The sequence below is a fragment of the Acartia tonsa genome, chromosome 15 (assembly GCF_053477335.1).
Source record: "Acartia tonsa isolate MP-2025a chromosome 15, ASM5347733v1, whole genome shotgun sequence".
Lineage (NCBI taxonomy): Eukaryota > Metazoa > Arthropoda > Copepoda > Calanoida > Acartiidae > Acartia > Acartia tonsa.
The window spans coordinates 13112788-13184876 of NC_137274.1; the positions used below are offsets into that span (position 1 = coordinate 13112788).

The window sequence follows — 72089 nt, forward strand, 5'->3', positions numbered from 1 at the left end:
GTAATAATATATCCATTATTAGAGAATATGAAAATCTGGTGTAACATCCAAGTAATAATATATCCAATGGTATATAAAGGAAAGCTTGCTTTAGGTAATTAGTTACTATAAAACTTCAGAGATCTATAGGGATAAGACAATGACAATTGATGTACAACCCCAATAATAAAACACCAAATTAACCCTTCTGTAGATTACAATTAGTGGTTGAAACATTTGGACACTCAACTTATAATAAGCCAACTAATTAAAATTCAATAAAAGTCCTAAAAGTTGTTGAGCCAACAAATAGTTAAAAGTTATTATAAAACTTTGGGGATTATTTTAATAAACAGCCCAATGTCCCCTCCCTCCCCGATCTAACTTTCATTTTTTTGAATGGTAGTTAAGCTAGAATTTGTATAGTGACAATAACCTAGTACACATATTAAAACAGACAGTTTAATAATAATAGTGCAGCTACTCTATAATTAACTTTATATGATTATTTATCAGTACGTCCGTAACGCCATGGATTATATATGTTTATCTACTCTCAGGGGCTGCTATTCAGCAATTAATTCCAATTGAAATTGTCGCAGAATTTAATATTTTGTTGGGGTAAAGTTGAAGATAGACAGCTAAAATTTTTAGTAAAGATTCCTATTATATATGTGCATCTACTCTATACATTAATTTTAAGTCTGTCTGTCAGTCCGTGACGCTATGGGGGCAATGTGATTCTTAGCTGCTATTGAAGATAGAAAGCAAAAATTTTTAGAGAATATTCCTAATATATATGTGCATCTACTCTATACATTAGTTTTAAGTCTGTCTGTCCGTCCGTTACGCTATGGGGGCAATGTGATTCTCGGCTGCTATTGAATATAGACAGCTGAAAGTTTTAGGGAAGATTCCCTATACCATTGAGCATCCAGTATATAATTTACTTTGGCAGTCGGTTTGTTGTTTATGCTTTAAAATGAGAAAAAAACTTATTGGTTGTTAAAGGTTTTGTGATTTTATCTGAATTCTTTCTTGGTAAATGCAGGAATCTAAAGGGATAAGACAATAGCCGATAAATTGATGTACATCGCCAACGATGAAACACAAAATCATTAGAGTTCTGTATATAGAACTCTAATGAGACAGTAATCAATTTCAGGGATATAAGAACTAGGGTTGGGCCTGATATCCGGTATAACCATTTTCAATATCAGGCAGGATACCAGATATTGAAACTATCCTGATACCGGATATCCAGCTGATTTCTAATGCCGGATATCCTGTTATCTGGACGGATATCCGGTAATTTGCCGGATATAGAAAGTTTGCCAGACATCCGGCATTAGAAATTAGCCAAATATCCGGTATCCGGCCCAACCCTACTAAGAACGTTTGGACACTCAACTAAATGAACCTACCAATAAAAGGGGTAGTTTCACAAAATGGATTTAAACTTAATTTAGTGAATCGCATATTTTTTGCTAGTTAATGGGATTAACTATATTTATATGGCATATATTTGAAAGAATTTCCATTTTCTACCATGTAGTTTTAAAAATATCAAGACTTGAAAATCGTCTTTTGTGATATGCAATTTAAAGAGACGATTTTCAAATTGAAGTCTTGATATTTTAAAAACTACGTGGTAGAAAATTAAAATTCTTTCAAATATATGCCATGTAAATGTAGTTTAACCAATTAACCATGAAAAAATATGCGGTTCACTAAATTAAGTTCAAATGCCTTTCATGAAACTACCCCTTTCAATATAATTTCCCAAAGTTGTTCAACATAGTAGCAGTAATCTTATTATTTGTGTAGCTTCTCTATATTTCACTTTTTCTCTCTGTCCATAACAATATGGGGAAATTTGATTTTCTCAGCTGCTTTTCAAGATAGACTACTGATTTTTTTGTGAAGATTTCCTGTATCAATTAGCATCCAATATGTAACTTACATTTTATAAACAAATGCTCTTATGGATGTTGTTAATCATGTATAATTATTATTTAGATAGAATGATGTTGGAATAATGGAGCCTATAGAGTAAGTTGGCAAGGAAAATGACAATGGTGATAGACTTGTAAGTTTTTGTACTGAAAACAAACTTGTCATTGGTGGAACCATCTTTAAACACAAGAAGATTCATACTGCCACCTGGAGATCACCAGATCAAAGAACCTTTAATCAGATAGATCACATCTGTATATCTAGACGTTTTAAAGGTTCTCTCCTTGATGTCAGGGTTGAAAGAGGACCTGATGTTAATTCAGACCATTATCTTCTATCTTCTAAAGTTCGGCTTAGATTTAAAAAGCAGGACACAAAGCCTAACCCCAGGAAAAAGTATAATTTAACAACCCTTCAAAACTCTGAAAAGCTACAAGAGTTTAAGCTCACTCTAAAGAACAGATTTGAGTTATTGACTCTTCAAGAGGATGATGGAGTTGAAGATATTTGGCAAGGTATCAAAAAAGTTTATAATGATACTAGCCAAGAAAAATTAGGTTACAAAAAGGCTAACCAAAAGCCGTGGATCACTCAAAGATCCATTGATCTCATGGATCAAAGAAGAGAGGTAAGACAAAAGACACTCTCCAGAAACTCTCCAGAAGATAAAGACCTGTATAAGATGCTCAGCAGGGAAATCCAAAGAAGTGTCAGAATTGACAAAAAAGAACACTTGGAAAACCTTGCTATGCAAGCAGAAAATGCTGCTAATCAAAATAGAATGAAAGATGTCTATGAGATTACTAAGAGCATTGCAGGTAAAGTACACAAATCAGGATCACACATCAGGGACAAGGATGGTTCACTCCTTAAAACTGATGAAGATATTCTAAATAGATGGGCAGAGCACTTCACTGAACTGCTGAATCTTCCAGTTCCAGAGGAAGAAACTGAGATTTCACCCTCAGATGCACTTGACATTGACTGTCGAGCGCCAAATCTATTGGAAATCAAGGAGGCCATTAAAAGTTTGAAAAATAACAAAGCCGCTGGACCTGATAACATCCCAGCTGAGGTCATAAAAGCAGACCTAGATACATCTGCTGAGGCATTCCTACCTTTGATCACAAAGATATGGAATGATGAGTTATGTCCAGAGGACTGGAAGAATGGACATATCTCAATACTAGCCAAAAAGGGAGACTTGACCCAATGTGGAAACTACAGAGGGATAATGCTCCTTTCAGTACCTGGCCGTATCCTTAGTAAAATTCTTCTTAATAGAATAAAGAAGAAGGTTAATGAAAAGCTAAGACCTAATCAGGCTGGATTTAGACCAAATCGTTCCACTATTGATCAGATAACCTCTCTAAGAATCATCATAGAGCAATCCAAGGAGTGGAACTCTGAGCTTTTTGTAAACTTCATTGACTACAAAAAAGCATTTGATTCTTTAGACAGAAGATCTCTCTGGAAAATCTGCCGACACTATGGCATTCCAGAAAAGATAATCAATATCATTAAAGCTATCTATCATAAAGGAGGTGGAAACGTAATGTATAAAGGTAAACTATCAACCTTTTTTGAGATTGTAACAGGCGTCAGACAAGGATGCCTTCTTTCTCCCTTCCTTTTCCTCCTTGCCATTGACTGGATCATGAAGAACTGTGAAAGTAATGATGGCATTCGCTGGGAGCTATTTGGCAATCCCAAATATTTAGGAGATCTGGACTTTGCTGATGATATCGCTTTGTTAACAAGCAATAGAAGTCAAATGCAAAGAAGGACTAACAGGATAGCCGAAACCTCCAAGAAAATTGGACTAGAAATAAATGTTCCTAAAACCAAAATACTCAGATTAAATGCAAATTCCCAAGAACCAATTACTATTGGAGACCAAATTCTTGAGGATGTAGATTGTTTTGAGTATCTTGGAAGTAAAATTGATGAAGCTGGAGGCACTTTAACAGATGTTAAAGCTAGAATTAACAAATCTAGGACAGCCTTTGCCAGCCTGAACAAAATTTGGAATTCCAACAACATCTCCATAAAGACCAAGTTAAGACTGTTCAAGTCAAATGTTCTCTCTGTTTTGCTGTATGGGGCTGAAACTTGGTTCCTAAACACAGCAGTGGTCTCCAAGCTACAGACATATGTCAATAAATGTCTAAGGAGAATCCACAAGATCTTTTGGCCAAATAAGATCACAAATGCTGAGCTTCTAGAGCGCAGTGATATGTCAGACATTAAACTGACAATAAAACAGAGAAAATGGAGATGGCTGGGGCACACTCTAAGGAAAGGGCATGATGATATAACCAATCAAGCCTTGACTTGGAACCCCCACGTAGGAAAGAGGAAACCAGGTAGACCAAAAACAACCTGGAGGAGGGAACTCTTAAGTGAACTGAAAGAAAAGAAAATTCCATCTTTCAGCAATGCCTCAAAACGTGCCCAAAAAAAGGAAGATTGGAGAACCATTGTGCATGGCCTACGTTCTGCCGAGAACTAAAAGGCAATGATGAATGATGATGATAGAGTAAGTTTTACAGCGATTTTAAGGGATAAGGCATTGCACAATTAATTGTTGATTATCCATTCCGTAGATCAAAATCATTGGTTGAAATCTTTGTACTCTACTAGTCGGAAACCAGACAATCAAAATTGACAAAGCCCAAATAGTGGTAAAATGATCCACGTGAGGTAATAAAATGAGGGAGATGAGAGGAGAAGTGGGAAAGAAAACCTCTTAAAAAGAGATGGAGAATTTTTGACATAACTTTAACACAATTTGGGCTTTATCAGGGATCTAAAGGGATAAGACAATGGCCAATACATTGATGTACATTCCCAAAATTGCTCATTCTGTAGATTAAAACTCTTTGTTCACTCAGCTTAATTAACCAACCAATCAAAATCCATTAAAAGTCCCCAAAATTGTTTTGCCCTAGAAAACATTATTGTAAAACTTTTGGGACCTAGACGGGTTAAGGCACAATTTTTGAATAATATGAGTTTTATCCTAAATTGTGTTCCTACTTGTGGTCCAATTATAAGTATGATCCTACACTGGGCTCCTATTGGTCCAATGTTGGGTTTGATCCTGCACTGTGCTCCTATTGGTCCAATTATTAGATTAATCCTATACTTTGTTCTTATTGGTCCAATTATGGGATTGATCTGCACTGTGCTCCTATTGGTCCAATTATGGGATTATTCCTATACTGTGTTCTTATTGGTCCAATTATGGGATTGATCCTGCACTGTGCTCCTATTGGTCCAATTATTGGATTAATCCTATACTGTGTTCTTATTGGTCCAATTATGGGATTGATTCTGCACTGTGCCCTTATTGGTCCAATTATGGGATTAATCCTATACTGTGTTCCCATTTGTCCAAATTTAAAGATTGATCCTACACTGTGTTCCTATTAGTCCAACTATGGGTTTGATCCTATACTGTGTTCCCATTAGTCCAAATTTTAAGAGTGATTCTGTACGTGTTCCTATTGGTCTAATTATAGGATTGATCTTACACTGTGTTCCTATTGGTGTAAAGAAGGTGTATTAACTTTTTTACTTTTTATTTAAGATAGCTAGCCGGTTCTTTTAGTAAGTAGTAGATGTAAAATTTTTCATAGAATTCAGATATGCAATCGGTTTTTTTGTAGACCTCTTATTTTTTAAGTAATTTAAGTTTTAAAAAAAAAATTAAGTCGATTTTAAGGTACTAAAACGCAACAAAAAAAGGAAAAAAATGGCCATTATGATCAAAAATAGTAAGATCTTTAATTTGACACCTTACTTTTTGAATTTTGTCAGGTAATTATTGAAAAAATTGATTTTTTTAAACCCACGAGAATAAAAACTTTGAACTTAATTTTATCATTTCACAGGTAAAAAAAATATGGGTTCATATATACCTTTAGAATCAGAAAAATATTACGAATCCATTGTAAGCAAAATTGAAAAAAAGTAAAAAAATACAAAATGAAAAAATGGCCTATTGTATTTTGTTGTACAGGCAACACTTTTGTCATCCCCTAGTTACCCCCTCTTTACCCCCTTCCCATTTTTATTCTCAATTAAAAAAATAAGGTGATTGCCTGTATAATATAATATAATATTTTTATATAATTCCTTTTATTGTAGTTTATAAACTATATTGTAAACTTTTTATTTCAATTTTGCTTAGAATGGATTTGTAATATTTTTCTCATTCAAATTAAAGATCTTACTATTTTTGTTCATAATGGCCATTTTCTTTCTTTTTATTGTTGCATTTTAGTACCTTAAAATCGACTTAATTTTTAAAAAAAAATTAAATTACTTAAAAAATAAGAGGTCTACAAAAAAAACCGATTACATATCTGAATTCTATGAAAAATTTTACATCTACTTACTAAAAGAACCAGCTAGCTATCTTAAATAAAAAGTAAAAAAGTTAATACACCTTCTTTTAAAATTAATCTTACAATGTTCTTTTATTGGTCCAATTATGTGACTAATCCTATATTATGTTCTTATTGGCTAAAATTACTACACTATGTTCTTTTTGGTCAAAAGTAAATTGTAAATCTTCTACATTTTATTGTTTTTTTTTCTTTCAGTGGTAATGTATTTCAGCAGGTTCCATGGTTTGTCAACTCTGCTAAACAAGGTGGGTTTCGGGGATATTAAGAAATAAGACAAAGTTCTTTGATCCTTTAATGTGCTTCCATCTGTATATAAAAATATTGGTTGCAAAGTTTGGACACTGACATACTGACTCAATCAATCAATCAAGTACACAAAGTCAACTAACTCCTTCGAATACAGTAAATATTTTTTTTATTGCAGGTGCTGTCGATTTGAACACATCCTTCAATCATAACCCCAGGTGATTTTCACGGCTTTTATTCTAGATATATATCTGCAATTTTAATATGTAGATTTCTTAACTGATTCCAATCTATTTATCTATATATCAATCCATCTATCTATTCATCTCTCTATCCATTTTTCTATCCATTAATCAATTCATTAATTTTTCTATCAATCCATCTATCTATTTATCTATCTATTCATCAATCAATTCATTAATTTTCCTATTCATCCATCCATCTATACATCCATCTATCCATCCATCTATCTATCCATCTATTCATCCATCTATCCATCCATCTATCCATCCATCTATCCATCCATCTATCCATCCATCTATCCATCCATCTATCCATCCATCTATCCATCCATCTATCCATCCATCTATCCATCCATCTATCCATCCATCTATCCATCCATCTATCCATCCATCTATCCATCCATCTATCCATCCATCTATCCATCCATCTATCCATCCATCTATCCATCCATCCATCTATCCATCCATCTATCCATCCATCTATCCATCCATCTATCTATTCATCTATCCATCCATCTATCCATCCATCTATTTATACATCTATCCACCCATCTATCCATCCATCTATCCATCCATCTATCCATCCATCTATCCATCCATCTATCCATCCATCTATCCATACATCTTTCCATCCATCTATCTATCTATCTTTCCATACATCTATCCATCTATCTATCCATCCATCTATTTATTCATCTATCCATCCATCTATCCATCTATATATCCATCTATCCATTCATCTATCCATCCATCTATCCATCCATCTATCCATCCATCTATCCATCCATCTATCCATCCATCTATCCATCCATCTATCCATCCATCTATCCATCCATCTATCCATCCATCTATCCATCCATCTATCCATCCATCTATATATCCATCTATCCATCCATCTATCCATCCATCTATCCATCCATCTATCCATCCATCTATCCATCCATCTATCCATCCATCTATCCATCCATCTATCCATCCATCTATCCATCCATCTATCCATCCATCTATCCATCCATCTATCCATCCATCTATCCATCCATCTATCCATCCATCTATCCATCCATCTATCCATCCATCTATCCATCCATCTATCCATCCATCTATCCATCCATCTATCCATCCATCTATCCATCCATCTATCCATCCATTTATCCATCCATCTATCCATCCATCTATCCATTTATCCATCCATCTATCCATCCATATATTCTTCCATCCATCCATCTATCTATCCATCCATCTATCTATCTATCCATCCATCTATCCATCAAATTAACTATATATCAATCTATACATCCATTTATTTATCTATCCTTCATCAATCTATCTATCAATCTATCCATCCATTTATTTATCTATCCTTCATCAATCTATCTATCAATCTATCCATCCATCTATCTATCTATTTGTTTATATATAGTGCAAGAGAAAGCATAGTATCAGCTATAAGCAAAACATTCAGGTAATATCATTATTAAAATTTAAAATTACTATAATTGATTAAAATAAAAGTGGTTAGATGTCTGTCTGTATGTTCCCAAAGATCTGGCTAACCGCTGGACCAGTATGATCCAGAGATAAGACAGTGGAAGATAAACTGATGTACATACCAAATCTTGATAAATAAAACAAATTACTCCTTCTGCACATTAATGGTTGAAAAATTGAGACATTGTTAGTTCATGAATCAAAATTTAATAAAAATTACAGAAACCACAGAGAAGAAAATAAAATTTTGCTATTTTTCAACGTTTTCTTATTCGTTGGCTTAATAACTTTGGGGACTTTGGTTGGTTGGTTTTTTAAGTTGAGTGTCCAGTTCAACCAATAATTGTAATTTACAGGGACGGGTATTTTTGGGATGTATGTACATCAATTTATAGTATTTGTCTAATCCCTTTAGATCCCTGCGAAAATATGATTATAAAACTTTGGGTACTTGTATGATTTTTGATTTTTATCATTTTAGTTTGAACAGACAAAATAGCAATTCCAGTGATAAACAGGTAAAAATATAAACTACAACTTAGAAAATAATTTTAAAGATTTTGTTTTAGGATTTAAGAACAATGAAAAATATTTTAGTTAGATAATGTCCGATCTCCATGCTATAATAAAGTAACAGGATGTCTGACTGTTTGTCTGTCTGTTTGTGTGTACCGAAGGATCTCGCTATCCGCTGAACCGATCAGGTTCTCCTTAACAGGGTAGCTTCTCATAGGTCCTGGGAAGGTTTATAACTATTTGGGGGGAGGGTACCACAGCCCTCCAAAGAGAAATTATAAAAAATTCGCCTAGAGACTTCAATGCAACATAAAACCGGTTCTCAGCCATACTGAACAATCATGTATCAAATCGTATTAAAGACAATTTTCTACAAATAGTAAAATGAATAAGCATAAGATTAATGCTAGTTTTGATGATCCGGTCCTTTGGCCCCTCAAGGCTAACAAAACCGGAATTAACCCTTTAATTTATCATTTTTCTGCCCGCGGAAAGCTGTCTATAATACTATGCGATAAATAACTATTCTAAGCTTTTAAAAGATGCATACAAATACGTCTAAGCCTTTTTTCTTTGTGGGGGGGGGGGGGGTAGGTTATGTTTTCTTGGGTATGTCCCTCCACTTATTTTCAATTTATAAAAGAAATAAAGAAGGGGGAGGGAGAATTGATAATTTCTTAAAAAGCATTTTGTGTGAAACCTCCGCTGAAATTAATGCTATATCACTCACTAGCGGCTTCGCCCCTAGCCTCTAAGGCTTTGCCCCATGAGGTAATTTTCAAAAAAAGTTATAAAATTTTCATTTTTTGGGGGGTTGGGGGTGTCCCATTCCCCAAGAAAATAGCTTAAAACCACCACAGGATCAATTGGTTTATACCCTGAAGAGTAGAATCCGATCAGTTCAGTGGTTACCGAGGGACATACAGACGGACGGACAGACAGACAGACAGATATCGTTCTACTTTGTATTATAGATGGATATTAGGTTAAGTAAATCCCAACAGTCAACCAACCCTTTGATTGCACGATCATTGTCTGGAAGTCCTAACTCGCTGTTCATGGTAATAAATTGCGCCTGTTTATGGGCCAAGACATTCTTCATACTCTATTACTGTTAATGCCACGCAGAAAAATCATTTTAAATGTCTTTAGTCTGATGCAATGGGGTCTAGACTAGAACCTATGGAGAATGGACAATGGGCTGTTTATTACACTAGTCCCTAAAATTTCATAATAACGTTTTCTTATTCATTAGCTAACAAACATTGGGGACATTTATAAATTTTTGATTGGTTGTTTATTTAAGTTGAGTTTCAATCACTAATTTTAATTGAAAGAAAGGTTACTTTTGTGTATAATCATCGTGAATGAACATCAATTTATGGAGATCCATGATTTTGTAAAGGGATAGTTCCACAAAATGCATTTTACCTTATTTTTGTGAACCGCATATTTTTTCCAGATTGATTGGTTAAACTACATTTATATGGCATATATATGCAATATATATGTAGTTTAACCCAATAACTAGGAAAAAATATGCGGTTAACGAAATTAAGTTCAAATACATTTCGTGCAACTATCCCTTTGTTCGCAGGGTGATAGAAGTTGTATCGACAGCGCTCAGAGTAGATCAGCCTGGAGTATCAAAGATAGGGAACTGGTAAGAAAATATATATTTTTACTCAGAGTAGATTAGCCTGGAGTATCAAGGATAGGAAACTGGTAAGAATATATATATTTTACCTCAGAGTAGATTAGCCTGGAGTATCAAGGATAGGGAACTGGTAAGAATATATATATTTTACCTCAGAGTAGATTAGCCTGGATTATCAAGGATAGGGAACTGGTAAGAATATATATATTTTACCTCAGAGTAGATTAGCCTGGAGTATCAAAGATAGGGAACTGGTAAGAAAATATATATTTTTACTCAGAGTAGATTAGCCTGGAGTATCAAGGATAGGAAACTGGTAAGAATATATATATTTTACCTCAGAGTAGATTAGCCTGGAGTATCAAAGATAGGGAACTGGTAAGAAAATATATATTTTTACTCAGAGTAGATTAGCCTGGAGTATCAAGGATAGGAAACTGGTAAGAATATATATATTTTACCTCAGAGTAGATTAGCCTGGATTATCAAGGATAGGGAACTGGTAAGAATATATATATTTTACCTCAGAGTAGATTAGCCTGGAGTATCAAAGATAGGGAACTGGTAAGAATATATATATTTTACCTCAGAGTAGATTAGCCTGGAGTATCAAAGATAGGGAACTGGTAAGAAAATATATATTTTACCTCAGAGTAGATTAGCCTGGAGTATCAAAGATAGGGAACTGGTAAGAAAATATATATTTTACCTCAGAGTAGATTAGCCTGGAGTATCAAGGATAGGAAACTGGTAAGAAAATATATATTTTTACTCAGAGTAGATTAGCCTGGAGTATCAAGGATAGGAAACTGGTAAGAATATATATATTTTACCTCAGAGTAGATTAGCCTGGAGTATCAAGGATAGGGAACTGGTAAGAATATATATATTTTACCTTAGAGTAGATTAACCTGGAGTATCAAGGATAGGGAACTGGTAAGAATATATATATTTTACCTCAGAGTAGATTAGCCTGGATTATCAAGGATAGGGAACTGGTAAGAATATATATATTTTAACTCAGAGTAGATTAGCCTGGAGTATCAAGGATAGGGAACTGGTAAGAATATATATATTTTACCTCAGAGTAGATTAGCCTGGAGTATCAAGGATAGGGAACTGGTAAGAATATATATATTTTACCTCAGATTAGATTAGCCTGGAGTATCAAGGATAGGGAACTGGTAAGAATATATATATTTTACCTCAGGGATATAAAGGGATAAGACAATGACCGATAAATAGATGTACACCCCCAATGATGGCACACTAAATCACCCCTTTTGTAGATTAAAATTAGTGATTGAAACGTATGTACACTCAACTTAATAAACCAACCAATCGATAGTCAGTAAAAGTCCCCAAAGTTGTTAAGCCAATGAATAAGAAAACGTTATCAAAAAACTTTGGGGACTAGTGTAATAAACAGCCCATTGTCCCTCACTCTTAAACCTACAAGGTAGCAGCTTATAGTGCCTAATAAAAAATGATGTCATACAATACAAATGGCCTATGATAGGCCAGTATACATATGTTGTAATTGCCCAATGGTAAAATATATATTGGCCTTTCATTGATCATTTCTAATGTATGGCGTCATTTTTTGTTAGGCACTATAAGCTGCTCCCCACCCAGAGGCCCCTAAAGGCACCTTAGGTTGGAGAAGGGGGAGGGGATCCACCTCACTTTTCCAATTTAGAAAAGAAAATTTTTAAGTTGGGGGGAGGTCCTTTTTTTAGGATTTATTATTAGCTGTGTCTGTCTGTCTGTAAAGATAGATCTCGATAACCGCTCAACCGATATGGTTCTCCTTTACCATTTAGATTCTCATGGGAAAGTTTGTAATTATTTTGGGTAAGAGAAATCGCGAAAAAAATTTAATCCCCCCCCCCAACAAAAAAAAACTTTTAACTTAAAAAAAACTCAGTACCCCTAGAAGCCTCTAGGGGCATAGTCTATCAAATAGTTATATTGCTTAATACAATTTTTTAAATTTTTTTCCTGTTTAGGTTTTAGAAAAGCGAAGTTCAATTGGTATGTTTGTTTTTTATAACAGGGTTTTGATGGATGATACATTGGCCTATAAAATAATGTTCATCCCCAATTTTAATAAACAAAATTTTCCCTTCTGTAGATTACATTTAGTGGTTAAAATGTTTTGACACTCAATCTAATAAACCAACCAATCAATCGATGTTATCATCGTTTTTTTTACATTTGATGAATTTTCATATTCCCAAATTATTTTGTTGTACACAAGCGGGTTTAAATTTGAGGCGGATGCGCGGCTGCTGAGCCCTGAGGTAGATTCTTAAAAAAAAATTGCCCCACTAATCGCTTAGTGGGGCAAAAAAGCTTTCGTCAAAAATCCACCAAAATCACAATAAAAATCTACAAAAATTAAACAAAATCACAGAAGGGTTATTAACATAAGATTTTATTTAATTTTTGTAGATTTTTTATGTGATTTTGGAGGATTTTCACGAAACAATTTTGCCCCACCAAGCGATTAGTGGGGCATTTTTTTAAGAATTCACCTTTTGTAATTAAAATTATATTTCAGAAAGCAGATCATCAGCCATTGTAAAAATTGAACAAAAACAGGAAGGTAATTAAAATTATAAAAAAAGATTCTTTCTTAAAAGTACTAGATTGTTTGTGTGTACGTCTGTCTATCTGTATCCAAGGATCTCACTAACCGCTAAACTGATATGGTTCTCTTTTACAATGTAACTTTTCATAAGTCCTGGGAAGGTTTATAGCTCCAACAAAATAAAATTTTAAAAAGATTTACTTTTTTAAACTAAAATGAAAAAGGTGGGATGACTTCCACCCCTTCCCCCTTATAAAGTGCACCTGGAGGCCTCAATAAGGCAATGGGAGATAATTTAATGTACTTTTAAATTACAACAAACAAAATTGCCCCCCTATAAAGATAAAAAGATTGAGGTTTTATGATTTTATAATTTTTTTACTCTTTGGTGGTTTTCCTGAAATAAAATATCGATCATTTAAACCCCTTTCCCTTATCTATGAAAACAATGAAAATTATTTTTGCTATTCTTCATACCTACTTAGGGAAATGAACCCGTAGGGCTACCCAATACCCAATAAAACCTAACCCAAAGCAATAAACAAACAAAATGAAGGGGTTTCTGTGCTCAACAAGGCACTTTAAAGAAAAATGCCAATAATTTCAGGATATTCGATTAAATTTTAATTTTGAAGATTTAAAAAAATTCTGGACGATTTTTTTTGTTATAAATTATACATTTAGCAAAAATATTATCAAATAATATATACTCCACTATTAAGTGTGTCCATATGACTGTAATTATGGATCCCCGATGATGATAAACTGAATTACCCCTTCTGTAGATCAAAGTTAGTAGGATGGTGCAACTATTAATATTAATGACTACTCAATTTATCTATAGTAGTGTGATGTATAGTCCCTTTCTTCCTGAGTTTAAGAGCAATACATGTATTTTATAGTTTAGCTTTTAGTTCTGGTATCCACGGTTTCGGAGCAAGTCATTGCTCTGCAACAGGATACGAACATAAAGTGAATAGTAATCTTAATATTAATGTTATTATTATATGTTAACCTTGTATTGAATTAATACACTTTATAAGAATATTTAGCTGTTTGTTCTTGCTATTACTATACGTCATTTTGGCGCAGTAGTGTAGTACGAATCTATAGCTCAGATTTTCTTTTAATTGTATTATTTCTTTTCTTTTTAGTTTGTTCAGGTATTTTTTGTGTTGGAACGATGGGATTGTCCATTGAAGAGTGGAGGAAGTTGTCTCAGGAAGAGAAGGATTTGCATTTGATTAATGAGATCCATGCTCTTGGGACTAGAATTGATAATGTGACGACAGAGCTGGGTGGACGTATTGATAAGGTGGCGGCGGAGCTAGGTGGGCGTATAGCGCCGCTAGAGACGAAAATTCAAGAGTTGACGGATAATGTTGATACTAATGTTGCTGCGGTTACTGGGCTGGCTACTCGGATGGACGATTTGGAAGATCGTCTTAATAAGGTGGTGGAGCCTAGTGTTGATAATGATATCAAGACTGAGAATGTGACCGTTGTGAATGAGTTTATGACTGGTCAGCAGCGTATTCTTGATAAGATTGCCCAGCAGAATAGTTTGAATGACCAGCAGAATGGTTCGAATACCCAGCAGATTGGGTCGAATAATCAGCAGTATACCCAGCAGAATGGGTCGAATAACCAGCAGAATGGTTTAAATAACTCTATGCCGTGGCAGAGGACGGCTGGTGGATCTGGAGGATTTGGAGGATCAGAAGAGAAGCCTAAGTTGTTTGCTGGTGGTTCTCGGCCTATTTTTGGTGGTATGCAAGGAAATGAAGATAAGATCATAAAACTTTGGGAATTGTCTAGAGTTGATGCTGTGGATAATATCTATAATGGAGTTCTCATGTGGTGGCCAGCCCTTTCTGAGGTTGATGCGGAGGATTTTAATACGCTCAATTTTTTTGAGGCTGGACTGAGTGATTCGCAGGTTAGTTGGTGTAAATCTCTTGTTTATGTACCAAATAGATCTCTGTATGTTTCGCAGGGGGAGGAGAATGTGCATAGGTACAATGAAACGTGTGCTAAACTTGATGATCAGTTCAGAAAAAATGCGCCTGAATTTGCAGTTGATGATGATGTGATTTTCTTTGACGATTATTTGGAGAGATTTTGGATGACTACTAGACGTTATCATATGACTAATCATCAAGTTTGTAAGGAAATTTTGTTTGATAAATGTGTGGGTGTAAGGACCGCTTGTGGTTATACACTAAAACCTGCTGATATGGAGAATAGACAATTAACATTAAAGGGGTATTTGTGTAAGATGCGGGAGACATTTTTACCACCCGATATGAAAAATGTGTGTAAAGATGCGTATTTGAGTGTTAAGCAACATGAGAATGATAAGATTGATGCATTTTTTGATAAGATACTATCCTTCTGGAAACGTGCGTATCCAAAACCAACAGATGATATGTTTATGGATTTCTATTCTCAAGTGTGTAATGTGGTTTTATCTCCACTTTTGGCTAATCAGATGCGTCAATTTGCATTGGATTTGGAACGTGACGGACAAGTGCGAATGATAACGAAGTTTCGGACAGAGTTAATAGTTAAAGCGCAATTGATTGTTAAAGGGCTACAATTTAATCAAATTTCAGGGTCAATGGCTAGAGGATGTACAACAAACCAGATGGCTTTGGCTAAGACGATGGTTGGTGGCGTTGGTTCCAAGTCAAATCCTGTAACTATTGATCAGGTTAGTGATGAAGATAATTTGTCATTTGAAATAAATCAATGTGAAATTGATTTGGCCGATGAATTTGGTGGACCAGCTGAACTTATTCCTTTAATTGGCGCAATTCAAGGTGGATTTATTTGTTATTATTGCAACAAAAAGGGTCACATGATGAGGGATTGTTTTGATATTAGAGATAAAAAGTTGCCTAATCCTAAAGGAAAATACTTTTTGCGGTGGGGAAACAAGCCTTTTGTTCCTTATAAGACGGGGCAAAAGAGTTTTAAAAAGAATGAAAATGGTATGGATAAAAAGAAATTGGTTGGTGAAATTGAAGGAGAGGTGCAAGAAGGGGAAGACACGAAGGAAGTGGCACATGTCGATGGTTTAGGGGCAAGCGATTATGAAGACGATCTTGTAGCGGAAGTCGAGGCATGGAATAATGCTATTATAGATGACATTTTATGGTTTTAATGTTTTGAATTATTATATCATAAAACCTTATTCCATTTTCTACTTGTTACGCGGCATTGTTTTGATTTATGCGCATTGTAAATAAACAACAACAAAACAAAATTAAGGATAAAGAGTGAACGACGCAACTCTAATTTTGTGATAATTTATTTTGATGGTTTATTTTGAATTATGAAAAAATAACATATTGTTTATAAGCCTATATGAAATTATGAGATTATGTTATGATGGAAATCAAAATAATTAATTTAGTTTTGATATGTTTTGTTGAAAATAAGATAATTCATTTTTGTTTCAGACTGTTGTGAAGTCTAACAGAGATAAGAATAATAAAAAAGTGAAAATGGAAAAACGAATTAGGAATACAATTTTGTAAAATTGCTATTGAAAAATATTAAATTGAATTTTAAATTGAATTAAATTTGATAAAAATATGAAATTAGATATTTGAAAAGTATTAAATTTTGATGAAATGTGGAAAATTGTTTTTAAAGATGAGTCAGTTATTGTGATTTAAAGTATTCGATTTTAAAACAATTATATTGCGATTTAGTGATGTTGATTCAGCAAAATTTTTAATGAAGTTTAGAATTTCATGAAGCAAAATTGTTATAATGCATTAGATATAATCGTGGAGAAGTCTCTTTCTATGAAGGAAGGGAGGGGCTGTCTCTCGGAGCTGGAATGCACAAATATGGTGGAGCTGTCTCTTTTGTTGGGAGAGAAAGGGGGAGTGAACATATTTGCAACGAATATTGCACTACCTCTCAGAGTTGGTATGCGCAGATATGGGGGAGCTGTCTCTTTTGTTGGGGAGAGAGGGGGAGTGACCATATTTGCAAGGAAATTTGCACTGTCTCTCAGAGCTGGTATGCGCAATATGGGGCGGTGTATAGAGGTAGCTGAAATGAGCGTGGAGCGCGCCATGCGCAGAAAAGTTGGGCTGCGCAGAGAAGCAAAGCTGCGCAAGAAAGTGCTCTCAGGTATTGAGATATATAGTTAGTTGAATTTCGACTTTTAAACCTTTTATACATCTCAGTTTAATCTGACAATAATAGTTTTGTTAGGTAATATTTTATTGAATTTTAAAAAAAATTGAACTTACGGTATTTGGAAAGATTAATTTGTTTGGTGATTGATAATGTTTGATCATGTCATATTTCTTAATACAACTTCTTTTATTGTGTTACAAGTTATTGGTTCAGTGAAACATTTATTTATGGCATCTAAAATCATTGTATTTATTTTAGATTGGCTGAGAAGAGAGTTTTTTGGTGGTTGGGAGATACTGACATCATTATTTATTTGATGGTGAGTTGTTATGATTTCATGATTGTTACCATTTGATTACCATTATATATATTGTTGTTCGAAAAACATTCTTGTAAATTTGTTAATATCGATATTAATTCTTATGTATAGTGATTTTTCATTAATTGGCATCTAAAATTTTGTAATATTTTAGATTGGTCGATCAATATTAATTCTTATGTACAGTGATTTTCCATCGATTGGCATCTAAAATTTTGTAATATTTTAGATTGATCGGAGAGAAGTGGATTAACAGTTTGTTGAGTTTCTGTTGGCCAGAGAATTTATGTTGTTGACTGTGGATTAGGAGATATTTTTGGACATTTCTGTTGGTGAATGAAATATTGTAGGTGAGTGATTTGTTTTATTCAGTTTTTTTTTATGTTGTGGACAGATAGATAGTTATTTGATAGACCATTGGATAGTTACAACCTCATAACTGTTGGTGTGAGTTAGATAGCTGTTTTCTAAGTTTCATGAAAATTCTGAGATGGCGGCTGGAGCGGCTGAAGTTTATGTTCCAACAAAGATCGGCGGCATGGAAATCCTGACGTTAATTGATAGCGGCAATGCAAGAGGCTGCCTGATATCTCAAGTGTTGGCTAGAAAGCTTGATTGTGTGATTGAAGAAACGGATTCGAAGGCCACAGGCGTGCAGGGTTCCAACATCAAGATTGATGGTGTTGCTCGGAATGTTGAATTTCAGATTGGAGGTCACAGTTTTCAAGAAGATTGTTTTGTTATCTCTGGCATGACTGTACCTATGAATCTAGGCAGTTATTGGTTGAATAAAAATAACGTGAAGACGATATTTGCCAAAGACGGCAACAGGATTGAGATGCATGGAATCAGTGTGAAGTTAGTAGCTAAACGGAAAATTGTAGTGAAGAATTTGGTTCATACAATTTTGGAGAAGATGGAGAAAGCAAGAACTACGAAACCTGAGATTAATGTAGCTGAGTTACAAGATCAAAAATGGATTTGTTCATTGAAAAATCGAATAGAAATTCCTGCATTGAGTACAGTGGTGGTAGAAGTTTCAACTAAAGGAAATATGCCTGAAGGACAGTTATGTTATATAGCTCCAAGACAAGGTTACTGTAGCCGGAATAACTTGTTGATAAACGAAGGAATTACTGAGGTGGGAAAGAACGGTAAAATTATGACTAAAATCACGAATTTTGAAGCTGTTAAGAAATCTGTTCCTGCTGGTACTTTGGTTGGAAATTTGTTTGTGGCGGAGAAGATAGCAATGCTGCAAGAGAACAGGGTTAAAGAAGATGTGTCAACAACATTAAAGAAGATTCGTTTTATTAAAGATAAATTGAAGTTGGATAAAGTTCCGTTTTTAAAGGATAATGTTTCTTTGAAAGGAAGGATAGTTGGGTTGTTCTTAAAGAATTTCAAGGCATTATCGATTGATCCTACAGATATTGGATCTTGTACTTTGGAGGAGTATGATATTCAGTTGATTCCTGGAGCTCAACCTTTCAAGAATAGGATGATTAGACTCAATCCTCATCATGCAGAAAAACTAAAAGAACAGATTGATTTATGGTTAGAAACAGATGTGATAGAAGAATGTAATTCACCGTTTAATTCTGGAATTTTTGGTAAAGATATTCAAAGATTTGCTGGTTTCATAAATTATTATGGTTCATATTTCAAGAATTTTTCTGATATTACAGCACCATTGAACAAATTTAGAAACAGTAGTAAAATAGAATGGGATGAAAAAAGTATGGAAGCTTTTACAAAGACTAGAGAATTGTTCTGTGAAGAAATAAGTAAATCATTTCCGGATTGGAGAATGGAGGCTGAACCATTTGTGTTGGATACAGATTGGTCATCTACAGCTATGTCAGCGGTGTTAAGTCAAAAACAGAATGGACAAGAAAAGATGATATCGTGTTGGTCACGTGTTTGTTCAACTCATGAAGCCAATTATGCAGCACATAAAGGAGAATTATGTGCATTAGTAAATGCTGTTGAAAGATTTGAATGTTATTTGAGACACAAGAAGTTTATCGTGAGAACTGATTCAGCTGCACTGAAACATCTATCTACTTGGAGGCAGAACGGATATTTTGTTGGTCTCACCATAAGGTGGATAAATTTTTTATCCACCTTCAGTTATGAGGTTGTACATAGGCAGGGCAAGATGCATACTAATGTTGATATATTGTCACGTACTGCATTAAAGGATAGTAAAGATAGGATATCTAAATTATCGACTGACGAACAAGGAGAGTTAATATTGGATACTGTATATCAATTGGAAGATCCTAAATTATGTCTTATTGCAGGGATTGGAGCAGAGACGGCCAGTCAAATATCATCCAGATTGAAGGCGAGAGAATTTAGTCGTAGCCTGGAGAAGGATCCTGTTTTAGTTGAGGTGAGGAAATTTATTGTAAATAATGTCAAACCTACGTCCAGAGAATTGTCTCAAATGCCTTATCGTGGTAAACAAATATTAAGATTTTTTGAACATCTGAGTTATAAGGATGGTTTAATTATCCTGACTTCACCTATGCGGCTTCAGAAAGAATTTCAATTTATTGAACGGGTAGTGGTACCTATTGGAATGTACAATAAAGTTTTTTTGTTAGCTCATGCAGATGTTACAGCGGGACATAGGGGTTATTTGGAAACTTTGAGCAGGATTAATCGTCACTTCATTTTTCCCTATGTATCTAAATATGTAGCGGCGGCAGTTGCAAATTGTGTCATTTGTTTGAATAGACGTAAAAAACCTAAGCATAATCATAATATAGAATTTTCTCCTTTGGCTGGGGAAGCTATGGCAGAGTTGGCCATAGACGCTTTAGGTCCTTTGAATGAGTGTGAATATAATGGAGTCATTTGTAAGCACATTTTAATAGTAGTTGACAGTTGTACTAGATATGTGTGGTTGTTTGCTATTGAGGATGTTAAAGCTGAAACAATTATTGAATGTCTGAAATTTAATTTATTTTCTGTTTGGGGACTCTGCGAGCGAATTAGGACTGACAATGCACAAAGCTTCAAATCAAAAGTTTTTAGGGAAGTTTGTTTAAGGTTGGGAATTGAACAAATTTTTATCCCTCCAAGATCAGCAAATTCGAATTACAGTGAAAGATACAACCAATCGGTGTATTCGTTTCTTAAGACTGATTTACGTTTCCAAGATGGAGATTGGGCTTATAAACTTAAAGCTACACAATTTTGTATGAACACTTCTTTCAATCGGAGGTTAGGATGTTCCCCATATTTTAAGATGTTCCTAAGAAACCCTAAGCTTCCACTTGACTCGTTTGACCCGTTAACACGCTCGAAAATTAAACATATGAATTTTTCAGAGTTATTGGAGTGCCTTGACAAGAATTGGAGGACTGGACAAGAAAGAACTGAGAAGTATTTGCAGGTAGAAAATACAGAAAGGATAGGTAGGCCGGTAGCTATAAATTCCTATTGTTACATTTTTTATGACGTCACAACGATTGGTGTAGCTCGTAAACTCTGCTCGTTATGGGTGGGTCCGTGTTTAGTGACAAAAGCAATTTCTGATAGTTTATTCGAGGTTCAGCCCCTTGAAAAGTGTAGATTGAAAGATAAAGGGGTGAGAATTGTACCAAGAGATAAAATATATGTTATTGAGAGTACTTTAGACTTGACTCCAGATGAAAAGATTGACTTAGTGATTACAGATGAATGTTTCTCTGTGGATAATACCTTGAAAGTAAACTATGACTTTCCCAATACTTTGAGAAATTTAACTTGTTCAGGCGTTTCTGAAGAGGAGAATAGTTGTGGCGCTAGTCCAGAAGTGGTTAGAAGGCGGAAGGATGGACAGGTAACACCAGAATTCTTGGAGAAATCTTTTTTGGGTGTTGGGTTGTCACAGCAAAGGTCAAATGTGTCTCAGAATGTATCTCAGAATAATGAAAATTTAGATGATTTAGTTGAGGATCTTAGTGACACTTTGGAAAGTACTCATATTTCTGATAGTGTAGATTCAAATGATCTGACTGACAAAACTAAGTTAGACTCTACATATTCTACTATTAGTAAGGATAGTGTTTTTCATGGGGATTATGCCTCTGATAATAGCTTAGTAGATAACAGTTTGGGTGTAGAGGATGTTAACATGGAATCTGCTAGAGAGTTAGAGTCTCGGATGAGTATTTTAGAGGACACTTTTCCAAAATTGCAAAGTAAGATTGTAGACTTGGAACAACGAAGGGGAAGTGTTAAACGAGGTAGAGATGTTGAGGAGGATGAATTAGATAGATCGTTAGATAATGCAAAATTGCAAAAAATGTCTGAGACTATTCCTGTTAAGGGTCGTCCTAAAGGTTCTACAAATGAAATGCAATTACAAAAATTAGAAGAGGATAGACAAAACAGAGAAAAGGACAGATTAGAACGTTATTCAGTAGCCGATGTAGTAACTAGGAACCTAGCAAAATTGATTAAAAAATAATATTTGTAATAATTAGTATAATATTTGCAGGAGAAGAGATTACCACGAGAACCGTAGAGAGCGTGATGACAAGAGAGGAGGCGGCGGTGGTGATAGACATCGTGGAGATCGTGGAGATCGTGGAGATCGTGGAGATCGTGGTATGCGCAAGAGGTCACCGGACGCTTGTAGTTCAAAGAGTGGACGAGCTGGACCAGTACCTGTGAAGAAATCCAAGGATGAAAGAGGAGTCAGGTACTTGGATATTTTGCTATTTGTTGTTGTGATGCAGTTTTATTGTTTGATTGTTGTTGGTGGTATGTATACGTCACAGGATCCACGGTTAGCAGCTTATGATTGTTCTCAAATAAGTAATGTTGAACTTAGATCAGCTGCCTGTTTGCATGATAGGATGGAACCGGTCAGATCTGTGGAATTGTTGGGGTTAGCAGAAACCGATTTTATATTGTCAGAAGCCATTAGTTGTGAGGTTAGACTAAAATTGGAGCGCTGGTTTTGCGGTACCGCGAGTCATGTGCACGTATTAGACGTGCCACATGAAAAACAGGTAGAGTTGAGTATGGACGAATGTAGGAGGGTTTTTCATTCTGGCAAGTATCAGCATGATGGAATTAGTTTTAAAGTAAATATAGATTTGCCAACTGTTCACAGTTTCACAGTTAATGGAACATTGTCACCTTTCTGGGATGTTGGTGGTGAAAATATTCAATGCAAGACACTGGGAATATACGCGCACAATATGTGGTACAATTTAGGTTTTGCTGTTGGGACTTTGCATATATTAATAAAAAATACACCCGTTTTGATCAAGGGAAATGTTGTTATGGATTATGATAAAAAGACGATTGTGGCGAATTTTGAAGATAATCATTTGTGGGCAACATCAACTTCTCCATATTTTCCGTATGTAGTACGAAAACCGGCCAGTAATTTTAAGGTAGTTTTTCAGGATACATTCAATCTAACTACTTGGAATGAACAACTTTTTGTTTCTAACTTGGAAAGAAATATTTTAGTTAAAATTATGGGAACAGAGAAACTTAATTTGCAGCATCTGGATTTCAACATTTTTGTAACAGAATTAGAGGGTATCAAGTTTTTAGAGGAACCGAAGGCGGCTGTTAGAAGTTACTTTGGGGATTTGTTAAAACAGGAAGCTAGATTTGATTTGAATGCTATGTTTTTGGCTAGTAGAGAAAGAAACGAGAGGATGATGGAACTTTTTAGTATTTCTAGATGTGCTCAAACAGAAGTTAGGTCAAATGTACAGATGCATCATGGGTTCAGAATTATATACCTAGGAGAAATTGCTAAGTATGAAAAGTGTACAGCGGTTGAAATTCCAGTAAAGTTAGGTGTGGATTATGGATGTGCAGTAGGACACTTAATGGTAGATTATAAAGGTGAAACAGTTGGAATACAAGAATATAGTAGAATGATTGTAGCAGTAGAGGATATAAAATTGTTGAATTGTTCGCAAAGTCCGGTATTTTTGAAGTTGACAGCTAATTTGTTCCTTGGGAATCAGGGGCAGGGACTCGAACTTCTGCATATTGCCAATGAAAAATCAGAACACGTGGGACAAAAGATTTTTCTGAACGATGAAAAGGTGTTTATTGCTGATTTTAATAAGACTATTAAATATCAGGGATTAGAGGATTTTGAGGATTTTAATGGACAAGCTTCTAAATTGGATTTTGTTGATCATAAGTTGTCATTTTTCGAACAGGTTACAGGTCCTTGGTTTGGTCTAGAACATTTGTTCAAAGATATATTACCATTGTTTGCCAAGTTTGTTTTGATTGTGTTAATGTTGTTGTTAGGTATAATTCCTATGTTGGTATTGTTGTATTGTTGTTGTTCATGGTGTCATAAAAAAAGATTTACTGAGGAAGAATTTAATGCTAGATCTTAAATTTTTTTATGCTGAAATTTAATTATATTGTATTTTTGCAGTTTGGTTACGGCGGCAACGATGAATCAAAAGTTATTGAGTAATGAAGAAGATGGTCGCCACAAACAATCTGCCAATGAAGGAAATCAAGTCAAACCTGGTCTACCAGTATCTGCATTGATCAGCAACTCTGCATCCCGGCTGGTGTTGGTAATGTCGCGCGTTGAGCTGCCCACGTTGAGTGTGGGCAGGGCGACAAGGAACATATTTTTGAGCAGTGAGGACATGCCACTGGCAGATTTAGCTCGTCTTATTGATAATGAACCAAGGTTTAAGTTGAATTTGATAAACATGTTATCAGTGCAGTTGGAGATGGGAAGATGTATCCACTCCATAGACTGGCCTGTGGACAGGATTCCTGTCTTTACCAGCCAGAACTCAAGATACCTCAACCTGATGGCGGCTGGTGAGCATTCTAAAGCTATAAATAAGAAGTTGGCATGGAACGAGACAACTAGTCTGAATAAGTTGAGTGCGACCATATTTCTCTCTAAGCTTGTTTGCGAAAATTTACCAAGTTTGGTATTGCTTGCTAAGATTGAATACCTGGATGGAGATGAGAGAAAAAGCTGTCAAACGTTGGGCGAATTGTTACCCATAATCAAACATATGGGGGAACTTGAGGATTGGTCTCAACTTTCAAAGATTGACGTCATACCTGCAGATGGTAAAATGAGTCTTCAGACGGTGTTAAGGACGGTGGTGGGTAATAGCGTTGACCCGAGGTTGAAGACGCAGGTTGTGTCAGCTGTCCGGCTCCTGGCACATTGGAAAGATGTCGTGAATAAAGTAAGCTTTATTCTGAAGCAAATGCCATCCACAACCCTGTTAGAGTTACAGAAAGATTGGCTTGATGGAAAGTCTGAACAGGATTTGAGTGCTAAAGTGTTTATTGACTCCATTCAGGTGAATGAATACATGAACTTATCAGTCTACATTCCACGTATTATAAACCTGAATTCGGTGAGTCTAATCACCAGTGGAGAGATGCCTGCTGAGATACGTTATGTTAGATTGGATGGTCAAAGAGACATAATTGATAACCTGGTGAGTGCCACATATGCAGGTAGTCTGATGAATGAAAAAGTAGACGCAAGAATTTTGACCTGGCAAATGCAGATGCGCTGCAGGCGTCTTCGTCCGACTCTAGCCAAGCAGATATTGTTATGTGATCCAAATACTACTTTAGAGAATGTAGTGAAGGAAATCAAATTGGAGTTGGATGGAAATGTTTATACAAATTTGTTGACAACCAATATTGAGTGGAAGTTTAATCCTGAACACAAAGTAAATGAGTGGTTCGAGGGTGATTTCAAATTGGTTACTCGGTTTGGGGATCCTGTTTGTGTTCAGATGGATCAGCCCTTAAATCCGAACATTCCTGTTTGTCTGGACCTTGAATTGTCGAATCAGCAATGGCGTGTTGATGAACAAGTGAGGGAGGAAATGAGGTTGGAACACACGCCTGGAATATTGATGATGCTTGATAAATTTGGAGAAGAGGTTAGTCGTAAGCATCAAAAGATTTTGGATAATCAGGAGGAGGTTGATAACGTTGCAACCTCGATTTCGGTTGCGGTTAATAGCGGATTTGAGAGATGTCTTCATATGCTTGGTGATACTGAGGCAAGGATGTCTCAAGACGGCTTGTGTGATGAGACCGCAAAACTTGGAGTGAATGATGAGGAAGTTATTATGCCCATGGATATTGAAGAACCTGGCAAGAAGAGAACATCTGGGAAAAGAAAGTAACAATTATAGTTATGTGTATTAATTCATATTTTATTTTATTTTATGTTTTTAATATTTGTTGAGGCAGTAGTAGTCTCAAAAGTTTAAAATTCATGTTCATATTAATGCTCTATAATATCATGCTTAAATCTGATGGTTATATGTTAACCAATGTTATTTTTATATCATGTATTATGATAACTATGTAATTAATGCATTAGGTGTAAATCAATGCATTCTTAAATGATTATATGTTAATCAATGTTTTTTTTTTCTTAAAAAAATATTAAAAAAAGAAAAAAAAAACACATAAAGGAAAATATAAAAAAAAAACACAAAAGAGTTCTAAGGAACCAAAATAAATGAAAAAAAATGTTTAAAGATCTGGACTAAAAATAAAAAAATATATAAAAAAATATGACAGGTGTCATACCAGATCCACTATTATCTATTTTATAAGCGTTCAACGCTACTTATAATATCTATGATAATTAACATGTAAAAATCTATTGTTATATTTAATCTGAAATATTACAGTTTGAACCCGAGGTTCATGTTTAAGCCAGGGAGAAATGTGATGTATAGTCCCTTTCTTCCTGAGTTTAAGAGCAATACATGTATTTTATAGTTTAGCTTTTAGTTCTGGTATCCACGGTTTCGGAGCAAGTCATTGCTCTGCAACAGGATACGAACATAAAGTGAATAGTAATCTTAATATTAATGTTATTATTATATGTTAACCTTGTATTGAATTAATACACTTTATAAGAATATTTAGCTGTTTGTTCTTGCTATTACTATACGTCAGTAGGATGGTGCAACTATAATATTTTTAATTCATCTAGAGATGGATGGTGCAACTTTTATTTATTATCTATCTAGAGGAGGATGGTGAAGTTATTATTATTTATCTAGAGGTGGATGGAGCAACTAGTATTTATTATTTATCTAGAGGAGGATGGAGCAACTAGTATTTATTATTTATCTAGAGGAGGATGATGTAACTTTTATTTATTAGTTTATCTAGAAGATAGTGCAACTATTATTTATTATTTATCTAGAGGAGGATGGCGCAACTATTATTTATTAATTTATCTAGAGGAGGATGGTGCAACTATTATTATTTATCTAGAGGAGAATGGAGCAACTAGTATTTATCTAGAGGCGGATGGTGCAACTATTATTATTTATCTAGAGGAGAATGGAGCAACTAGTATTTATCTAGAGGAGGATGGTGCAGTTATTATTTATCTAGAGAAAGATGATGCAACTATTATTTATTAGTTTATCTAAATGATGGTGCAACTATCATTTATTATTTATCTAGAGGAGGATGGTGCAACTATTATTTATGATCCTTTAGTACACAATAAGCAGGACAGAATGAATATTGAGATGGTGAGATCATAGATATTCTTTATTAAAGTAACAGAATGTTTGTCTGCCTGTCTGTCCATCTTTCCGTCTGTCTGTCCATCTGTCAGCCTGTCTGTATGTATGTCTGTCTGCCTATCTAAAGCTTAAAAGTCACTTTTAAGCTATTTATTGGAAGACGGTACACCCTCCCACTTCACAAAAAGAAAAAATCTCCCCAAAATATCTTTTTAGACAAAAACAAACAATGGGGGAGTGGGAACCCATACCACACTAGGGGCAAAGCCCCCGTAAAATAAAATTAATCCCCCTACCCTTATTATTAAAATTATTTTCTCAATTACAAATAATGAAAGTTGTGTATCTCGGATTTAGAATACAGATATATAATCAAACAACTACCTGGATCCCCCTGTTAATGACCTTTTTCCTTCTGCTGGTAAATTGCTTTCTACTCTTTTGTAGCAACTTAGCTGTGTTAGTATTCCCAACACTATTCCTTATTTAACTCCTAACCCCTCCAATAGAAATCGCCCCTAGAAAAAAGTCTTTCCAAATTTTCATTTAAAGTTAAAATTTAAAATAGAAAGATTGACTTCCCTTCCACCACCTCAAGTGTACCGCTAGTACATATATGTATATATTAATAAATAATCTTCTTTTAATTTTAGTTTAACAAATTGGATGTGAATACATATTCTACTAAGAAGACAATAACGCAGGTGTGTCTGTCTGTCAGTCTGTCATTTAGTCTATTTGTCTGTATGTTACTAAGTCAGTTTTTCTGTCTGTCAGTTTGTAAGTCTGTCTTTCATCCTATCCATTTGTTTTTCAAGGTTGTGGAATCAAAGGGGTAGGTTGTCTAACAAATAGCAAAGTTTTAGTAAAAGATACTCCAAAATGAGACCTAATGTTATATCTATCAGTATCCAACCCTCTAGATGTTACTTTAAATCATTGTGTAAATATTCGGGTATTTATGGTAATTCCTCTTAAGGGGCGTTTCATCATATTTTCACAGTAGCTTTTCCCTTATTTCTAGCCCCTGCGAAGGGGGCTCTAACCCTGCAGGGCAATCATCTAACCCAACTTAACATTAAAAAAAACTTTCAAAAGCTATGTGAAAATACAATGAAACTACCCCTTAAGAGGCGTTGCCACGAAAGGGTCTATACCCAAATATTCTTTTGTCCAATAAGCCCCTAATATTCAACATCTGGGCTGGTCAGTCTGCCTGTAATGCCCAAGGGGACATCTATGAAAACTGTTTTTCTTGCTATTTGAGACAGAAGGCTAATTTATTTGGTAAAATTTTGTAGATCAATATTATCTAATCCAGTATGGCTGTAAAACTGATTAATATACAAATTACTTTGTCTGTCAGTGTATTGCTATTTCTTCTCTGAAAAACATCAAATCTTTCTCAGCTGATATGAAAGATAGGCTGCTGAAATTTTGTGGAAAGATTCTCATGCCAATCCGTATATAATAATAGATTATATATTATTCAGGGATTATTGGATGTTGCTTTATTATCCTCCAATGCTGCTCAACTAAGATATGTTTTGAAGGTAGGCTAAACACAAGGATGGTATGATCCATTAGATGGGCTATAGTTGGTTTGGTGACATAGCCTTCTTTAAGTGGCAATATGGTCACCCAACTGAGATATGTATTGAAGGTGGGCTAAACAGGGATTGTAACATCTGGAACAATTTTGGGCTATAGTTTGGTGACATCGCCTTCCATAAGGGGCAATTATATTATCACCCAACTAATATATGTTTTGAAGGTAGGCTAAACAAGGATGGCAACATCCATGAAATCAAAACAATTGTTAATATTGCTAAAATTGTTATTTTTCAAACTTTGGTTAACAGAAAATAATAATTGGTCTTATTATTATTATTTGTCCTAGGCTAAAAATTATATTATGTGAAGCTTTCATTTTTAGTTTCATTTAGTGAAGTTGTGATGGACTTACTTACAAACCTTAGATATAGAGTAGCTGCTGCCCAACTTAAAATACTAAAATCTTACTATTATACAATTTCCAGTGAGACTTCAGGAAAACAATAAATGTTTATATACAGTTTAGAAAAATACTTTGTGAGTTCTTTGACTTCAGTCATTTATTGCATAATTCTGAAAATTACTTCAGCAACACTTTAAATGTTGTTTATGACATAAGTTTTCAAGAAAAAAACTTAGGAACACTTTAAACATTCATGACACAATTTTGAAAAATTGCTAATTGCAAGCTCTAATTATTATTTCTATAATTTAGATGGGAGATAGACATGAATACTATGAGGCTATGCTAGCTCTAATTATTATTTCTATAATTTAGATGGGAGATAGACATGAATACTATGAGGCTATGCTAGCTCTAATTATTATTTCTATAATTTAGATGGGAGAGAGACATGAATACTATGAGGCTATGCTAGCTCTAATTGTCATTTCTATCATTTTACAGGTAAAAACAAATACACAATTAATATCCTTTGAATTAGAACCAGTTCTTTAAACAGGCGCAACTTATTACTAAAGACTGTTAGGACTTCAAATCAAAAGTCATATTAATCCAGCCCAAAGTTTTAAACCTTTAATTTGTCAATTTAAATGTTTGCTATTATTATGAATATTGTCATCCTTGTTTTTTATTTAGATTTTGAACGCCTTGTTTCAGCTGATAATGGGACCTCTTAATCTGAACAAGGTAAATTATATATTTCCAGTATTAAATACTGGTGCAAATCTGCTGGATTAGAATCGGTATCAAATAATTGACTGTCCATAATTTGCATAGGACTGCGAAATGGAGGGAGCATGTTTAGCATTATCCTTTCCCACTCACCCCCAAACCTCAAAACGCCTATAACTTGTTTTCAATTAATTTACTTTATTTTTTAGTAGCGAAGCTACTCTATAATTCATTTGTCTGTACTTCCGTCCGTCAGTCAATCAGTAACGTTATGTGGGAAATGGGATTTACTCAGCTCCTATAAAAGAAAGAATGCTGAAAATTCTTGACAACATTCCCAACATTAAGGAGCACAGGAGAGGTAGGAGAGAGAGAGAGAGACAGAGAGAAAGAAAGAATAGAAAGAGAAAGAGAGAGAGAAAAGAAAGTGTGAGAGAGAGACTGAGAGTGAGAGAGCATTTTAGGGCTATAAAAAAAATTTGTTTTAATCTTATAATTGTACATTTTTATATCCGCGGAAAGCTGATGCGATAAATAACTATTCCTGATTTTAGTCTGAATGGAGAACAACACTGGAGATTGTAAATTATCTGAGCACCCTGACAGCCATGGCAATAGCTGGAGTGGATCTTATCAAAACCGGTTTCAGCCCACCTGACATTGTAGCTTTTTAAAACATGCTCTTTGTGTTGAAAAATTTAAAAATAAAAGTAACTGTAAAGGCTGCATATTTAATTTATTTTCAAAGCTACTCTAAAACTGTTTTTTTTCTGTCTGTCTGTTATTCTATCTTGCAGGCTCTCTGTAATTTAGGAGCTTGTCAAAAAAAGAAAAAAAAGGATATTTTAAATGGATATACAACCTTTCAAGTAACGATTATTACAAAGTTGCTGCGCTTTTAAAGTCGTACCTAACTGTTATAAAAATCAAAATGCAAAGTTTGACATGGATAGGACAATTTCAACCTGTTCAAATTAATAAAAAGAGCTAACCATTACGGACGGACCGCCCCAAAATATAGAAAAGCTTCAGAAATCATAAAAACGCTTTTAGATTGGTACAAGCTAACAAAGGCAGAAAACAGTGTAAAAAATTGAATTTGGAAAGGCCTGCCTTCCATTTTTTTTACCCATAAGGTGGATTAAAAAGGGGGTTACTTCTCACTGAAAAATCTTCAAAATCGCATAAAAAATATATAAGAAATAAATAAAATCATTAAAGGGTTATTAACATAATATTTTATTTTATTTTTGTTTTTTATTTCATGAGATTTTGGAGGATTTATTTTAAAAAAACAATTTTGCTTCACCAGTGAGAAGCGACCCTATTTAAGAAAAAAAGAATCCACCACTTGTGTTTTATTATTCGTTGACTTAATAACTTTGGGAACTTTTGAATTTAAATTTTTATTGGTTTGTTTATTAAGTTAAGTGTACAAATATTTTAACCAATAATTGTAATCTTCAGAAGGAATAATTTTGTATATGTGTGATCGATTTATTTGCCATTGTCTTATCTCTTTAGATCCCCGCATAATTTACAAGAAAATATGAAAATAATCACATGAAGAATAAAACAGAAAAAAAACTACAAAAACATGTACATGAAAAACATATAAACAAGGATGACGACATTCATAAAAGCAAAGCTCTGAAACGTTAGGACAAATGAACATTAACACATTTAAAAATCATATCAATCGGAGAATTATATCACATAAAAACTTGCTGTTAAAAAAGTTAAAAATCAGCATGTTTAAAATAGGCATACAGACATACAGGTAATGATTATAGAGTTGCTACGCTTTCTAAATCGTACCTAACTGTTATAGGTATCATTATGCAAAGTTTGAAATCGGTAGGACAATTCTAACATATCTAAATTAACAAAAACAGCTAAGCGTTATGGACGGACTGACGGACGGACAGACTGACCCTAATAAAAGAAAAGCTTCATTTTCTCGTCATTTCTCGTTAGGTTCGTAACTCTATCTCAAACTGCGTTATAACTAAAGATATTAAAATCACCAGTAAAATAAAATATTAGGGGGAATACCCTATAAAATAAAATATAAAATTTTTGTCCAAACACAGACGCTATATTTTTTATCTCGACTTAATAAAGGTTGCATGATTTTATCACCTCTAAATATATAAATTCTTCTGCAAAATGCTTCATATAATTTTTGGTAGCTAAGCTAGTTTATAATTTTTATGTCTGTCAACAAAAGAACTGATATGGTTCTTTTTAACTATGTAGCTTCTCATAGGCCCTGGGAAGGTTAATAACTATTTTGGAGGAGGATACTACCACCCACCTAAGAGAAATAAAAATCTGATTGTTGTATTCAACCCCCCCCCCCCCCCTCTCTAAAAATCAAGACCTAAAAATGTCCTTAAACAGTATCCTCTATTTCAGCAGTTTTTAAACAAATTTAATTACAATTTTGTTTAGATTTTATAAACATTTGTATTCTGATTATTCAGTTCTGACAATCTAAAGTGTTAATTACTATTCGTTTAATTAATGTTTCAAGGTTTTTCTTTTATGGATGTTGTCAGATCTTTCTTTCTTTTCTTTTACTTTTTTCTCTAACTAAATAACATATTCACTTATCTCACATTCAATGATTTGTATATCCTGTCAATGGATGTAGAATATACGTGGATATTATGACATGAGAAAAATTGTCGTCTATTTAGATTGTAATATACCATCCTTTTATTGATCGGGCCGTTTATCCAGTAGGAAGGGAGGGGATGTGGGAGATCGTTATTATAGTATATATATGTAGAACATGAAAATCTGGTGCAAGATCCAAGTAATAATAAATCCATTTTCATAAACAAGAAAGATAACTTCAATAGCTCTAAAATCAGATGATAGAATTCTAACGAACTTTGACACTTGTAGAGTGTTAAATTCAATAACTATAAAGCTAATTAAAATAACTTGGATATAGAATACTCTTATAGGACATACTTATATTTTTGATTATTAAGATGCTTTTCTTATAGTATAATTGTACCTTGTTTTAAATGGACGTAAAGATTCTCTAGTAACAATTAAAGAGTTGCTTTGCTTTCTAGAGCATGCCTAACAATTACAGGAATCAGCATCCAAAGTAATAAATTGGTGTTTTCCTATTGGATGATTTAAAGAGTGTTTCTATAGATTATCTATATTATGTAAATAGATGAACTTTTATAACCTTTAAAATTTTATAATTTGTTGTCATCTTTGTTTTTACATCAACAAAAGGGCAGAAGATATTTTTTTAATTTGTAAAAAAAAATCCATCAAAAGCAAAGTGAAAAATCCATGAACTGAAATTTTAGGTTTTATTTACATCTAAAAAATCAAAATGTGATACGTATTAATTAAGATAAATTATTTAATTAATTTAATGATAATGAATGCGAAGCTCAACAAGATGAAGGACAAACGAACAATAATAATTGTAGAATGACAGTCAGGGAGGGAGGAGACATTTGACTGTAAATTATATAGTAAACAGTAACAAGCCCTTTTCACTCCACAGGGGGAGCATAGGCCGCTGACAATTTGTCACTGTTTCTGTAACAATGTGGCTTTTTTATGGATATGGGATAGGGTTGTCAGCCGTTGATTGCGGTGTAAAGCGTCCATTTGCCCCATTGTTGACTGTAAATTATACTGGTCCCAAAAAAAAATTTTTTCTCTGTTGTTGGCTTAAACACTTTTGGGACTTGGTTTGTTTGTACACCTAAACTTTTCAACCAAAAATCTCAATCAACAGAGATGATGAACATTAGACTATAAAAGTTTTAAAGATTTTTAATCAATATAATAGATTTGAAATCTGCATAAAATTTTAAGGATTTTTTATAAAATTAGTTTTTTATATATTTCTTTATTTAAAGGCGCAAATACAAATTAAGTTAAATAATTTTGAGATCTGTGATTGGTGGATTGAAAACTATCTGCGCTCTTATTGGAGAAACTTAAGTGACGTACATCATTCAACCAATTAGAGCGTAGGTAGTTTCCAATCCAGCTATCCTATTGGTCAAAATTTATTAACTTAAATCGTATTTGCGCCTTTAAATAAAGAATTATATAAAAAAACGAATTTTATAAAAAATCCTTAAAATTTTATGCAGATTTCAAATCTATTATATTGATTAAAAATCTTTAAAACTTTTATAGTCTAATTAACATTAATTTATCGTCCATTGTCTGATACCTCAAGATCAATTAGTGACAGCACTTTAATATTAGTTAGAACATTCTTAAAAAATTAAACAAAATTTCTATGTAAAATTTTAAATTGTTAAAATGATATATGGTGACCTATCATATTCTGAAAGAAAATACTTCGGATCAATGCTGGAAGGTACTTAGAATCATGTGCTCTTGTTTGTGGATAGTCCCCTTCATTGTCCCATAAGATCACTGAAAAGTACTAATTGTGCATGAAAATGAGTTGTGCCTGTTTAAGGACCAAGGCATTCCCCCTCTACTCTTGCTATTATTGTCAAGCACAAGACATAGCAGCAATTGATATTATGACAGGGGAAAATTTGTTTAGATATTTTTGCAAATGTTAGGTTAGGTTAAGAATGTACAAATAAGCTCCCCGCAAGGGTTGGTTATTATAGGGGGGGGGGGGGATTTTTTCCAGGGGCAATTACTCTTGGGGGTAGGTGGTACTCTCCTCCAAGATAGTTATAAACCTTCCCAGGACCTATGAGAAGCTACCCACTAAAGGAGAACCTGATCTGTTCAACAGTTAGCGAGAAGATTGCGCATCTTCTAATACCTGTTCAGAAAATTGACCAGTAAGGTCAATAAACTGCACCTATGTGATTTTTAAATGAAAACATATGTAAAAACGAAACATGGAAATAATGGAGGGAAAAACGGACAAATTGAGTTAAATAGTAGATGTCATAAAAAAGAAAGAAAAAAAGATTTTGGTTTTAGTTTCTTTACAATCAGAGCGAAGTTCTTATTAAACGCAGCACCCATATCCTACCAAGTAGAAATACCTCATCAACTGCCTAACCCCTGTGAGGGGCTTATTTGTATATTATATTCCTAACCTAACCTATTTAGAAATATCTTTTAGGTTATCCAAATGCCTAACAACTGCTGAAGGCTTATTTCATTATCCCTTTCTTAACCTAACATTTCCCATTTAGACCTTCTTAAAAGGTTTTTTGAATAACCAACCCTTCCCGGGGGCTTATTTGTATATTCTTCACCTAACCTAACCTTTGCAAAAATACCCAACCAAATTTTCCCCTGAGCCTATGAGTAAGAAAAAATGGTTATAAAACATTGGGTACCAGTGTAATTTAATGTACAATGTCCCCCTCTCTGGGTTTTGGAGGGGAGTGGGGAGGGCATTGGGTTGTTTATTACACTAGTCCCCAAATTTTTATAAAATAAGGTTTTTTATTCATTAGATTAAGTTAGTGTCCAAGCATTTCAACCACTAATATTAATATATATAATAGGCAATCATCATTGGAGATGTACATCAATTTTTCAGGCATTGTTATCCCTTTAGATCCCTGGAGTCTTGGCCTTTCAATTAATTTAGACCAGTCAGGGAGAGATGGAGGTTGGTAAAAAATATTCACTCTGGTACCAATGATTTTTTATTCTGGTACCCAAAGTTTTTCATCTTGGGATCCAAGGTATTTTATTCTGGTACCCAAGGTTTTTAGCTAGAGGAATCGAGGGGGGGGGGGGGGGGGGTTCACAATCAAACCATGCAAATGTAAATTTTAAGGAATTTGATTATACTCTTTACATTTAGCATTATAGATACAAAACCATACAATGCACGTTAAAAATGTTTGTCATTTTGAAAACCAAAGGAAATACGCTTTCCATTGGTATGTCTAACATTTTTTTAGGATAACTATGGGCTGAGCAATAACAGTTTTAAAAAGCCTACCCAAACATTTTTTACCTTATTTTTAGAGGATTTTAGGCGAAAATAAAAAAAAAATATTTTGCGGATTTTCTCAAAAAGCCCCCAAATAAAATTTAATTTTTACTTTTTCCAGCATACCAAGACATGTGACTTTAAGGCTGTGCAATCCGCTTAAATGGGTATTTTCAAAAACCTGGAATTTTTTTAGCCTACCCGTGCATATGTTAATAACCTTTTTAAGATTTTATTTAATATTTGTAAATTTTTTTATTCGATTTTGGAGGATTATTCACACAAAAAAATTTGCCACACCAGCGAGTAGCCAGCCTAACTTTTTTTTTAAAGAATCCACCTCTGTTTGAAGCTTTCAAATTTAAGACGAAATTTTTGGGCAATTAATTCTGATTCTGCAAAGCTTTCTTCTAAGAAAATATACTATTTACAGCTGACTTTTATCTATGTTTGAAATGAAAAAAAAACATGCGTTTGTAACAAAATGTGTACACAATTTCAACCAATGAGATTAAATGTATGTACGGATGTGATTCTCCTATTGGCTCAATCAGACATTATCTCTCTTTCTTAGTACCTTTATTAATTCAGCAAATTAATTCTATTTCCGTTATCTAATTTGTTGGCACAAAATCTTTGGGTACCTTTATTAAAACTAACACTGTCTAGCTACTACAGGAATCACCATGCAAAATTTGAAATTAATAGGATAATTATAACATGTCTAAATTAACGAAAAAAGCTATCCGTCTTGGAAGTACGGACCGACCCTAATTATAGAAAAACTATAGGGTCGATTTTTGTAATTCAAGGTTGTAACGGGTTCGAAACCATGTTGTTTGATTGTCAACACAGACATTGGGACAACCAGCCAGGTTGATAACATACATAAGCACATCGTTATAGTTGGACAAACGAATGGAAAAATCAAGTTATAGAGTTGATGCCTTTTAGTTTTAATAATTTTAAACATATTTATTTATTTGAAATATAACTTCAGACAGGAGAAAAAATATTTTACAGAGAGAGAGAGAGGGGACACTGGGCTGTTTATTACACTTGTACCCAAAGTTTTAAAATAACGTTTTCTTATTGACTTGCTTAACAACTTTGGGACTTTAGTGCTTTTTGATTGGATGTTTCATTAACCACAATTTTAATCTACAGAAGGGTTAATTTTGTGTATCATAATTGGGTATGTACTAGAATTTATCGGCCATTGTCTTCTCCCTTTAGATTCCAACCTAAGCTAACCTAGAATAAGAAGCAAAATGAATGAGAAAGGGGGGGGGTGGTAGCTGCTCCGTTAATAACAAATAGGACAAACGAACATTAAAACTTGTAGATTGTCAGAACTGAAAAAAAAAAACATAATATTGATTCGTAAGTCTTGCATTGTAACTAAAGTTGCATGTTTTAAATCAGACTATCTGGTAACGATTATAGAATTGCTGCTATTTCTAAATCGCACCTATTTGTTATAGGAATCATCATGCTAAGTTTGAAATCGATAGGACGATTCTAATTCGTTCAAATGAACAAAAAGAGCTAACCGTTACAACCGGACGGAACCTAATTAAAGAAAAGCTTCGCTTTGAAAATTATTTTTTAACAGTTTGATAAGGATTTATCAATAATTTGTAGAAATTATTTGAATACATTTTTTTTATCAATTTTTTATAGTAATATATTGCACCGTATCATAGACAGCTTTCCGCGGATATAAAAAATTACAATTATAAGATAAAAACCAGTTTTGTTAGCCGCGAGATGCCGGTGGCACGAGTTAAAAAAAACTGGTTTTAATACTATGATTGTACATTTTTATATTCGTAGAAAACTGGATAGTATTCGTTGGTATGCATAATTTTGGCTAAGAACTTATCAACCGGATATTAATCAGTTTTGAAGCGCTACTGGAATATTTATTATTTAATGTGAAAAAGTTATTGTGAGAAGAATAAAATAGTAAGAAGCCAAGGTGTGTTTTTTATACAAAGTAGAAAGCTGTCTGTTTGTCTGTCTATCTTTCTGGATAAAGCCTTCACCACAGGACGAATTGCACTCTGTTTGTTTCATTATCAAAGCTATTCTATAATTCACTATGTCTGTACGTCCGTCAGTCAGTCCGTAACGCTATGGAGAAATAGAGATTTACTCAGCCGCTATTTAAGCTAGACTTCTGTGACTTTAATAAACCATTTACGTATGTTATAAGCGTTACATTTAATTTATAACAGAAATACAGATAGTGTGAGAAATCCTAAGATTTTAAGAACAACTTTTGTGTGTAAAACACTACAATTTTATTCAATTGCCAAAATAGCTTCTAAACCGATCAATATCCGCTGAATTAGAACCGGTTCTCAGCCACTCTGTAAAATTATGTACAATATCGTATTACAGACAATTGTCTACGAACATTAGAATAAAAATCATGAGATTAAAACCAGCACAGGCCAACGGACCCTAGGGGATAGCAAAACAAGTCTTAATCTTATAAATTTTCATTCTAATATACGCGTAAAGTTTTCAATAATAAGATGCGATACTGGTTATTTCTCGCATCGTATCATATACAGCTTTCCGCGGATACAATTTATGAATGTATATTTTTATATTCGTAGAAAACTGGATAAAATACGATGCTAGACATAATTCTTCCGTGCGGCTGAGAATCCACCGGATATTAATCAGTTTTGAAGCGATACGGGAGTAGTTATTTCTCGCATCGTATCATAAACAGCTTTCCACGGATACAATTTATGATTGTATATTTTTATATTCGTAGAAAACTGGATAAAATACGATGCTAGACATAATTCTTCCGTGCGGCTGAGAATCCACCGGATATTAATCAGTTTTGAAGCGATACGGGAGTAGTTATTTCTCGCATCGTATCATAAACAGCTTTCCGCGGATATAAAATGTACAATTATAAGATGAAAACCAGTTTTTTTATCCCCGAGGTGCCGAAGGCACAGGCTAAAAAAATTGGTTTTAATCTTATGATTGTTCATTTTATATTCGTAGAAACCTGGATATAATACGATGCTAGACATAGTTTTTTTCGTATGGATGAGAAATGGTTTCTATCCACCGGATTCGAATGAATACGAGAAAGTTTCTTATCTTTTAAAATAAAGAAATTGAATAAAGCTGTTTCTAAGATAAGTGTGTGACATCACAGTGGATACACTAACAATACTAGTTCTTATCTTATTGTGATGCTATAGTGATAAACTTAGGAGGATCTACTTCTCAGACACTCAGGGTTCTTTGGGGATAGGACAATGGAAGATAAATTGATATACATACCAATTAAAATGAATCAAGGATGACAACATCCATGAAAGCAAAGCTCTGGAACGGTATGACAGACAAACATTACCTTTTGTAGAGTGTCAGAACTGAATATATAAAATATAGATACATATGTTTTGACAAAATTACGAAGCTTATTAAATACCGAATTCTGTTTAAGGACATACTGACATTTTTAGGACTTTATTTTAGATATGATTCTTTTGCATTCTGGTAATGAGTATAGTGTTGCTACGCATTCTAAATTGTACCTAAATACTACAGAAATCATCATGCAAAGTTTGAATTCAATAGGACAATTTTAACATGCCTAAATTAACGCAAAAGCTATCAGTTACGGACGTACGGACGGACCGACCCTAATTATGGAAAAGCTTTGGTTTTAACAAGAATGACAACATCCATAACAAGAATAGTTATTTCTTTCATAATATTCTTTCATATAATTTTTGTATTCGTAGAAAGCTGAATATAATACGATGTTAGACATAGTTTTTTCGTATGGATGAGAACTGGTTCCTATCCACCGGATTCGAATGAATACGAGAATAGTTATTTCTTTCATCGTATTATAAACGGCTTTCCGCGGATATAGAATGTATAATTGTACATTTCTATCCCAGGACGGAATTAATACCATAAAAAAACCTAGTTTTTACCACTTTTATGGTAAAATTTTACCAGCCTATACGATTTAAAAGGTGGTAAAATTTTACCGTAACCGTGGTAAAAACACTTTTTGTGGTACTTTCTCACGCTTTTTACCATCGATTTTTACCACAATTATCGGTAAAATTTTACCAGATTTCCGGTAAAATATTACCATTTTAGGACGCAAATTTATACCAGATTTTGACCAATTTTTACCACTTTTTTGGTAAAATTTACCGCAAATTTCTGTAAGATTTTACCGAAAAAGTGGTAAAACTGTTCAACACCTGGTAATATTTTTGCCCTAAATTGGTAAAATTTTACCAGAAATAGGGTAAATATGGTAAAAATTTACCAAAAATTGTGGTAAAAACGGGTGGTAAAAATCACGAGAAAGTGGTAAAAAACGACCTTAATTATAGAAAAACATCGCTTGTACACAAATCGCAAAAATAAAAAAAAAATTGTTTTCATTTTTATCTTTATTGATTGAAACACTTAAACATATTTTTCTTGATTCTACTGCTCTGGCCGAAGAAAACTGTTGCGCAACCTCCTGGATTTGCTGGGCACCGGCCCCATTCGACCTCGTATCACTGATATTCAACCTGGAATAAAATTGCTCATTAGTTAATTAGATAAGTACAGGGATATAAAGGGATAAGACAATGGCTGATAAATTGATGTTCATCTCTAATGATGATACACATCGTTACCCCTTCTGTAGATTACAATAAGTGATTGAAATGTTAGGACACTCAACTTAATGAACCAACCAATAAAAAATCAATAAAAGTACCCAAGGTTGTTAGGCCAAAGAATAAGAAAATGTTATTTGAAAACTTTGGGGGCTAGTGTAATTTACAGCCCAATGTCCCATCCCTCCCTACTAAATATCTAATCTATAATACAAAGTAGAACGATGTCTGTCCGTCCGTCCGTCCCAAAGATAAAGCCTATACTCGCTGTTTACGCAAATGTGTCAGAACTTCCCCCCCCCCCCTTACTCTCACACCTAAATTTTTTCTTTTGAAAGCAAAAATAAAAGTGTGTAGGTTCGACTCCCCCTCTCCCCCCTCATTCATTTCCTACAGGCATCTTGACACGTGGCAAAAAAATCAACAAACTTATCTAACTAAACATCTTTGAAAACGCAGAACGAGAAAAAATAAAGGGAAAGCTTACCTGGAAAACATAATCAGTAACAACATCCGTGGCTAACAAGAACAGGATAGTACTCGGCTTTACTGATTATATGCTTCACGTGGCGTATGGAGCCTTCTTTAAGAAGTTGAGCACAGATTTTAGCAAGGCAGCCCGCTGGGGTAGGCAGTGAAAACCAGGCTTGGGTACATCCTAAATAGAGATAGGTTGTTAGAAGATTTTAGCAAGGCAGTAAGAATGTTTGGAACTTTATACAAATGTCTAACTACGTTTTAAATCAACCATCTCTCTCCATAGGCATTAATCAAGTATAATTTCCCAGGGATATAAAGGGATAAGACAATGGCCGATAAATTGATATACATCCCCAATGATGATACACAAAATTGCCCCTTCTGAAGATTACAATTAGTGGTAGAAACGTTTTAGCAATCAACATAATGAAGCAACCAATTAAAATTAAATAAAAGTCTCAAAGGTTGTTAAGCAAACGAATAAGGAAACGTTATTATAACACTTTGGGGACTAGTGAAATAAAAAGCCCATGCGTTCCTGATAATTTCCCCTGGAACAAAACTGACCTGAACTTCTACGTGTCTGGGGTCAACAACAAACTTCTCCAGGAGCATCACTTCGTCACCGAAGGACTTCATCGCCTCGCGCTTGGCAGACTCCAGCTGGGCCTCGAACTCGCCAGCGGTCATGGCAATCCTCATACCCTTGCCACCCCCTCCGCGGACAGCCTATGACAATATCAAATAACAGTTTTCCACAGGTAGAAAAATAAAAACAATATAAAATTTAGCAGCTACTCTACAATAAGGTATGCCGTCACTCCGTCTGACTGTACTATATATCATTACACAATGGTAGAAAAATATAACACTACATTTCTTTACATACATATATATAATTTATATAACTTACATATTCCTTTTTTTTTTAACATTGATTCCCAGAATTATACCTAAGGTATAATGTTATAATCGAGCCTTGAAGTTGAAATATATTATGTCATTGTCCATATTAAACATCCTGTTTTATATTTATATTATTTACTATTTTATTGCGGTACATGTGGACATACTTGTCCTTGTTCCCACCTTGATCATAACAGGGAACCCGATCTTGTCTGCCTCCGCCTTCAAGGTGTCCAGGCTCTGGTCCTCTCCGTGGTAACCGTGGATTACAGGTACGTTAGCGGCTTCCATGATCATCTAAAAAACAGGTTAAATATTAGAAAAATTGTAACGACAGACTTCTTTTAAATACACAGTTGCTTTTCCTAGAGCCTACTTGTGTTTCGTCTTAAAAGAGGATGGTTGGAGGGTTTTTACCAATGAAAATATTCGAGGTCATTTTTCCAAGAAGCGGTGTCATACCCCCCCCCCCCGCCAAAAAAACAGCATAAACATTCCCTGAAAATTATGGAAGACCAGAAGATTGAGATCGTAGAGGACAAATGAACAGACATCCTGTTACTCCGGTATAGTATAGAGTGTTATTTCTTTCTACTTGAAATCAACCAAAATAAGTTCCTGAGTAGCTACTCTATCATTTACCTTAGATGTAGACTTGATACCCATATCTCTAATGGCAGTGGACGGTGGACCAACAAATATAACTCCTTTCTCCTGATAAAAAAAAAATTTAAATTAAAAGGTAGGTATCATTCTTATTAATATAATATTACATTCTTGAAATTAACCAGAAAAAAACGTAAGCAGTACAGTGGCGTGCACAGGGTTTTTACGGGAAGGGATGTAATCTTAGAGGTTTTTAAAAAACGGGGGGGGGAATCTACATAATTTTAATTTTAAGGGGTGTGTTGTCAACCCCATTCCTCACACTAATGACCGTGGACAAGATAATGAACGAAATATGCATATATAAATCCCCAAATATATTGAACAAAACAACACCTTAGATTAGTTCAGACACTGCTAGTTTGAATGAACCAATCAAGATTTAAAGTTGTGAGCTAACGTGCTTATAAAACTTTGGGTACCAGTATAACTTCCAGTCTAATATCCACTCCCTCCCTGCAGTCAAATGGAAAATATTACCTGTCCAGGGATATAAAATACACGTGGATATTATTAATGACATATCATGGAAATTTGTTGTCATGAATTTAGGTTCCTAACATGGACTTCATATATTGGTCAGTTCGTTTACCCAGAAGGAGGTAAGGGGGTGTTGTAAGGGAGGAATAAGGGTGTATCTTTATTTTAGCCCGCTGTGAGTACCGCTTTATTAGAGTACATGAAAAACTGGTGTAACATCCAGGTAATAATATATCCATTTACCCAAGAATCTTAAGGGATAAGACAATGGTCGACAAATTGATGTACTGTACATGTACAACCCCATTGATGATACACAAAATTACCCCTTACATAGATTACCTTTTGTGGTTGATACGTTTGGACACTCAACTTAATGTACCAACCAATCAGAGATCACTTAATCCCCAAAGTTGTTAAGCCAACGAATAAGAATACGTTATTATAAAAGTTTGGGGACACGTGTAGTTAACAGCCCATTGTCCCCTCCCTCCCTGCATTTACCTGGCAAAGATTAGCAAACTCGACATTCTCGGAGAGAAATCCATAGCCAGGATGTACAGCATCGGAGCCGGTTTCCGCCGCAACCTAAGATAATACAGTGTATGGTCAATAGTAACTAAGCCCCTAGAGGCCTCTAGGGGCACTTGAGTTAGTGGTGAGTTGAAATAGATCCCAACATTTTTTTATTTTAGTTTCAATAGAAAAAGTAAAAAATCCATCTTAAGGCTTAAATATGATCAGAAAATAGAATAAAACCAACTCAGGACCTATGTGATGCCTACCTAAAATAGAGAACCCAATCGGATCAGTAGTTATTTAGAAAAAAAGTCTTACTGCTTTATATAATAGGATGATGCATATAAGAGTTATTCTAAATCTTAATAGGTAGATTCTTCCAAGATTCAATTTAAATTATCAATCACACCATTAAGCAAAAAACAACACCCATTTTTTTGCAATGTGAAAGGTGTGGGGAGGGGGGGGGGGGGGGGGGCTGGGAAAGAGCCGACCCACTACCTTGAATTTTAATTTTTCAAAGTTTTTAAAAAATAAAATTTTTGGGGTAATTTTTCTTAGGCCTATAAAAAAATCCATGTATAAATTAAAACCTTTCCGAGACATACAATAAGCTTCAATGTAGAGGAGAGACGTGTACGTACGCTTGATATTTCGCTACAAACGAAGACAAACAAACATCCTGTTACTTTTATTTAAGGATTATTTTAATCAATCAATTCTTGTAATGTCCATCTAAAACTAATACCTAACAGTATAATGTCAGAGATATAAAGGGATAAGACAAAACAATGGTCGATAAATTGATGTAAATCCTCAATGATGATTAACAAAATTACCCCTTGGATTAATATTAGTGGTTGAAACGTTCGAACACTCAACCTATTGAGCTAACCAATCAAAATTCACTAAAGTCCTGATGTCGAAAGTTGTAAACCAACGAAAATGTAAACGTAATTATAAAACTTTTGGCACTAGTTTAATAAACAGTATCTCCTCTCTCTGGTATAATATACCTTTAAAATAGTATCTCCCCTGAGATAGCTCTGTTGTGAGGCAGCTGGACCAATTCTAACAGCTTCGTCCGCCATGGCTACATGCATAGAGTTTCTGTCGCTGTCACTGTAAACTGCCACAGTTTTAATACCTATAATAAATTTTGACTAAAACACAATAAAATGTAGGTAACAAAGGAAGGGTTGGGGCGGAGGTGCCACTTTAGGAAACAAATAAAAATCGTCGGAAAAAGCCGTTTTTTAAGCAAACAAAAGCGCGTTTTGCTCTATCTGTGAGATATTATGAATAAGATAATGTTAAGATTTGATATTAAGATGAGAAAAATTTACGTTCACAGTCCCTTTAAAGACACAATACCTGTAATAATAATACCCTGGCCTTTCTCATTATAAGCCTAGGCAGAGCCATGCTGGTGAGTGATGCTAGCCCAAGCGTGGACCGTGGTGAACTGTACTTCAAACGCCAATACCTAATTACAGGGTTACGAAAGTTTAAATTGATGTTTTTTTTTTTAATGTTAATATTAAATGTAATATAGTTTTGTAATGACATATAAAATATATATTCGATAGAATATAAAAAAATATAGTGCATTCAATATTAAAAAAAAATATTTAAATATATATATAGTTGTTAACCATATAGAATCTATTTCCGGCCGGGTTCTTAAAAGATATTGCCGCGTTTTTTCGACATTTTTTACGCTATGAATAACAAGCGCGACATTCGCGAAATCTAAAAGAGTATACAATGATTTATTTAATTATTTCGCTTTTGATGGTACGGCCTTCATAGAAAAAAAAAGATTATCTTCAATCCATTTTTGCTGCATATTAATTAATGCATCTTTTTAGAGCTGTGTTAGACATTAGAAAAATTGCTAAAAAAATAATTTAAAATTCAGTATTTTTATGTTATATACTCTGTTTGAAATTCTATCGTCAACGTTCAATCAATTAATGTCTAAAAAACGCCGAAAAAATGTGGCATTCATCTTTTAAAAACCCATCTCGGTGGTATTTCCGGTTGGCAAAGACAACATAAATATAGAAATCATGAAACATTGTTGTTCCACAATTTTGCCACATTTTTAAACATCTTGCTTAAAAAAAATCTTCCAAACAAATTGTAAATTCTACAAATTTGAATATTTAGAGAAAATTGAGTAGTAATTTACTTCTTGATTCAAAATATTTGATTAAATTGAATCAAAACTAATAATTATTTTTGGCACTCTATATTCAAATAATCATAAGCTTATCAATAGTGCGCATGCGTGCACAGAGGTGCCATAAATTTCAAAACTTAAAAATATAAGTTTTGTAGCGAAATTACTCTATAATTCGAAATCTCTGTCTTTCTTTTAGAAACATTCAGGGGAATATACGAAAGCTTATATTTATATTAAAGATGAAAAATCGATAAATTCAAATGCACACGGCACATCTGCGTAAACACACAGACCTGGATTTTTTTTCTTTTAATTTTAATTCGTATGAAGCTAGCTCAAATAAGTAAATATTAAATTTGATATATTTTTGACGATGCGGGAGGATGTTTTAAAAGAAATGATGAAATAATTTTCAAGGTTTTAAAAAAAAGTTAGCTTCTTTTATGCGAAAAAATTCAATAAAAAGTAAAAATTTTTACCAAAAAGTTGGTCAAATTTTACCAAGTTTTTTTTTTTGTTAAAGTCCAAAAATCTGGACTTAGCCTAAAAATTTACCTTGTCAATTTTTACCAAAAAGTTGGTCAAATTTTACCAAGTTTTTTTTTTTGGCAAAGTCCAAAAATCTGGACTTAGCCTAAAAATTTACCTTGTCAATTTTTACCAAAAAGTTGGTCAAATTTTACCATGTTTTTTTTTTTGGCAAAGTCCAAAAATCTGGACTTAGCCTAAAAATTTACCTTGTCAATTTTTACCAAAAAGTTGGTCAAATTTTACCAAGTTCATTTTTTTTGTCAGAGTCCAAAAATCTGGACTTAGCCTAAAAAAATACCTTGTCAAATTTTACTAACTTTTTGGTAAAAATTGACCAAATTGCGTTTTTTTGTCTAAGTCCGAAAATTCGGACTTAACCTGAAAAATAGAGTTGTAAAATTGACCACATTTTTGGTAAAACTTCCAAAAGTGGTAAAATTAAAAAAAAAAAAAAAAATTTAAATTTAGGCTTCATTGTATAGAAGTCATTATTTTAAAGTACTACAACTGATTATGAAGAGCTGTTTTTAATTTAAAACACAAAAAACGGGTTTTTTTGTTTCGTCAAATTTTACAAAAAAAATGGTAAAATTTGACTAATTTTTTGGCTAAAATTTTTGCTGGTAAAATTTACCACGAAACTGGTATATTTTACCAGGTTGACCAGCTTTACCACTTTTCTGGTAAAACGACTGTTTTTTTCTGGTATTTCGTAGAACCTGGGATATTCGTAGAAAACTGGATATAATACGATGCTAGACATAGTTTTTTCGTATTGATGAGAACCGGTTCCTATCCACCGGATTCGAATGAATACGAGAATAGTTATTTCTCGTATCGTATTATAAACGCCTTTCCGCTGATATAGAATGTACAATTATAAGATTAAAACTAGTTTTTTTAGCCCCGTTGTACATTTCTATATTCGTAGAAAACTGGATATAATACGATGCTAGACATAGTTTTTTCGTATTCATGAGAACCGGTTCCTATCCACCGGATTCAAATGAATACGAGAAAAGAAATTAAAGATTATATATCTAAATGTAAAGATTTTTTTTACAATGCACATTGGGGCAAATCAAGCAAAAAGGGGATTTAATTATTTAGTACCCTTAATATTCATCTCAAAAAATTTCATTTTATACTTTTTTGTAGGCAATTTAACAACGAACAAATTTGCTTTTATGTTTTTTTCTGTCATTTGAAAGGAACTTGGAGATAAAGGTCATTTAATGAAGGTAGACAGAAAATTACAGGATTAACCCCTCCTCTTACCCTATCCATCTATCTCTTAATCTATCTATCCATCTATCTATTCATCTATCTATTCATCTATCTATCCATCTATCTATCCATCTATCTATCCATCTATCTATCCATCTATCTATCCATCTATCTATCCATCTATCTATCCATCTATCTATCCATCTATCTATCTATCCATCTATCTATCCATCTATCTATCTATCCATCTATCTATCCATCTATCTATCCATCCCTCTATCCATCTATCTATCCATCTATATATCCATCTATCTATCCATCTATTTATCCATCTATCCATCTATTTATCCATCTATCTATCTATCTATCTATCTATCTATCTATCTATCTATCTATCCATCTATCTATCCATCTATTTATCCGTCTATCTATCCATCTATCTATCCATCTATCTACACTTATATCTATCCATCTATCCATCTATCTATCTATCCATCTATCTATCCATCTATCTATCCATCTATCTATCCATCCATCTATCCATCCATCTATCTATCCATCTATCTATCCATCTATCTATCTATCCATCCCTCTATCCATCTATCTATCCATCTATCTATCCATCTATCTATCCATCTATCGATACATCTATCTATCCATCAACTATTTATCTATATCCATCAACTATCCATCTACCCATCCATCTATCTATCCATCCATCTATCCATCTGTTTATCCAATTGTCTATCCATCTGCCTATCCATTTACTCATCCATCTATCTATCCATCTATATATCCATCTATCTATCCATCTATCTATCCATCAATCTATCCATCTGTCTATCCATTTGTCTATCCATCTGTCTATCCATTTACTCATCCATCTATCTATATATATATATCTATTCATCTACCTTTCCATCTATCTATCCATCAACAAAGTGTCAAATTTGGGGTCATGAAATTCATTTCAGTAGAAGGGGAGAGGATGGTGTAAAGGACATGATAAATGTGGACATGATTGTCATAAATTTTTATTAGCTAATATTTATATCTCATAACTATGTTTTTGCGTCCTTTATTTATATGTATTACATCTTATATTTTGACCATTAAAGCACATTTAAAAGCTTTTTCTTGCAAACTTTTCATGCACCCACCTCTAGAAAACGGGTACAGTATAGTGAAACCAGTACAGGCGATTATAATATGTCTTTGGATAATCAAATGTCGTTTTTTTAGCCGGTGGCAACCAGTGAAAACATGTTTCCTGTTACTGTCTACATAAATGTTGATTTTAAAACAAACTAAAATCTTGACTTCAACTAGAATTATTTAAGACTAATATCTTTAATTTGTGTTTTTTTATTTTATATTGTCAAAATACATGTAATACATGACTCATCAGAAGTTATTTTGTCTAATTATGTTAATTCTAAGAGATTTTAGAATACTTTTTAAATTGTTGGTGAAACACAATAAATATGCCTTTTTCTGTAAGAAAATATTTGCATTTCTTGACTTCCAGGCTTTAGAAAGCTTACTTAAAAAGCGTATTTTTACAATTCCTTTGAAATCTGATGTACATTGGGTATGATAATACTCATAGAATGATTATAACTTGATTTGGGGGTGGTGAATTGAATCACCTGGTTGCCCCTATGTGCAATGGGCGCACAAACTTGGTTTTAGAGATGTTGCTTATTGGTGATGATGGTATGTTCCTTGGTTTCAATTGTTGAGAAGTTTCGCTTCTCAACCCAACTTCAACAGTTTACTGGTACAACCCTATAGCGATAAGGTTCTCCTTTACAGTGAAGCTCCACTTGGATCCCTGTGATTATAGGAAAAATGAACATAAGAAGCGCAGAAATAACAATAAAATGTTATTTCCGCGGATAGCTGTTTATAATATGATAAGATTAAAAACCCCATCACCTCAAGTGCTTCAAGAGGCCTCTAGGGGCTTCTGTAATAATCTTTTTTTGAAAATAAACATTGAATATATTCTTTTTTTTTAAGTGTAGCTACTTTTTAACTAGAATATGTCTGTCTGTCGGTCAGTCTGTCAATGGTCTGGCTGTCTGTCGGTCTTTTTGTCTGTCTGTTTGTATGTCTTTTATTTGTCAAACTGTTTGTCTGTCTTAACATCCATATCTCATGAAAAAGCCGGAGAACTAACCACTTTTTTATTTTAATAAAATCTAAAAATCACGAAACCTTTTTTCTATTTTTTAAAAAATAGTTCATTAAAATTTGAAAAGAATAAGCGATAATAATAACAAGTTAACAAATAATTAAAGATATGAGTGTCCAATGCAACTCTACATTCTAGGAAACTTTGAACAACTCTTGAGACTTCAAATTTTTAAACTTAAAGGAAGCCTGCAAGGAATACATCGCCCTAACTACTGAAAAACTGTCACAACTTAAGACCCAATACCCAAAATTTCAAAATTTTTATCCCACCTCATGATAGGTATTTAGAAATTAAATTACGTTGCCTAGAAGCAAAATTAAAAGCTTATTTTCAGGAGACATTTAGGTTCCCTGTAATTGAATTTATTTTTATTATAACAAGGATGACAACATCCATAAAAGCGAAGCTCTGAAACGGTAGGACAAACGGACATTAACACTTGTATAATGTCAAAACTGAATAATCAGAATGCGAATGTAAAAGAGTCAAAGCAAAATTGTAAGTAAAGTTGTTGAACAACTGCTTGATACAGGATGGTGATTATGGACATACTTACATTTTTAGGACTTGATTATAGAGTTGCTTAGCTTATAAAACTTTGGGGACCAGTGTATCTGAACAAATACAACCATTTTCATAGTCAAAATGTTGAGCCTAATTGTGGCAGTATTTTAGCAGTTAGGGCGGTGTTTTTATTGCAGGCTTCCTTTAACCCTTAACAGTCAGGCCTCTTGCCGCACCTTAATCGGTCGGGGGGGGGGGGGTTAACGCCCCCTCCCTTATTATCTCAGTTCCCATTAAGCTAGAGGGCTAAAAAAATTTGTCCTCTGTTTGATAATGTATTTTCGAACTTAAGTAAGTCAAGGTCAATTTTCGCTTCCTTCACCCTTTTATTTAACAACCTTTGTTTTAGGTCCTTTTTTACTTAACAATTTTAAACGGCTGTAATTTTTTTATTTTTGAAGCTAGAAGAAAATTTTTTTTTCAGAAAATATTTATCTTTATTTACATTATATATTAGAAATATCAAAATATAAATTTCAGCGGCCGCAGCTGTACTTGGCAGCTGCCAGCTGCCGAAGTCGGCGGTTGGCGGGAAAACGGCGGCGGATCTTTATGGAATTTTAATATGTTATGTAGACATGCAAGAAAAGCTTAAGTTTAAAATTTGACGTCACTAAGTCAAAAATTGTGGCCAAAGGAGCCTTTTAAAGATTTCTGGAGACCTGTAGGATCAGGACCTGCAGGTAAACCTGGAACCTGAAATTGACTTGAAAACCTGTATTTCATATGAGGATGTACTAATAGAGGCTATTTTAGTATTTTGGTAAGATAAAATGCTTTGTTTAAGTCAAAAAAATATTTTTGCTCTTTACCTGGATGACCCTGCCAGGTTTGCTGGCATACTGTGCCCTCCCCCCCCCCCCCCCCCCGACCCTGAAGGGTTAATTTAACCTCTTATGTCTACACAACAGATCTATGGTCTACACAACATATTAAAGTTATGTAAAACAGCCAATAGCTGGAAATATAAAATCCAAAATAGGGGCTAGAAATAGCAGAAAAGCTTTTCTTTCCATGATCCAAGTGTTTTAGCCCGTAAGTTTCAGGAAATAATTTCTAGATGTTTGAGGTGTGTATATTTTTACATTTCAAAAAGGCATTAGTTTTCATCAAAACTATTCTTATATACTTGTGAAAAGTTTTTTTAGACCATATAATTTTTCAGTAAGAGGGGGGGAGGTAATTATCCCCTTGAACAAAATTTTACTCATGGGATACAAATTTTAGGGAGGGGGCCGGGGTAAAAAATTTACAGAATAATGCAAAAGAAATGAGTGCTCAAAAATAGCTTAAAACCATGACAAGACTTAAAATATACAAGGATATCAACATCCATTAAAACAAAGACTTGAAGTGGTAGGACAAGTGAAAATTAAAACTTGTAGAGTGTCAGAACTGAATGAGCAGAATATTAATGCATAAGTCTAATCAAAATTAAGTATAAAAGCTAAGTATAAAAAGCTTTGCTTTTAAAAAGTAGTTTAAAAATATTTAGAGAATCATTCCGGTTCAAAGGTTATTGGTAATCAGACAGGCGGACACGGCGTGGCTACAAAAGACCTCAAACAAGAGATTTAATCCTACAAATGACCTAATCTGATAAAATTCAAGTTCACTAAGGTTTGGTTAAGATTATATGAAACCATTTTTAGATGTTGACACCTAAGTTTTGAATTTTAGATTTTACTGTACTTTTTAAATAAAAACTGAAATTTTTTTGTTGTTCTATTAATTGCATTAAAAAACGAAAAAAATAAGCCATTAATCATTAAATTTTGATAACTATAAGTGGGGTAAAATTGCTTTCAAAAAAGTTCTCATAAAAAAAAACACACTGTATTTTTGTATTGTGATGAGTTATATCTGTTTTTAGGGCCAAGGCATTCCCCCACTTTTAGTTTTTAGTAGCGAAGCTACTCTATAATTCGAAATGTCCGTCCGTCTGTCCGTCCGTCCGTGTGAGACAGAATATGGGAAACGTGATTTTCTCGGCTCCTATTAAAGATAGACAGCTGAAATTTTTTGACAACATTCCCATTATTAAGGAGCACAATTAACTATAAAACATCAAGGGCGGTCGGACCGCTTTTTAGCAGGTTTTGGGCTATTTTTGTATTTTTCACATTTTTCTCCATATCTTCAGTGTTTATGGTCCGATTTTCAAAATTTTTTCAGTTATTAATAACAAAATTAAATTTCCTTTCGTTTACAGAAAATATCCATGACGGCCAGACTGCCTTTTTGCAGGTTTTAGGCTATTTTTGTATTTTTCACATTTTCACCATATCTTCAGTGTTTATAGTCCAATTTTCAAAAATTTTTCAGTTATTGATATAAGAATTAAATTTCCCGTCGTTTAAAGAAAACAACCCTGACGGCCAGACTGCCTTTTTGCAGGTTTTAGGCTATTTTTATATTTTTCACATTATTCTCCATATCTTTAGTGTTTATGGTCCGATTTTCAAAATTTTTTCAGTTATAGATATCAAAATTAAATTTCTCGTCGTTTAAAGAAAACAACCATGGCGGTCAGACTTCCTTTTTGTAGGTTTTTTGGCTATTTTTATATGTTTTACATATTTCTCCATATATTTGGTGTTTTTGGTCCAATTTTCGAACTTTTTTGGGATATCAGAATCAAAATAATTGTTCTCATTGTTATGAGAATCTTTTATGTAATCTACTTTGACCGTCGTCATCATTAAAAATAAAACAAGGTTTCGTGTTTATTTTCTCCTATAAATCTATTCTTGATTTTAATAAGTACACTTTAAATCTACTTTTACGTAATTTCATCCACGATTTTTTGTGCTTCGCTACTTATGGATGTTGTCATCCTTGTTTGTTATATAATGTGCTTAACAAAGTAGGTAGATATCATTTTTAATATCTTTGGTATGATGTGGATTAAATTTGGCATCCTTCTCATCCATTGACACTTTAAATAGGTATTTTACACTTCAATCTCATGGAAGACAAGAAAAGGTTGCGTGATTTTTGGGCAAGAGGTTCTTGTGACTGTTAAAGCAACCAAAGCATGACACTGTATTGGCAATGACTTTCCAAATTAACCTAGGATCCAAGCATGACTCCCCAAAGCCACTGGCGCCATGCCAATGACCACGTGATTTAGGGTTAAGTCTTGCCCTCCCCCCATACTGCCTGTAAGAGGAGCAGTAGGAACTAATTTTTCATTCTTTAGTATTGATGCAGTCTAGGGACTCAAACCTGACACCTCCCAACAGATAAGCGAATATAAAACCATTGAGATATATCTGTGGATATCGGTTAGTCAAACCATGATTTTTTTTGTGCTTTGCTATGTCATCCTTGTTATTTCAATTAATTTATTTTTCTTATCTTTTATTTGTACTCCTTTTTCTCTTGTATTTTTATTTTTTTAATCTAATTTATGTTAAGGTTATGTGCATAGATTTTTAAAGCGGGGAGGGAGAGAGAGTTGCTATCCCCCCTCCCTTTAAACATTTAAAACTTATAATTTTTCCCCCGTTGACGTACGGACCCTAACAATATATATGAATAGAAAAAATATAGTAAAGCTTCGCAATTAAAAATGAGAGATAAGGATTTTTAAACAGAGTTTAGTCGTGTTTTAAATTTCTTCTGTGCATCAAAGTTATTCAATTTTATTATGTGATGTGAGATAAGAAATATTAGGTAATTTTAGTAAGGGCATAGCCATAATATTTAAATAAGAGGTGGGGGGGGGGGAATATTTAATTGCTAGACAATAAATGAATCTATCCCTAAAAGCTTATGCTGATATTCTGCTTTAAATAGCTATATGAACGGGGAATAGAAGTTTTGAATTAATAAAATCAACATAGTCCCTACTAATAGTGTAAATATACATAGAAAGCAATACTTTTTACAGGTAACTTGAAAGAAAGGTCCCCCATTTTTTTTTTTTTAAATAATTAAACAATCTTATCAATCATTATAAAAAAATAAAGTGAAGTCTGCCTGTGCTGAAGGATCTCTCTTACCAATGAATTGATATGGTTCTCTAGGTCATGGGAATGTTTGTTTAGAAATATTTTGTGGAAATTGTTCCCAGAAAAAATGCCCCCCACCCCAAAAAGTTTTAGTTTCTTTAAAAATAAAATTGAAAATAGACAGTGGTACTACCCCCCCCCCCCCCTCCCCCTCCATTTAAAGTGTCTCTATTGGCCTCTAGGAGCAATGCTGCATGTAAAAGTAGCAAGATGTCTATGAGTGTGTTCCACCTCAAGTGTCCCCAAGTGCCTCTAGGAGCGTAGCTGCATGTCCTTATAGTAAAGTAACATAATGTCTGCAAGACTCTCAGTCTAATCGTTAAACGGAAATAGCTCTACTTTACAATTTAGCTTCTCAAAGGTCCTAATAATGTTTATAATTATTTTTGGGGAGGGTACCGCCATTCTCCCAAGAGATATCAACACCAAAAAAATTTTTAACTTCTTGTAGTGCCTATGGAAAGGAGTAAATCTAATATATTAACCTACACCTAAGTTTTTTTTTGGGGGGGGGGGGCAGGGAGGTCATTGATCGGGGGTTTTTAAGTAGAAATTAGTTAAAAAGGATGGAGGAAGCGAAAATTACTTTAACTTACTCATAGTCAGAAATTCATTATCAAACAGGGTACATCCACAAAATTTTCAAGTCTTCTAGCTCTAATAGATGCCAAGATAATAGGGGGTGGGGTGTTCAACTACCCACCCCCCTAAATGTCATGAAAGGGGCCGGACCATAAAGGGTTATTTAAAATTCTTTTACTTTAAATTAAGTAAATTGTTCACTAATATCAATTACTATGTGTAGCATATAGGCCTGGAAAGACAAGAAAAGAGGCAACACATTAAAATGCATGTATTGATAAATTGTTTAATATTAATGTTAAATTTTATCAATTTTTAAATGTATTAAATTTTTTGATTTTCCAAACTCAGCACTTAAAGGAAAACCTTTATTAAAAGATTTAAATTCTTTATCTTATTCATTATTTTATCCATAGCTAAAAATATTAGATTCATCAAATAGACAAAAGTTGAGAATCAATTGACAAAACATGAAAGCTGTTGTAAAAAATTATATAAATGTTTTAGGTGTCATAAGAAAGTTGGTTGCAAATTTTTTTTCTTCTTTTGCCAATTTTGGCCCTGAAGCCAGGTAAGCTTCATAAGAAGAAATCTTTTTATATTTGCAAAATTTGATAGGGAATAAAAATTGAATAAAATATTCAGTTTTTACTTGGAAGGGGGGGGGGGAGAGAATAGTTTTTGTGGAAAAAGTAAAAAAAATGTGTTTTGTAGATAGAGGGGTAGGGTATAATAAATTAATTCAAAATTTAGAAGGTATTTTCAAATATGAGTAACATCTTCAAACTGTATTTCAGTAGTTTTTCATTCTGAAACATTTTCAAGTGTCCATCTAGTGTAGATACACCCAGTTGGAAATTATTTTCTTTTCTTGTAGAACCACACTTGGGAAGGTTTTTATAGATTTAATAAAATTTATTTTTCAGGTTTATAAATTGGATATACTAAGAGACACTTTGTCTGCCAAGAACATTTTGTATTAAAGCAAGGTAAATTCTTATTTACATTTTATATAAAAGGGGTGCAATGTAAAACATTGCTATATAAATAAAGAAATTAAGTGTACATATAAACTTTTTAAGACACATTTGGATCTACTGCAGTTCACGGTAAAATATTCCTGGTAACCAAAATCTATGAATTTAAAAGGCTGCTAGCTGCCAAACGGCTGAATGTACAGATCATGCCCGTACACTGTTTTAAGTGGCATAAGAAGACCTACAAATAATTTGGAATAGCCATAAATCAATGATGCATAATTATCTCGCAGTGCAGAGAAATGAGCAAAAAAGACCTATTTTACGCGTTTTTTCTTCAGTGAAGCTTTCCCTGTGTATCATTGGATCTTGGCTATTCCAGATTAATTGTAGTCCTTCTTATGCTGCTTAAAACTCTGTGCGGGTATGATCTCTACCGTCAGCCGTTTGGCAGCTAGCAGCCTTTAACATTCATAGATTTTTGTATATATTCGTTACCAGGAATAAACCGTGAACTGCAGTTGATCCATACATTTAAATTTATCTTGGAAACACAGTAAATTATCCTCCAACAACTATCCACTTATATATATTATCCATATAATAAAGTAAAAGGTTTTTTTCTGTCTGTCTATACCTAAGGATCTCGTAAACTACCAAACCAATATGGTTCTATTTTACAGTAAAGCTTCTCATAGGTCCAGGGAAGGTTTATACCACCACCCTCACAACAGAAATTGTCAAAAATCCTCGTAGACTTTTTTTGGTAAGCTGCTGAAAATATACATGCCCCTAGAGGCCTCTGAGAGCATAGCCGCTAGTAGACTTATATGAAAATTAAAAGCTGTATTATGTGATGGAATAATAATAGAAATAGAAGAATAGAAGCATATTCTGAACTCTTTTTTCGTCAAATCTAAGAAGGAACATTTCTAGCAGACAAAAGTATTGTTTACTTTCGACTTAAGCTGATGTTGATTCTTAAGAAATTATAGACTCGCTACTCGATAGTGAGGCAAAATTATTTTTGTGAAAAATCATCCAAAAGCACATTAAAAATCTACAAAAATTAAACAAAATCATATGTTAATAACCCTTTTAAGATTTTATTTAATTTTTGTAAATTTTTTTATTCGATTTTGGAGGATTTTTCACAACAATAATTTTGCCTCACCAGCGAGTATCCAGCCTAACTTTTTTTAAAGAATCCACCTCGTTACTAAGCTTTCAAATTTAAACGAAATTTTTGGGCAATTAATTCTGATTCCGCAAAGCTTTCTACTAAGAAAATATACTGTTTACAGCTGACTTTTATATAAGTGTGAAATGAAAAAAAACATGCATTCGTAACAAGATGTGTACAAAATTTCAACCAATGAAATTAAATGTATGTACCGATGCGATTCTCCTATTGGCTCAATCAGACATTCCCTCTCTTTCTTAGTACCTTTATTGGAATAATCAATTATAGTGTAAAAAAACTGGTGCTATCTCTTCACCTTTTTTTTGTAAAAACTTTCCAATTTTTATATCCAGGGGGCTTTAACCTTTACTTTACCCAAAAAAGCATAAATATCCTAATTTTAAAAAGCTTTTTTTGATTAATTACTGGAGAATTTTTTTTATCGGGTATAAGGTATACCCAACAAGCAAAATGAATATAGAAGAATGTTTGGGGGGCAGATGAAGAGGTCGTCAACGATGTGTTGCCCCCAAATGACAGCTGATAACATGTATAAGTTGCATGATTTCTTTACGAATTAGTTTTTTATGCCTGTATGTAATCACTTAATTAATTCTAGGAATATGTCACCTTCTGATGGTGAGAAGCTAGAGGATACTTCTACAGAAAAGTAAGTTATAATATTAATAAGATATTAGCAGTTATGCCCCTTAAGACCTCTAGGGGCACTTGAAGTCTTTAACCCCTAACATTCGGGCCCCTTGCCGTACCTTTATCAGTTGGAGGGAGGGGGGGGGGCGTTTAACGCCCCCCCCCTCTATTATCTCAGTTTCTATTAGTAATAGAGGGCTAAAAATTTTGTTCAAGTCTCCGACCTTAAATGAGTCAAAGTAAATTTTTGCTTCCTTCATCCTTTTATTAAAAACCTTTGTTTTTAGGTCTTTTTTTACTAAAAAATTTCAAGTGGCTCTAATTTTCTTATTTTTGAAGCTAGAAGAACAATTTTTTCAGAAAATGTTTATCTTTATGTAAATTTTACATTAGAAATATCAAAACATAAATTTTGGCAGCTGCAGCTGTACTTGGCAGCTGCCAGCCGCTTAATCAGCGAGAAAACGGGAAATTTTAATATGTTATGTAGATATGTAAGAAAAGCTTAAGTCAAAAATTTTGGTCACAGGAGCCCTTTAAAGATTTTTGGGGACCTGGAGGATCAAGACCTGCAGGATCATACCTGGAACCTGAAATTGACTTGAACACCTGTAATAAATATGAGGATGTACTACTAGAGGATATTTTAGTATTTTGGTAACAAAAATCCTGTGCCCGCCAGGATGGAGATATTAAAAAAATTCCAACATTCAGTTATGTGTCATACTCATGTTTAAAAACTCACACAGTTTAGGCTTTTTATCTTTCACATACAGAAAATGATATAGAAAAAATCGGAGGGGGGGGGGTTGCCGTTCAACGCATAGTATACATAGAAATGTATTTATATTCTGTAATAATGTAAAAACACTATACAAAATATATAATCATTTTTGTATAGGAATATGTATTCTAAAGAAGATGTGTGGAAGTTTCTCAAGAACTGTTGGGGAGGAAATCTGGATGAAGTGAAAAATGCCCTCTCTAAATACCCAGCTATCATACATGAACAACAGTTTGGTAAGTCAATTTAGCTGCTTTGATCCATTAAAATATTCATTTAACAATGCTTGAGATTTAGTTGAATATTTGAGAAAGCTTAGAATTTAAATAACAAAAATTATATTTACATACCAATAATAAAACTTTCAATATTTTTTTTATATATATTGGGAAGGGGGGGGGAGATGATCTCCTCACCTAAAAAAAAAACTATTAAAAGCTACAGTGACAAAAAGGACTATATTGAGAGGTAGAGGGGGGGGGGAGATGATCTACTCACCTAAAAAAAACTATTAAAAGCTACTGTGACAAAAAGGACTATATCTTGGCATTATCCTCTTTTAGAAATTTTGAAAATTTTGGTACCCCCCACCCGACAAAACTTTTTTCAATTAGGTTAGGTTAGGTTGTAGCTAGAGGGCAGAGCGCCCGCAGCTAGGCAGGCTAAGGGGCCGAGCAATGCAGCTAGGCAAGCCAGGAGCCGAGTGCCGTGGCCAAGTTTCATAGTTTTGTTGGGGGTGGGGGTTTGTACTCAAATTTTCAAAATCAGAAAAAAATCCTAAGAGGATAATACCTATATATATATTTATCTAATCATCTTTCTATCCATCTGTCTATCTATCTCTCTTAATATATATAAGAATAATAATTATTGTAAGTTTGTTTTATATATTTATCTAACTATCTTTCAATCCATCTGTCTATATATCTACAAGGTGTATCAAATAAAACTGCGTTTTCCGTTTTTCTGACACAACCAGAAGGAATACAGAAAAAATAATTATATGTACTGTAAAAAGATACATAAAACTTAGAAAAGGAGTCTTTTATTAACTCTAAAAATGTGGCCGGTATATACAGTATATGTTACGAAAAATGACCGGTCTTTAAAATGTTCCTGCCTCCCATCTAATAAAGTTGTAACCCTATTTTTGGTTTGTGTGCTTTTTATATATATGTATAATTGTGTGTGTTGCGGCCAATTAGATAAAAGAACTTTTACCAACATCCGGCAGGCTATAAAAGAAAAAATTCAAAATGTCAAAATTCAACCTATTATTATTTTAAGTGAAATTTACTTAAGCCCAAAAATCACATAGTAAGATTAATTTTAGCCTAGGGGTTATTCAGAGTTTTATCTCAAGCATACAATTCTGCTTCTATAGACACCTTACTCAGCTTCCTAGCTCTAATACAAGTCATTTGAGCACAAAAAGCATGTAATTGTAAGCCCAGGGTGCCCAATTTTCAGATCTCAGCCTCTCTGTGAAAGAAGCAGTGAAAGAAAAATTATGATAACTCTTTAATTTTATATGAATTAAGTATAATATTAATTTAGAAAAAGGTCTGAGATTAGTAATTTTATGAATTTTAAAGATGAATTGCTTTTCTGCTCTTAATAAATTCATTTTAGAAAACTATAATTTGTCATATTTTTCAACATAGATAACAAGGATGACAACATGATCCATAAGTAGCGAAGCTCAAAAATTATGGATAAACATATAGAAAAAATGATCTATTGAGTATGTCATAAAAAGCTTAAATAAAATAAATCACTAAACCTTTTAGAAATGTCTTTTAAAGCATTAAGCTAATAAGAAAAACGTGAAAATCGAGGAATCAATCTAGCACCCCAACTAATAAGTCTTTACAAAACTTTGTGAAAATATGTAGAATGTTGACTTAATCAATCCTTAAAAATTTATCTTGAACAGGAGTCAAGAAAATCACGAAAACCTGAAAAACTTGGAATCGATCTAGCACCACAACCAATAACCAATAATTTCTGAAACTTTCAGCCGTCTATCATAAATAAGGTTTGATAAAATCATGAAAACTTAAAAATCTAGGAATCAATCTAGCACCCCAAATAATGTAAAAATCTAAATGAAAATATGTATGTAAATTTTTATAATCCCTGATAATTTAAGCTGCCTGTCTTGAAAAGACCTTGAGAAAAATACGAAAATAGAAAAATCTTTATAATCAATCTAGCACCCCAATTAGCAGACAGATGGACAAAACAATGAATAGAATAGATGAGCATATATCACAGGAATATTCCCTAAATATTTCAGCTGTCTATTCCAATTGAAGCCGAGAAAATAATGTTTCTCCCACTTTGTCTCTGACAGATGGACAGACATTTCAAATTATAGAAAGGCTTCGCTACTTCACTAAAAATCTCAGCTGTATATGTTTAATAGGAGCCAAGAAAATCACGTTTCCTCCCACTTTGTCTCTGAGAGACGGACGGACATTAAAAATTATAGAGTAGCTTCGCTACTAAAAACATTTATTCAGTGACTGAATACACCCTGCCTTACGGAAGCAGTAAATACAATTAATAATAATATTATGATTATAAAAAAAGAAAAGTTTAATATTTGTGTTCAAAAAAGAAATTTGAGATCGAATTTTTAATGTAATTGGTAGATCGTTGTTGTCTTAAAATGTTGTTTTCAAGTAAAAGAAAGGTTTAAATTTTTCCCCAAAGAAAAAATTCTACCAGAATAAAGCATCAAACGTACCCTTTGAAATCTTTATGCACTAAAAATGTGCTATTGTTTTAAGACATATTATAAAACACCTTTTCTAAGTTTAATTTATGTTTGTACAGTGAACAAGGACCTATAATTATGTTTTCTTTTTTCATCTGATTGTATCAGAAATCGGAAAACATAGTTTCAATTGTAACACCCTGTATATACCCATAGATATATCTCTCAGAATGATAAAGTGGTATAATTTTTTTTATATATTTATCTAACTATCTATCTATCTATCAATGTTAATATCTTTCCATCTTTCTATCTATTATCTAGCTTTATGTTTATCTTTTTAAAAATGTATATCTCTCTATCCATCTTTCTATCCTTTTAACTATTTATCTATCTATCCATTTTTCTATCTATCTATCTATCTATCTATCTATCTATCTATCTATCTATCTATCTATCTATCTATCTATCTATCTATCTATCTATCTATCTATCTATCTATCTATCTATCTATCTATCTATCTATCTATCTATCTATCTATCTATCTATCTATCTATCTATCTATCTATCTATCAATCTATCTATCTATCTATCTTTCTATCTTTTTATCTATCTACCCATCTTTCTACTTTTCTATCTAAAGATCCATGTATTATTTTTTATGTCTATCTATTAAATCTGAATAAAGTTAAAACTATAAACTAAATATATAAAAATATTAAGGAAGTACCAGTCTTCACAAGGCAAGTTATAGAGGTAACGTGGATGTGGTCAAGATACTGGTAGAGAGAGGAGCTGATATACATCAGAAGGATAATTTTGGTAAGTTTATTTTATATATTTAATTAACTATGTATCTATCTATAAATTTAGATATCTTTTCACCTTTCCATGTATCTATCTATCTACCTATCTATTTATCAATATATCTATGTATTTATCTATTTATCTAATTACCCACCTATCTTTCTACTATTCTACTAAAGATCCATATATCTTCTATTATTACTATGTATTAAACATATAAAATGTTTAACAATAAACTAAATATATAAAAATATTTAGGAGATACAAGTCTCCACGAGGCAAGTAAAGAAGGTAACGTGGATGTTGTCCATATACTACTAGAGAGAGGAGCTGATGGTAAGTTTATTTTATCTATGTATGTGATATATTTTCATCTTTTTATCAAAATAAATATAAATAAATAAAATAAAATAATAAGTATGTACTACCTGCTTCACCCTAGAGGCTGCTGAGGGCAACTGAGGGTGTTGGGGAGAGGTGAGAAAGTTGACACCACCCCCCCCCCCAGGCTTTCATTTTACTTGTAAAAGGAAACATTTTAAAAAACTGCATTGCAAAGAAGTACCATATTGGTTAGCAGTTTGATCCTTAGGCACAGACAGGCAGACACATACACATCATGTTACTTTAGCGTCTACTCCCCTAGAGGCCCCTAAAGGCAAATAATTTTTTTTCAATCTAAAGTATGACCCACGAAAAATATCTTTTAGGGTATACAGCTCTTTTTTTTAATGTATTATCAAAAGTAGCATATGTCCTTGTTCTCTACATTTCCACACAAGCATATATAAAATTTTTAATTTTACCTCCATTAACACTGGAGATTTTTAGAGCTAAAGTTTTGAAAAAGTGACTGACTGATTTTTTTGATTCTCATTATTTTGGATAAATAAGTAAATTTGCAAATAATCAATTTATTCAGTAGTTTTTTTGCCATTTAAAATTGATTTTTTTGTTGGAATACAAAATAAATAATTCATTATCTTGTATAACATTCTTCAGTTACCAGAAAGAGATAATGTAAACATCCAAAATAATGAGAATCAAAAAAATCAGTCAGTCACTTTTTCAAAACTTTAGCTCTAAAAATTTCCAGTGTTAATGGAGGTAAAATTAAAAATTTTATAAGTGCTTATGTGGAAATGTTCAGAGAACAAGGACATATGCTACTTTTGATGATAAATTAAGAAATAAGAGCTCTACAACCTAAAAGATACTTTTTTGTGGGTCATAATGTATATTAAGATCAGCTGTTTATCAAAAGTGGTTTCAACTGTAGACTTTAGGATCTTTGCACAAAGAAGTGAATTGAAATGCAATCCACCCCCCCCTCCCCCTTCCCTCCTATTGTTATTCTGTGTTTGTAGTCTCCATAATTTTAATACCTATATTGCTGCAACTTTTCTTCACAGCAATTGTAAATTATTCAAAATTACAAAAGTCCACCCTAGTTTTTTCTTAGTTGAATTATTATTTAGGATGGAGAGGGTATTTTTTCTCTTAAAGGGACCCCTCCACATTTTTAGACACATGGTCATGGCCCCTAATTCTTCATTTTTGAGCTGCTTGTACATAGTAGCTTTATGTAGCACATTCAGAATAAAAAAATCATTGAAAATTGAAACACTCTATTGTCCATCCCCCGTTCTGTATACCTCTAATGTTATTAATCAGATAAAATAAAAAATCTGTATATATATTCAGAAAAATGCATTCAAATTATCTAAAGGAAACATATGCCCAGTTCTCAAATAGTTTTTAAAGGTCGACTGATTTTTTCTGTAGGTCAACCTAAACAAGTACAACCAACAAATACCTTTATAAAATCAGTCAGCCTAAAGCTTCTATCATCATCTTTGCCATTTATCTCTTCTTTCCAGAGCATAGGCCACGCACAATGGTTCTCCATTTATCTTTGAATTGGGCCTCAGTAGAGGCTTCACTGAAAGATGAAAAATTCTCATTTCTCAGTTCCTCAAGGAATTCCCTCCTCCAGGTTGTTTTTGGTCTACCTGGTTTCAAAGCTTCTATAGGTCGACCTAAAATTTCAAGAGGTCGACCTTTGTCTTTTGTGAACTGGGCTATAGTATAAAAAAAGGAACAAAACAATTAAAATTATGGATGGAAACTTGAAAGAAATATTGGTCTTTTGAATCATTAAACTAATAAGGAAAATGTACAAATCTAGGAGTTGATCTAGCACCCTAACTAATAACCAACAATAACACTTGATGAAAATATGAAGAATTTTAACATATTAAATCCTTGAAAATTTCAGCTGTCCATCTTGAATAGGAGCAGAGAAAATCATGTTTCCAGAATACCGTTAGGGACTGACTGACAATTAGATGGATGAAAAAATATACATTAGCGTTTTTTAATTGATACAAAATATTTCTTTCAGGAAAGCGACCAATTGATTGTACAAAACATCAAGCTGTTAAAGATGTTTTAGGTATTTTATTTTTTGTTATTTCTTTACAATAGGTATTCTTACAATATCTTATAAATTTTCTAAAGTAAAACATCAACCTTATTCTGGACAATGAACTATTAACAATGTTAGGCATGCAGAGTTTTTTTTACACTACTTATTTAGTTATCATGCCTAGATGTTAAAACTTTCTTTTTATTGTAAGAGCAATTAAATTTCAAATATAACAATTTACACTTTATTCAGACATGTATCACCTAGCTTATGAGTTATTAAAAGAAGGTGATCTAGAGAAAGTAAAAAACTTTGTTAATGGAAATGAGTTGGCTGGTAAGGAGATATTAAGAATTGAAATAGAAAATGAGTTGTTTAATAAATTCAGTAAAATATTAGCAAAAATTTTCAAAGTAAAATATTTGAGATCTCAGTGTTAGAGTACTTATGTGGGCATATTCGTGTTATCCTGATACTTATAGAGAAGCTTTGCTCCCAAATCAACAAACAATTTCATATTTTTAGTATATTGGGTCAAAGGTTTTACAACACTAAATGATTCTAGCTACAAATTTGGTTAGGTATAATACAATAGAATTTCGCTTTTTCCAGTAAATGTATTCTTGGGGGAAGACTCAAATATACAAAGGCCAATAAGCTTAGATTATAATTCATTATAACAACAGATTTTACAATAATTATCAGGATTTTTAAAACAGTGTAGCTACTCAGTTTCAGGTCTGTCCACTTATAACAAAATTTTATCTTTATCTAATTTGGGTGAAAATGCAAGTAAAAACAAGATAACATCAACATTATATCTACATTCAGGCAAAGCTGCTTTATGGGCTGCTGTTTATTATGGAAAATTAGATAATCTAAAATATCTTATGGAAGAAGTAATTCAATGCACTGATAAAGAATGTAAGTAAATGTTTGTAAAACAATTAGATGCTCAATAATGTCTCAAAAATTAGATTTTGTTTTTACTGTTCAGTAGAAAATATAAAAAAATCTAGTTAAATACACATAACCCTTTTTTTCCTTTGTATAGGATATGCTGACCTTGATTAATAATTGTGTCAAAAAATCTTTTTAAAAACATCTATTTGATAATGAATTTCTGATTAAATGTGAGTTAAAGTCAAATATTGCTTTCTTAACAACTTTTGTTTTTCAAAAATTTCAAACGGCTGTAATTTTTTTATATCTAAAGCTACAAATGAAATGTTTTCTGCAAATTTTATTGTAGAAAACTGATATGCATATTATCATAAACTCCAGTTTTTGGAAATATTAGTACCATTTTTGTGCTATTTGTAGTTTAGGAGCTGCATTGAAAAATGTGAGAAAAAGCTTGAAAAGTTTTAAATATGTTGAAACATGTACCATTTAGCTCCCATACTATATGTAGCACAGGAATGGCTCTTATATATCCAAAAACTAGAAAATAACATCATTATAACGATAAGGGTAACATTTTTCAACTATTAACATTTTCTGAAAAAATTGTGTTTGTAGCTTCAAAATTAGAAAATTACAGCCCTTTGGAATTTTAAATTTTTTTGTGCATATTTTTTGCTTAACCTTTAAATACATAATCTTCAAAAATAAGGCTTTTGGAAAAGCTCATTTTCATGGCATAATTCGTTGAATAGATCATTTCTAAATATTCAAAACATGATGTCCCACCACACTTTTCATAAATATATCAAGCATTTTGCATAGTTTATTTTTTCTATGCATAATACTTTTTTCTCTAAACAACCTGTATGTGGCAACTGTCAACAAAATTAAGATAAAATAACAACAACTTTGTCGGTTTGTATTAGGCAGGGATAATTATTCTACATTAAAAAGCTTAAAAATAATTTAAAAACCTTTTAAAAATATCACACAACATTTATATGTTTTAGTTATTACTCCTAGTACTAATGGTTAGACTATTAATGAACAATTTATTATTCAAATTTTATATTTAGGTAATGAATTTTTAAAACTGGCTGAAGATTATCATTATGTTAAAATTATGGATTACTTATCAAACAGGAACACAAGAAAACAGGTTTATTGGGGTAAGTTAATTCTTTTTAAACAACACTTTCCATGGGTACAAATATTATTTAGAAATATATTTTAATATATATGTACAATCTAAAAGAATATATGTTATATGTGTTGATAAAAGGAACTGGCAAATCAAATATGAACATTGTGAATTTCACAATATTTTAATTCCAACTAAAATGAAATGAAAAATGCTATTTACAATATTATGATCTATTAAGTAAAATTAAAATTTGAATAAAAAAACAAAAAATAATAACTATAAATTGTGTCTGTAATTTTCAGAAAATTTCTTTTATTAATTTTCAACTTAAACTTTCATAGAAATTCTGTGCCTTATTTGATTTTAAATTTTCTACAAATTTTAGAGTAGAGTAAAATATTGTACAACCTTTTGACATTGAAAAATTAGTAATTAGGAATTTTTTAACTTTAGAAGACTACATAAAGAGAGTTGAAGACCTGAAGTTCAGCAATGCAAGGATGATCCTGGAGGGAAACAGCAAAAAACATGAAAAAGCACTTGAAGAGTTATATCAGTGTTGCTTGATCTATGCAAGCAAGTATGGAATTTACTCTGTGGTCACAGAAATATGCACTTATTTGAAAGACCAAGAACATGATATGATCAGTAATGTTCTTCATTACAAGGATGAAGATTATAATACTGCCCTCTTCTATGCAAATAAGAGTTACCAGCTGAAAAACGGATTTGATTTGATCAGTCTGGAAAAGCAAGCACACAAAGATGACAGAGCTGGAGCCTTGAGGTGTATTAGGAAGGAGGCAGGATATGAAAATCTGGACCTATGGTATATAGAAACTTACAAATTACTGCATCCCCCTACAAAAAATACAAGAAGATTTCAGGCTATTCTTGCAGTTCTATTTACTGTCATACCTTCAATAATCTTCTTTTTCTCGGACTTGGCCACAGATATTGGACTAAGCATATACTACTATAGCATTGGTTTTAGTGGGGTGAAGGATACCAATTGTTCATTACAACAAAGCTATGAAACCTGTTTTAAAGAAGCTATGGGTAACTTGTCTTATTTCCATGTTGATGACATTGCTCCTATTCTGAAAAACATATTGTCAAATGAAACATGTGTTGATGCTGATGAGTGGTCCCCTTGTGAAGATACTGATTATGATGCAATGATTATGAAATATAGAGTGGCATTTGCAGTCATGATGTTTTCAATATCAGTCTCAGTTATGGTCTACATTTGGAACATGTGGAAATTGAACCCAGTATTTCCTGATATCAAGAATAGGCGTGCTAGAGTAATTATAGAATGTTTGGTCAAAATATTTTGGCCTGTGTACTATTTGTATGATGAGTACACTTTTAGACTAATCAAGGGAACAGTTGAAGTGGATAGGAAAGAGAAAACAGTTGAAGAGACATCTGAGAAATCATGGAAGTTACTCCGAGCTGTCGAAAATGGAATAGAGAATTATGCTCAAATGATGCTCCAAATTTTTCTGATTTTACCCTACATAAGCTCTATCATTTCTCTTCCTTTCAGCCAAATTCTCAGTTTGAGCCTGGAAAACATATTCAACATGTTTTCAATGCCTGAATCATACTGTAACAAAAGTGATGGATATGCTGCTCTTGGCAAACTTACACTGACCATCCTATCCCTCTCCTACGGGATGTCTTCAAGGCAAGCAACTAAAAGGGGTCAAACTCTTGGTCAATCCATCAAGAATCTGGTGCTTTGGATAAGTTTTTCACTGTTCAGCTTGGCAAGAATGATAGCTATATTCTCTCTACTTACCCTATCATATCCTTTGCCAGCCATACTCCCCTAGTAATCTCAAAACGTGTAAGTAAGCAATTAACATTTTTTTTGGCTTACTTAAATGTGCCATTGTGCCATTTTTGTTGTAAATTACTGATAAGCCATAAAGAATACTAATTGCTTACTTATATCAGCATTCTACAACAATTTGGTCTTACTTGTGAGATAAAAGAGGGTGGAGTAAATAAATACTCAGTCATTTACAGTAAAAGTGGCTTATATAAGTTGAAGTGAAGAAAAAGAAGGAGGAGTAATAATTAATCCCTTCCTTCCTGTAAGCAGTTTATGAAAAAAAGAGAAGATTTGGCTGATATAAGCCAAATAAGCATTTATTGTGATTGATTGCTTGTAAGTAATTTATCAACAAATTGGATGATTTGGTATATAAGCCAAATAAGCATTTATTGTGATTGATTGCTTATAAGTAATCTATCAAAAAATTTTATGATTTGGTATATAAGCCAAATAAGCAATAAATGTGATTGATTGCTTATAAGTAATTTATCAAAAAATTGCATGATTTGGTATATAAGCCAAATAAGCATTTATTGTGATTGATTGCTTATAAGTAATCTATCAAAAAATTGCATGATTTGGTATATAAGCCAAATAAGCAAAAATTTTGATTGATTGCTTATAAGTAATTTATCAAAAATTGTATTATTTGGTATATAAGACAAATAAGCAAAAATTTTAAATGATTACTTATAAGTAATTTATCAAAAAATTGTTTGATTTGGTATATAAGCCAAATAAGCAGAAATTTTGATTGAGTACTTATAAGTAATTTATGAAAAAAATTTATTATTTGGCTTATAAGCCAAATAAGCAAGAATTGTCATTGATTACTTATAAGTAATTTATCAAAAAAATGTATGATTTGGCTTATAAGCCAAATAAGCAAAAATTTTCATTGATTACTTATGAGTAATTTATCAAAAAATAGCTTGTTTTGGTAAATAAGCCAAATAAGTAAAAATTTTCATTAATTACTTATAAGTAATTTATCAAAAAATAGCATGATTTGGTATATAAGCCAAATAAGCAAAAAATTTGATTGATTGCTTATAAGTAATTTATCAAAAAATTGTATTATTTGGTATATAAGCCAAATAAGCAAAAATTTTGATTGATTACTAATAAGTAATATATGAAAAAATTTTATGATTTGGCATGTAAGCCAAATAAGCAAAAATTTTCATTGATTACTTATAAGTAATTTATCAAAAAATTGTATGATTTGGCTTATAAGCCAAATAAGCAAAAATTTTCATTGATTACTTATAAGTAATTTATGAAAAAATTTTATGATTTGGCATATAAGCCAAATAAGCAAAATTTTTGATTAGTTGCTTATATAAGCCAAATAAGCTAAAAAATTCATTAATTACTTATAAGTAATTTATCAAAAAATTGTATGATTTGGTATATAAGACAAATAAGCAAACATTTTCATTGATTGCTTAAAGTAATTTCCCCCCCCCCCAAAAAAAATTTTTACTCCGGTGGTAAAATTTGCTTGGGGGGGGTAATTACCCCACCTGAAATCTGTTGGCAGGGGTAAATTTAGTTAAGCCCCCCCAAAATTTACCCCCGGGGTAATTTATCAAAAAATAGCATGATTTGGTATGTAAGAAAATAATCAAAAATTTTGATGGATTGCATATAAGTAATTTCTCAAAACATACCATAAATTGTTAAATAAGCCAATAAAATTTAGGTCTCTGGCTGTAATAGAAGCCACAATATTCATGATATATGTCTATAGTAAAAGCCAGACAAAAAATCAGTCATAAAATTGGTCAGGGAGCAGCAAATGGTCATAACACCACTTTTCTCAGATGTTCATTGATATCTCAGTATTCACAAATTAAAACTAATAAAAACACCATATTTCATTGTCAAAATCTCTTTTAAAAATTTGGTTTAATTTGCGATTGTAAGCAGAAAATCATAGTTGAAACAAATTAAAATTATACAAGCTCAGCTGTGATTGATTGTTGAGCTGATTCAGCGTTCTTATTGGGTGGAAATACTATAGTCCAATCAGTACAATGAAAGTTAAACTGAATTTTTTTTAATGATTTTGACTATAAAATTAGTTATTTTTATTGTAAAAATATCATTATTTACTGACAACCTAAATTTATGATGTAAATAATCTTAAATTTCCCTTCTAGGCTAGGTAGTTTAATTTCAAAATTTCTAACATGAGCAATGAAAATCTTTCAAAATTTTCAGTATATATAAAATGCTATTTTAAAATACCTACAGCTTTTTTGATGTTAAACTGTTTTTAACCTATTTTTTAATCATATATCAAAAATATACTATGACACCAGTAGAATTAGACTGCAGAGCCCAAATTTGAATTAAGTCCACAATAAATTTTTTTGGGGGGATTAAAAAATTAATTTTATATGTTGCTGTGATCATTTTGACGGGAGCAAAAGCAACATTTAGTTTGGGGTTAAATTGTTTCTTACAGAACAATTTTATATGATTCAGTTTATATCAATACAATAATAAAAAAACTCTACTCTGTTTGATGGAAATAATTTTTTTTCTAAAACAATCAATTTCAGTAAAAAATTTTACATAATACAATAAAACACATAATGCTAAAGTTAAACCAATAAGATTTCTTGTTTCATTTCAATTATTTATAATTTCCGAAAGATTTTTTTCACAAAGTGACTTATTTACAATATAGTTAAATAATTTTTTTTAATTAAAATGAAAAGAATGAAAACTATACACGTAAAAAATACATACTTTTTAAAAATATTTTTAAAATATAAGTTTGAATAATCTTATTTTATATCATATTTGTATATGTGTCAAAAATAATTTTGTTGTATTGCATAAACATTTGTTGACATCATGTCATCTTGTCATCAAATTTAACCCTTTACAGCCAATTTTTATGTGCTTAAAATAGGTGAACGAACACAAACATGTTAATTTTAATTCATTGGTATATTGTAAAGATTTAACTGTTTAGTGAATTTTTATAGTAAAATCATAAGGCCTAATTTTACTCTATACCAGAATACAATATTTATGAAGCAAAACACTCTAAAAGCTACGAATTTTACCCAAATAAAAAAAAAACTTTTGCTTTGGTCACAATGACCACGGCAACAGTAAAAATTAATATTTTAATCCCCCCAAAAAAGTTTATTGGGGACTTAATTCAAATTTAGGCTCTGCAGTCTGATTTTACTGATGTCATAGTATATTTTTTATATACGTTTTGAAAATAGGTTAAAAACAGTTTAAAGATAAAGGGTTCAAATTTGGGGTATTGGATCTACTTGTGGCAGTTAGATTGATGTGTTTTTTGCAGGCTTCCTTTAAACAATATTCTGTATTTAAACCTTTTTACAACAAATTTACTTAAAATTAGGGTTAATGAGGTTACTTTTCTGGCTGATTTCAAATGCTGGATATCTGGTATATTGAATATCCGGCAAATTACTGGATATCCTGCCAAATTATCCAATATATGGCAGGATAACCTGATATTGAAGTAGCGAAAAAAAAAATTTTAAAAAACAAGAAATTTTTGTTGTAAAATGTAAAAGATTATATTGCTGGATAGTTTCAATATCTAGTATCCGGCAGGATATTGAAAATGGCCAGATATCCATCCAAACCAGATATACAGCCCAATCCTTTTTAAAATTTTGTTTCAACTTTTACACCTACATTTATATTCTAAAGGGTGTAGAAAAAAACAAAAACAATTGCTTCACTTTTTAGTAGTGAAGCTATTCTATAATTCTCTTTGTCTATCCGTCCGTATATCAGTCAGTCAGTCAGTAATGCTGTATGGGAACCATGATTTTCTTGGCTCCTATTAGAGATAGACAGATAATATTT

General features: G+C 32.8%; 3 protein-coding genes across 5 annotated transcripts; 2 read left to right on the plus strand and 1 right to left on the minus strand.

Moving 5' to 3' along the window:
- The first annotated feature begins 1973 nt into the window (after window positions 1-1973).
- LOC145306810 (ninjurin-1-like) lies at window positions 1974-30521 on the plus strand. 3 transcript variants are annotated; one of them, XM_080149104.1, is made up of 14 exons: window positions 1974-2031; window positions 6546-6595; window positions 6775-6814; window positions 8259-8300; window positions 8808-8844; window positions 10440-10505; window positions 12509-12533; window positions 13063-13107; window positions 27047-27117; window positions 27765-27815; window positions 28605-28664; window positions 29507-29572; window positions 29765-29815; window positions 30355-30521. In XM_080149104.1, exons 1-14 carry the CDS (start codon window positions 2018-2020, stop codon window positions 30472-30474), a joined length of 738 nt encoding a protein of 245 aa, XP_080005230.1. In that variant the 5' UTR covers window positions 1974-2017; the 3' UTR covers window positions 30475-30521. The 3 variants fall into 3 exon arrangements, with proteins under 3 accessions (XP_080005230.1, XP_080005231.1, XP_080005232.1); XM_080149105.1 differs by lacking the exon at window positions 28605-28664; XM_080149106.1 differs by lacking the exon at window positions 10440-10505.
- LOC145307507 (uncharacterized) lies at window positions 21561-27003 on the plus strand. Its single transcript, XM_080149963.1, has 3 exons — window positions 21561-22268; window positions 23991-25736; window positions 26781-27003. Exons 1-3 carry the CDS (start codon window positions 22177-22179, stop codon window positions 27001-27003), a joined length of 2061 nt encoding a protein of 686 aa, XP_080006089.1. The 5' UTR covers window positions 21561-22176.
- A 9656-nt stretch (window positions 30522-40177) lies between the features above and the next one.
- Window positions 40178-45046, minus strand: LOC145306752 (methylcrotonoyl-CoA carboxylase subunit alpha, mitochondrial-like). The gene is made up of 8 exons (XM_080149043.1): window positions 44837-45046; window positions 44479-44609; window positions 43448-43531; window positions 42440-42511; window positions 41981-42094; window positions 41459-41620; window positions 40899-41069; window positions 40178-40321 (listed from the first exon to the last, which is right to left on the minus strand). The coding sequence occupies exons 2-7, from the start codon at window positions 44563-44565 to the stop codon at window positions 40974-40976; spliced, it is 615 nt and encodes a 204-aa protein (XP_080005169.1). The 5' UTR covers window positions 44566-44609; window positions 44837-45046; the 3' UTR covers window positions 40178-40321; window positions 40899-40973.
- Between the last annotated feature and the right edge of the window lie 27043 nt (window positions 45047-72089).

What these genes read in the sequence shown, in the direction of transcription:
- LOC145306810 (XM_080149104.1), top strand. An exon ending in CTAAGAAGACAATAACGCAG is followed by an intron (nt 27,816 to 28,604) that starts GTGTGTCTGTCT and finishes TATATTATTCAG; the next exon opens with GGATTATTGGATGTTGCTTT. An exon ending in TCATTTCTATCATTTTACAG is followed by an intron (nt 29,573 to 29,764) that starts GTAAAAACAAAT and finishes TTTTTTATTTAG; the next exon opens with ATTTTGAACGCCTTGTTTCA.
- LOC145307507 (XM_080149963.1), top strand. Translation starts at nt 22,177, where the DNA reads ATGCGCAAGAGGTCACCGGACGCTTGTAGTTCAAAGAGTGGACGAGCT. An exon ending in AAGGATGAAAGAGGAGTCAG is followed by an intron (nt 22,269 to 23,990) that starts GTACTTGGATAT and finishes GTATTTTTGCAG; the next exon opens with TTTGGTTACGGCGGCAACGA. An exon ending in AGAACATCTGGGAAAAGAAA is followed by an intron (nt 25,737 to 26,780) that starts GTAACAATTATA and finishes TTATTTATCTAG; the next exon opens with AGGAGGATGGCGCAACTATT.
- LOC145306752 (XM_080149043.1), bottom strand. Translation starts at nt 44,565, where the DNA reads ATGCATGTAGCCATGGCGGACGAAGCTGTTAGAATTGGTCCAGCTGCC. An exon ending in GGGGAGATACTATTTTAAAG is followed by an intron (nt 43,532 to 44,478) that starts GTATATTATACC and finishes GTATTATCTTAG; the next exon opens with GTTGCGGCGGAAACCGGCTC. An exon ending in GTATCAAGTCTACATCTAAG is followed by an intron (nt 42,095 to 42,439) that starts GTAAATGATAGA and finishes CCTGTTTTTTAG; the next exon opens with ATGATCATGGAAGCCGCTAA.